Here is a 72,089-nt window from a genome sequence, read left to right as displayed (position 1 = left end):
AATGAGAGCTCAATTAAAGTAAAACGAGTGTGTTTTTCTGAATATTTGTTTTATGAAGTGAGGATTTCATATATGTCAAACCACACACATGGAAGAAACCCAATATTATATTAGTAAGGCACAAATGGAGAATAAAAGAGAGTATAAATAAAAGGTAGATTTTATTTCTTTTCTTCTCCTGGAAACAACTATCATTTGAAAATAAAGAGACTAATCTCTTTTCCTGTGCTACTTCAAGTTACCTAAATTAAGCATACAGTATATTACTTTGAGGTTAGAGAATAAAATCATAAATATCATGGAGCCATACACACTTTTGATAGATTAAAGAGAAAAAAAAGAAAGAAAATCAGAATATGAATAATGAGTTAGAAATCTACGATTTTAGTTGGAGTGACAGATAAATTCTTGTCTCTTATGTTATGCCCCAAAGGCAAATCTTCTACCCTTCACCAAAAGGGGAAGAAAACACTCTACTTCTTCCATTCCTCATCCTTCTTATTAATAAGGCTGTGGCTGATTGAGCCTCTCAGGTGCTGCCATCACCTGCTTCTCCACAATACAGGGCCTCGGATTCCTTCCCATGCCCGTGCAGACGCCTTGCCACAAGGCTGGGGGGTGGTGTAATGCATAGGTCAACCCGGCTTCCTTCCGCCATGATGCTAACAATTGTGGGACGTGCTGTGTATTCTCAAATCTATGATGACAATTTTGCTAGACAAGCATGGAGATCGACTGCCCAGGTTTCTTTTTTCTTGTCTGGTTGAGTGAACGGTTCCTGCAAGTACGAATCTCATCTCAGAGTGAATGAACCAGTTGTGGACTCCCATCCCTTCCCTACTCCTTACACAAGGAACCTTGCTTTTTATCTTTTAATATATGATAGCTTTAGTCTAGAAAATATCTATTTCATCGATGAAAATTTGCATATATTGAAACGATTAATAGTAAGTATATTGAAACTATTAAGCCTAACCAATATATTTAAACCTATGAATGTATCAAAAACATTCACTGAGATTTACTAAGTACTGTAAATATAGTGACGTTATTTTGCAAGATTTTATTGAATGATCATTAAAAGTAATTCAGAGGGAATTTTTCTGTAACTTCTAATAATACTTCTGCATTTCCAGTGTGTTACAACACATTGTAAAACATGTATGCAAAACATGTTTTCTCAGAAAAAAAAGTATATGTATATCTTATTGAAGTTATAAATGTTCCACACTCTAGTATAGCTGGTTACGAAAAAAAATCTTGGCTCTAAGAGACCAGATAGCATTGGGGGAAAAAAGTGAAATTAATGTAATTCATTCACAAATGTTAGTTTTTTTGTTGCAATCTGTTATGTTCTTTTGCTAGTTTTGCTAAGTTAACTATATGAAAAAAAATTATAAATAAGTTTCATAAGTAATTGTTGAAAAAATGGTATTTTGAGCTATACTTAATTCAAACCTGAAACAAAAAAAGTTTCTCTTTCTCTGAGAGTGTGTTAATGGGATCAGAATCAATAGTACCTTAAAGGGGGGTCTAGAAATCCTTGTATACATTTTCAGCAATTGAAGGAAGTGCTAAACAAGATCACAGAGTCATTTAAATTGATGTCATAAATATTGAAGTGGCTAATAGTAAATAAGAGCAAAAGGGTGATGTAGTGACTGCAAATATTTTGCATTAGAAAAGAAAATAGTAGCAATATATTTTAGTAGAGGAAACTCCAGCTTTTTTTTTTTTTTAAATGAATTGGTTAGAAATAAGGAAACCGCTGCCAGGTCAACGGGAAGCTAATTTTCCATTTTCAGGAGGAACAGATGGTGTGGATGGATATAAAAATTGGCTTCGTAGAGGGAAAAATGGTTTAGTTTGGCAGTTCATTTCAGAAGAAATTCTTCATACGCTAGATCTGTGCAGCCATTTTGAGAATGTTCTCCCCGCTGATCTTGCAGATTAAGGGGTAATCATAGCCATGTTTGCAATCTGGGGTAGAGCATCTAGATGTTTCCTTTGCAATCAGATCCCCTCCCGGCCAGCTGGTTTTGTGGAATGAGTTTCTGAGAATTTTCACTTTACGTAACTGAACTTAATAAACAAGGAAACAAAAATTTCATAATGAATTGAATTATAGATGCTTCCTATTGGCTCATGCCTGCATCATTTTCCTAGGAAGAATATTTATAGAAACATGATAAGAAGAGGTCATAGCAAAAGTGCTGGTGAGCAATGACTCTAAAAGAGTGACTACATGTCTATTTGTTTTTGTTTTTAATGAAATGAAAATTCTATCTAAAAGGCTGCAGTTTTCTTTTAGAAGATAAATTGTTTTATTTAATGTGGAAATAATACTGAGATAGCACAAATTTCAGTTGACACTTCAAAATTCCCTATAATAAGAAGTCATATTTGAAATGTAAAAACAGTAAATGAAATGAACAAGCTGGATACATTTATTTATTTTTTATTTGTTTATTTTTATTTTTTTGGCCAGTCCTGGGGCTTAGACTCAGGGTCTGAGCACTGTCCCTGGCTTCTTTTTGCTCAAGGCTAGCCCTCTGCCACTTGAGCCACAGCGCCACTTCTGGCCATTTTCTGTATATGTGGTGCTGAGGAATTGAACCCAGGGCCTCATGTATACGAGGCAAGCACTCTTGCCACTAGGCCATATCCCCAGGCCCTAGCTGGCTACATTTAATACACTAATAACAGTTCTGTAGGCTTGGACTACAAAAAATTCCATGGAGTAATGATCATCTCTTTCGCATTCTAATCATGACAACTTCATTGTGAGTATATAGAAGATAAAGGACAGACTCCAAAAGAGAAGTCTGAAATTAGGCATAGAAGATCACATTTAACATTGATAGATATTTAGTAAAAGTCAATAAATTAAAATTCTCTAATAACTGACTAACAAAATAACGACATCATTGATGCCTTTAGATGCAAAATAATTCCTGGAAGGTTTTTCATTAATAAATAGATAAGTGTAAATGTTTCAGAAAAATACTAAGGATCATAATTATAATGAAAATATCATGCAAAGGAAAAAAATTGTGACTACATAAACTATTAAAATGGATTTATACAAAACACCAAGTGGATCTAGCAAGTGAACTTCTACTAAGATGGCAAAAGATTCATTAACTTCAAGGAAAAAAAATGAAGGCAGTTGAATTTAGGAGAGAAAATGAAGATTACTTGTAGATTTACAAACTAGATAGTAAGATTGAAGGAAGTGTTGGTTTCAGTTCTCTCTTGATTTGAGTTTATATTTGATAGACTTATTGAAAAAGAAAAGTTGCTATTCTAAATCAAAATCTAAAGAAAAATTTTAAAAAGCTGTCAATTTAGACATATATAAAACCAGGTCAGAATGAGGAAAATTACTGCTATGACATTAGGAATAGCCATGATTTTAGCAGAATATGCTTCCAAAAAGTTACACAGAAATTAGAAAAAAGAAGCTTACTTAAAATATTTGAGACTTATAGAAGTTTAAGCCATATGAAACCCTTCCTTCCTTCCTTCCTTCCTTCCTTTCTTCTCTCTCTCTCTCTCTCTCTCTCTCTCTCTCTCTCTCTCTCTCTCTCTCTCTCTCTCTCTTTCCTATTAGGAGATTTAAACTTAGAATCTTGTACTTTCTAGGCAAGCTCTCTACTACTGGAACCATGCTTCTAGATCTTTTTGCTGTAGTTTTTGTTTTTGATTTTTATAACAAGGACTTGCTCTTTGTACAGGCCATCCTGAATTGTGATCCTCCTGTTTATGCTTCCTGTATACATGTTATTACAGGCATATGCCACATGTCTACTTTTTATTTACAGAGATGGGAATCTCATGAGGTTCTGTTGGTTTGGTTTGGTCTCTCTCCAGGGCTAGCTTTAAACTATAATCACTTTGCTCTCATTCAGACTCCTAAGTAGCTAGGATTACAATATGAGCTAGGATTACAATATGGCTTGATTAAAAAAATTATATGTCAAAATTAATCAAACACACAAACTTCAAATGTTCAACAATGGAATGCAAATAAATCCAGAATAGGAAGATGAAAAATTTTAATGACTGAAATAGAAAGAAGAGTGTTTAGAGACAAAATCGCTGAAGACTGCAAGGTCGTTTCTAGGTGGTTTTTCCCTGACACAGAAACACAGATTTCCTGTTCTGAGACAGCACCCCGCTCAATGTTTCATCAAGAAATGCATTCAGGGCCTAACAAGGAAAGGGAAGTATGAAAGAACATCCTTGTTTCATGTAAGCTGTAACCTGTACCTGGCACCTGGCATTTCTCACATTTAACTATTGCGATCTAACACTTTTTGAGATGTTCAGGAAACAAAGTAAGTCTATATTTAATAAACTTGGTTCTCATCACCCCTTTCACCACAACTGGTTTCACTAAGAAAATAGATTTATAAAGGAGTCTCATAGCTCAGCTAAACAGATTCGAGAACCAGACAGCTAAGTGGCTTCAGAAGATTATTCTTTCCTAGACAAAGACAATAAAGCTCATGTAATCTTTTATCAAAGTCTATGCATTTCACAGGTGCTGTGTAGTTATCCATGATCTTGTTCTCAGCAAGGTTGAAGGCAGATGAGCTATTTTGAAATGTCAGTGTGATTCTCTAATGCTGTGCGTTCTGAAGGGATCCAGACACTATAGTTACTGAATAGTCACTCCAGCCAGTGTCCTGGAGTGAACACTTGAAGTAGAGCCACATTGTACAGGAGTGATGAGGGTCAATAACAGATATGTGTATTATGCAACTTATAATCAAGAACTTATTTTTCATCACTGTAAGCTGATCCTTTCATCATGCATGCTATTGAATGTTTTTATTAATTTCTCTGCTCCCCTACTTTACTAACAATAGAAAAATCAGATGACAATCTACCATAAAGATAAAAATCATCTATATCATGTGGAGCACAGAGGGCTTGATCTGAAAACCGTAAGAAATGACAAATTTGTTAGATATTAATATGGTGCTCAACGCTGTAAAAATGATAGGAACATCTTTAAGCCTTAGATATACTATCATATATCAAAAAGGGTTAGTGAAATTTCAATAAGGATAAAATGTTTCATATTTCCCTGTAGCTTTGTGAGAAGAATAGTAAAGAAACAGCAACAAAATACAGATGTACCAAGTATTTCAGTGAGTTTCATTATTACAAAGAGATAGATTGATAAAAGCAACACTGTATTTCAAGCAGGGCCATACCAGACTGATAGCTGCTAAAAATTCCAGAACACCTTGAAAATGTAAACTTCACTCTTCGTATGACATATACAAATGATTATACTTCTGTTATTATCACATTAGACTGATAAATTTTAACCTCTTTCCCACAGATGAATTAAATAAATCCTCCTAACAAATGTACTTTTACTTTTCATTAGTCTATGTTAATTGAACAGAAAGAGGTCTTATTTGTGATATTTCCCTACATAAATTTACTTTGATTAAACTCACTCTATTTCCATTTCTTGTCTTCCTTACTCTTTTTATAAACATAATTTTGGATAATTATTCTACTTCCTTATGTGTATGACGCACTTTATTCATGTCACCCCCTTTTCACTCCATACTTTTTCCATTCCAAATCCACTCCAACCTCCCACTCACAAGCATTTCATAATTTTCTACATTCCACAAAATCTAGACTTAAAATCATATTTAAACATATAAATAAAAGTATAAAGTCAATTATTATATCCATAAGCAAGGCAAAACCTAAAGTGTGAAATGAAAATAATAGAGTAATAAAAGGGACAGAGAGCCCAAACTGAAAGCAACAACCTCAAGGAAGACAGAAATTATGCTTTGTTTTGTCTTAGGGATAAATACTTTGTTTCAATGTGTAGGCAAGAAAAAAAATAACAAAAAATACCAATATTTTGAGCCAAAGGATGAAGATGAAAGAGAAATAAAACTGACTTTGCTGTTTATTTATTTATTTCCTGAACTGTGGAAAAGAATCAATTGCAAGTTGAAAGGTAAAGAATAAGAGGCCAAGAAAGCAATAATGATTACTGTTAGTTTCTAATGGTAATTAACTGGTGATTTGTAATGGCATGATGCTTTAAATATTATTAGTGATCACTAAAATATAAATTTTTATTAAATGTAGAATTTTAATTGATATTCAAATTTGTTTATTCATATAAGAAAGGGATAGAGGAGGCGTAGACTCTGAAAATATGAAATAGTAAAATTCATCTTGAGCCTAGCTAGATTACGGAACAGGACATTGAACTAATTTCACAACTACTTAACTGGATAGACAGCATTCATAGGAAGAAGCATAGTTTTACTGAAGTAGCACACTACATAAATCATTTGCATTCTAGGTAAAAACATAAATCAGTTTAAGGTCAACATGAAAATTGGCAGCAAGTCATATTAGTATTCTAACTTTCGTACAATTTCATAATTCTTTGAATTAAAATGGACACTAACAGATAGACTTTTTTTCATTTCTTTGTTGTAAAAGTGATGTACAGAGGGCTTACAGTTTCATGCTTAAGGAGTGAGTACATTTCATATCCAACTTGTTACCACAGGAAGGGAATATGAGAGAAAATTAAAAATAAAGGATGCAAGGAAGGAACAAAGGGAGGAAAGGAGGGAGGCAGGGAGGGAGGGAGGGAGGGAGAGAGGAAGGGAGGGAAGGAGGAAGGAAGGAAGGAAGGAATGAAGGAAGGAAGGAAGGAAGGAAGGAGAAGTAAGAAGAGCTCTATTAATATGAAGCAACAGCAGATTAGTGGAATAATTTTCACCAGATAATTCCATCCACATGTGATTATTGTGTAATATTTTAGAACTAGTTTTATTTTACATTTTCCTAAATGATGCATAATATTTTCCTGGATGTGTCAGCAAAGGTGTTTGCTGATATATATATATATATATATATATATATATATATATATATATATATAGCATCACTGGTTGTATAAAGACTTTAGGAATCCTATTATATGCAAAATACTCTGCACACTTCTATTACCTGAAATTTTATTATCTGTACTGCAACCCATCTTCAAGCTTTTTTTTTATCATTTTGTTGAATAATATTTTTTCCCTTTTTTTAATGTTCTAAAATTTATAAATTTTTATGTGTTCTTTCATATTGAATAATGAATGAGCAAAATTACTTTGTCCTTGGTGTTTACTCTGTAGTTATTTGTTAGAACATAATAATTACTCAGTATCATAATTGAATTAAAATAAATTCCCAATTAAATTATTTTGATGATGTCTGTATCTGCCTTAGTTCTGCACCCCAGAACAATGGAGATATTTTAAAAACAACAACAAAAAACAAAAAACAAAAAACAATCTTCTGGTTACCAAAAGCTGGAGTTTGGGATTATGGATGCAATAAGTATTCTTCAAAGGAGACAATATTTTACATAGGTTAAGTTAAAGAATGTCATTATAACCTTGGGTCTATATTTCTTAATAAAAAAAAACAGTCTTGAAATCCCCAAGAAATTAGATTTTAGGTGTTCTTACTAAAAATGCAAGTTCAATATTTGGGGTAATTTTTTATATTCTATAGCACAAATATATCATTGTACTATGTCCATTATTATCCATGGGCATGTGCTGTGGTCCCTAACAATATAGACAATGTTTTCAATAAAATCATGATAAAATAAAAACAAAAACACATTTAGTAAGAGAAAGAAATCCTTTATCTTTTTACTCTGTTTCTGTAAGTTCCCTACTCTCAGCAAACATTCTTTCTGTGTGACTTAAAAATCCCCCATCTCTGCTCCGTTGTTTACCTAAGTGAGTGCTGGACCCAGCCATGCCACATTCTCTTTGTTTTTAATCTCACACATGGCTAGATGAAGTCTCTACATCTACAGAATGATTTGTGCAGAATATCTGTTACCTTGACTTTACCAAATTAAATTAAGCTTTTCTCTTTCTCCAGACTAGAGGACTTGGCCCAAATAGCTTGAGCCAGCATACATATACCTGCTTGAATGGCACTCCTTGAGAACAGGCTGAATTTAGGGTAAAGCATTTTGTGATTTGCTGTACAATCATACCATCCTCTATCATCCAACTAGCTCACAGATGGTTCTTTCTAGCTTTATTTCTTTTTCCTGGTGTGAGAAAAACTTCTTACTATTTAACCTTTGTTATATGTTTAGACCTTAGGATCAGAAAATATTTCTTTCTGAAATACTTGCTTTTCCTGGGTTATAAGACATTCTTTTCTCCTCATTAGCAAAGTATTATCAATAAATCTCCCTTTCCCTACAGCTGACTTTTTAAAATTTAATACTGTAAAATTAATGTTGGTTCCCAGTCAGACTTATATATCTCTTGATTTAAATAATGCTTAATCTGTAATGGTCTTTTTCAAATTTTAAAAAGTGACTTCATTGGGAAAGAATGTTTCCAGATTAAATGCATGAGATGAAAATATTTACCATGAATCTATATTCACATATTTTCTGTTGATTTTGCTGCATAGAGTCCTATAAAACGTAGTCGTGGGCCTTGAACTCAGGGCCTGGGCACTCTCCAAGAGCTCTTATATTCAAGGCTAGCACTCTACCACTTTAAGCCACAGATCCACTTCCTGTTTTTGAGGGCCTAATTGGAGATAAGAGTCTCCTGAGGACTTTTCTGCCAGACCTAAGTACAAATTGCTACCATCAGCTCTCAGCCTCTATGTAGCTAGGAACAATGATAAAATCTAAAGTTACAATAAGTAATGTATTGCTTTGTTAAAAAAAAAAAACAGTTTTAAATATATAGCTTAGCTATACAGATATATGGGCAAGAGACCCTGAATTTGATCCCAGGACCACACACACACACACACACACACACACACACACACACACACACACACACTCACATTTTATGTCTTCAATATAAATATTTCAAATGTTCTATCAAGACTTCGTAATATCAAGTTAGACTATCCCCCCACCAAATATAATTCACAGATCAGGTTATATTAGATTTCAATTATTGAATAGTTGCTTATTTGCTTTGTATAGACAATATTGCTATTATTGCATTTGTTTACAAAAATGACACAATATGCTTAACTTGTACTGGGCAAAATGAAGACACTCAAGGGAAAGAAAGTTTTACAGAAACAAAATACAGCTAAGGGAACCATGTTCAGTGAAGCTGTGATAAGAAATTCTTCCAGTATTGAACTTGACATACAAGGAGAAAATGATTATCAGATGTATTTACAACTGATCCTTTCTCTTCAATAGGATAACAGATACTTCTAAAAACAAGTTGAAGTACAAAATGTTTTAATACTTTTATTAAGCTCTTACTCTAGCTATGACAAGTACAACAAAAATAGAGACTTCCTACATTTTATAAGCAAAATTACATTAATAAATATTTAATGTATCATGTAATATATAATGAACTATTTTAATATTTCAGGTCATATAATGTTTGCTTCAGTGAAACACATTGTATTCAATCGTAGATATACATGCAATCATACATGAGTTCACAGGATTTCCACATAAATATACAGTAGCTGCCCAACATTTAAAATTTTTATTAGGTACCTGCGAGTTCACTAGTAAAAATATTCCTTTAGATAGATATTTGACCTCCTATATGTAAATACTGTTCTTCATTCTACTGCACAGTCTCTCCTTCAGTATAAAAGAAAATAAGAAAAGAAATTTGTGTGTTATTTTAAATCATGTGCTAGCTAGACTCTCGAATGACTTCCCCTCTATGTAGTTTTAGTTTGAATTCTCTGTGGCCAGAAAGAAATGTCTGCTTCATTTCTACACTGCTGAGCAGTATTGGTACATCCAATTGAAAAGCAAATATTGAACATAGTACTCTTGAAGGCTGATGATGTCTCTTTTAGAAATCATTTGTGCTCTAGAGAGAAAAAGCTCATGTCACTGGTTATAACTTAGCATCCTAGTTTTCAATGATGCCAGAGCAGAAGCACAGGGATAAAGACAGATTTCTATATAAAATGCAAACATTTGCATATACAGGAGATCTAAAATGTTTTATTCAGTCTGTTTAATTGTGTTATCGAAAGCCATAGAGCTGAGAGAATATATTCTTTCATTTCTTTTCCCCATTCATTAGTGTCTCATTAAAGAAAGCACATACAAACCAGTGTGAATATCAGTGAAAATGTACTTAAGCAATGTTTATGCTCATTCTTTTATGCACTGAAGACATGTATATCAGTGAAATCATATATCAGTGAAATGTTAATATAAAGCGTTTCTGTGGAGTACAGACATGACTGCTGGAATTTTAAAATGAATGTGATCAATAGGAACACTTCTATGAAATTCTATCATAAAGTCTTCAAGTGAGTTACTATTTCTGCATACTCTTTTTTAAAATAAAACAACATAGTACATGTACATATCAGTGAATATCAAGCTGCCATTTTTATACAGGTATATATCATACATGGATGTGATTCATCCACCCTTGTAAACCGACAAGGTTTTTCCAGTACCCCTCTAGTCATAGCTCTCTTTCAAGTTTGTAAAAGTCTCATTAATTTCTTTAAGAAGAAATGCCATGCCTGTCATTTTTTTGTCCACTCTTCCATTACATACTTCTACAGGCTTCCATAAATGAATGAGAAAATGCATTTACCTCTCTGTCTCTGGTTTCACTCAATACAATAGTCTTATAGGCCTTACATACACTGCAGCAATTTATGGGTAAGTATTATTTTATTGTATAAATACATCACAGGTAAGCCATCTATCAACTATGAAGGGTTTACTTCTCAAGAGAGGATCTCCTAGGCATGTACTAATTTTATTTTTCTGGTTGATTTCTGGGGTCAGTGAAGGCTTATTTCCATTGACTGAAGACATGAATATTGCTTTTGTCTAGATAAATCTTGCTTCTGCCTATTCTGACCAAAAAATATACTAAAGAGTATTATGATCATAAATTTCTTAGTGAAACAAGCTTCTCTAAAATTATCAGTGGTGGGATATACCTGAGAACATGACTCAGTCCATTTACTCTCAGTAAACTCAAGACCACCCTAGCTTTCTGTAAAAGCTGGCAATTCAAAGAGCATTTATTTTACATTAAATTAGTGCATTACTACTTAATGTATTAAAGTCACACTAGTTGGGCTTACTTCAGATCTTTTCTGATTCTGTGCATACTTCGTTTCTCTATAAACAACAGGGATTATGATTAAACATATTAATTCCCATGTGGTCCAAAAATAATATCCTAGTACCACATTTCAATAGCAAGTACGGTCAGTATACTTAAATACACTGCTTTGTATTTTGAACCAGTTTTATTCCCTCAAGAAGTTAACATGCTTTAACACTCAGCACAATTTTATACAAAACATATTTAAAATTATTTCACACTTCACTGAAATTCACTAAGCCTGAGGCTAAATATAGAACCCTAACAGTCTACCACACTCATGTCAACGTTGGTTAAAGGGAAAAGTAGAAAAGGTAATCCACACTGTGCAAATCTGTGGAGGAACGCAAGCATGGAACAGGGGGCCCCTTCTGGAACTCTGCTATGATTGTTTCATTGACATTTTACTGAAGCTGCTTTTACAGGCCATCCTAGAAAAGAATAACATATTTTAGTGTGGCCTATAATGTCCTATACCAGCTCAGTCACCTCTGTGTTCTCTAGGTCTACAGCCAAAGAAGCTTTATATAATCACTGTTTATCAGAAAACCTAAAAGCATCATTAAAGTCAATACAATAGAAAATATATTAAAGTTGTATTGAAATTGCAGGGGAGAACGGATGTTTCTGGGAATCTTTTTTTAATACATGACTTTTTGTTAAATAATTGTAAATTTTTGATTAAAAATAAATATCAAATAAACTAACAAAATTAAGAGGAACGTATGCCTGAAGGTCTGCCATTTCCTGAGGAACACTAAACAGCACATGGAAGGATATTTACTGCTCATATTTCTGTGTATTTTGAAAATTACATTGCACAAATCCAGCTATCCTTATGTTATCTTTATCTGTATGCTCAGTCATGCACACTTAATAAAACAAATTAAGTATGCAACATGCTCTTAATGTCCATGCCTAAAGTCCTGTATGAAATATGAAATTATCTTGGATGTCCTTTTCCTATCATTTGTAATTGTAGATTGTATCTTGAGTAATTTTTTTCCTTCTCCAGAATACCTTTTATAGTTTTTCTCAAACACTAGATGAAATCTTCATACTTCTCATCTAGTTTAGAGCCTCTGAGATTTACAGTATTCTATCTACTCATGCTGGCTTTGGCTCTTTCTATTCCATAAGATCAAGCTCTTACCAGTTGAGTATCATCTTTCTGAAGTACACTTCATGCCATAATTTCCCTTTAGTCAGAAAATTTTAATGGCCCTCCAAAGTGCAGCTTGGTCCAGATCTCCCATCCTATCTCTCAATACCAGCCCACTTCAGATAAGAGAAGTATGTGACTTTACCTCACCCATCCCTGGAGTGGAGACATGAGGTGAATAAAACAGAATGCCTCAGCCTGGTGGGTTAAACAACAAATAATGATTTCTCATGGGCCTCAAGGCTGGAAGTCACCTAGGAAAGAGCTGGCCGATGAGTGCTGGTGAGGGCTGAAGGCTGCAGCTGCACCCTTGCTGAGAAGACAGAACAAGATCCAGGGCTTTTCTTGTCTAATGACACCCATGTCATCGTGAATGATCTAGCCTCATAACTGCATTTAAAGCTAAATGCCCCACAAGTCCTCCATCTTATACTTATCATCCCATTGTGGATTAATAGTTCAACATGTGAATGTGAGATGGTGGTGAGCCATTTTAGAAGCCTTACATCTTCATAAAATACAGCCATTGCTTAGTGTCATGGGGTCCGTCCAAGACTCCTGTGGAAGGCAAATATGGTCCTTACACACGGTGCATATACACAATCGATGTAATTTAAATCATGTTTAGATCACTTATAATTACTGATATAGTATAATTGTATTTGCTCATGACTGTAATAGGGTAATTTTATTCCAGTCCTTTCCCTTCCCAACTATTTCCTTCCTTCCTTTTTTTTCTCTTTTTCTTTCTTCCTTACTATGTTCATTCCTTCCTTTCTTTCATTATGTTTTTCTCTTTCTTTTCCTCCTTCCTTCCTTTCCTTCTTTTTTTCAGTTCCTCTCTGTCTCTCTCTATATTCTCTGTTCTGTCTCTCTGTCTCTCTCTGTCTCTTTTTCTCTGTTTCTCCCTGTCTCTGTCTCTGTCTGTCTGTCTGTCTGTGTGTGTGTGTCTCTCTCTCTCTCTGCGTGTGTCTTTTTCTCCTTTCTTTTTGTCAGTTGTGTGGCTTGAGTTTGGCCTGCTGTCCCTGAGCTCTTCAGCTCAAAGATAGTTAGTTCTCTATCACTAGAGCCACAGTGCCACTTCCAGTTTTCTGGTGATTAACTGGACATAAGAGTCTGAACAGACTTTCCTGCCCTGGGCTGACTTTGAACTGTGATCCTCAGATCTCAGCCTCCTACCTAGGATTAAAAACATGAGCCACAAGGGCTAGTATTTCTTTCTTTCCTTGGAAAGTTGTGGCATTTCTGTCAATAAACTGTCTTACAGTTGGCTCTGGAAACCATGTTTTGTCTGCTGGTCTCACAATGGTGTATGTAGTCTTTGTGTCATCTTGCACTTATCATTGGCAACTCAGGTCAAGGTGGAATTTTCCACTCATCTTTTGTCTTTGCTGTATTTCCTATTATTAGCTATTTAACTGTCTGGCCTAGTTACTACTTTCCCTGGACATTAGTAATAAATGTCCAAATCTAGTCAACTGAAAATAACATACATTTATTCTCCCATAACTATAGGGGCAATATGTCATGAATAATCCACCAATGAGTTGATTTCTGAAAGATTTTTAAAGACTTTGCCATCCTGTCCTAACCTCTGGTAACTACCACACTTGACTGTGGCTCAACAACTTGCAGGTGTATCACACCAATTTCCATGTGTATGATGGTCACTTGCCCATCTTACCCCACAAATTCTGTGTGAGATCATATTGTACACTACTTTTCTTTCTTTTTGCCAGGCCTGGGGTTGAACTCAGGGCCTGGATACTGTTCCTGAGCTTTTTTTTGCTCAAGGCTAGCACTCCACCACTTGAGCCACCACGCCACTTCCAGCTTTTTCTGGGTATGTAGTACTGAGAAATTGAACCCAAGGCTTCATGCATGCAAGGCAAGCACTCTTCCACTAAGCCACATTCCCAGCCACATCGTACTCTTCTTTGTCTCTCTTTTGTCTTTGTATAAGGACACCAGTCAAGTGAGATTCAGGTCCTCTGTTCTCCAGTGTGACCCACATGCAAATATTACTATGTCTGCAGTGATTTTATTTGGAAACCAGGTTGTGTTTGATGGTCATTTGAGCTAAGATTGCAGCATGTATCTCTAGAACACATAAGCAAGAAATAAGGAAAGGGAAGAATAAAAGCAAGGATGTCAAACCATCCATCCTCCTGTGTCCCACACTTTCTATCTGAGTGCTCATTTCACTTCCACTGCAGTCGAGGTTCTGGAGTGTTGAAAGTGAGTCTCTCTGTACTGCAATTTTCTTATCTGTAATGTAAAATAATAGTTTCCACCTTCAGGCATTTTTGTGAAAGATTAAAGTATATTAACCTGAGTGAATTATTTAAGACATTGAAATTGACTTTTGTGTGCATTTTTATTACCTCAGGCAGCAGGGAAGTTGTAATCTCATATGCCGGCTATGGTGGTAGGACGGAGAGCGACTGACCTGTTTAATCCTCTAAGCCATTTATTCCAAAGGAGGGCTTATTTACCTGATCTATTTCTAGTATTCAATCGGTTTCCTATTTCCTTGGTGGTCCTATGGATCTCGCTCAGGGTCTCACAGGCTTGCTAGATGAGTCAAGGGATAGACCCCATGAGAGATACTGCCTGAGCAATCTGGTTTTGTTGTTGTTTGTTTGTTGCTGTTTTCATTCACATAGATGACTACGTGAGTGAATGGTATGATGAACGCACCGGACGTAATCTGTCTGAGGCAAATGAAGCTGTGTTAACAGAGAAAATGATTTTCTGCTTTTCTGTGTAAGATTGAAGTATGTAGATTAGGCATTGATATTGCAGTTCCTCTCTGTAGACTTGCTTCACCGTCAAGCAGTATCGATTCTATGTTTTTCCCCACTGCCTTCCCCTCCATGAAACCCTTTAAAAATAATCCCAAGATGATGCATACTGAAATGTATTGTAATATAATATGAATATATAATTGTCTAATAGCTTACTAAGACTTTCTGCTGGGTTGCATGTGTTGGCTGGCTCTTGCCTGTAATGAAGAGTTGGAAAATGTGAGGATAGTAGTTCAAGACCAGCCTAGAGCAAAAAGAAAAGAAAAGAAAAGAAAAAAACAAACAAACAAAAAACACCTCAGTGAGAGCCATCATAATAAATAGGATGGAAATGCTGGCATATGGCTAAGAGACATAAGTAGAAGATTGTGGTCCAAACTAGCTAAGATAAAACAGAAAGTATTACCTGAGAAAGTAACTAAAACAAGGAAAGAGAGGAAATGACACTGTGGCTCACAGTGGTAGAGACATAGTGTTGAGTGAGAAATCTGAGGGACAGCACCAAGGCCCTGAGTTCAAGCTCCACAGCTGACAAAAAATAAAAAAAAAAGAAGGCTCTAAGGTTAGTCGCCAATATAACCACCGTCGAAAACTGAAATAAAATAATATAAAAACTACATTTTTTAAAACATCTGTACAATAATACATGGTAAAAAGTTTGAAAATCATAAAAGAAGAAAAAAAACCTGCTACGTTACATTGTGAAAAATTTCACTGTAAAATACTGTTATGATCTAAAGAAATTTAGCAACTTTTATACAATGTCAAACTTATGTTCATAATGGTAAAATGTTGTGTTGCTTTCATTTCATTGTTTTATTCTATAAAAATAGTACTTGTTTCTATACAAATTTTGATCTTACTACTTAATTCTGTGCATATCTTACTACTTGTCAAATTCGAGGTTTTTAGTTTCTTTTCAAAATTACGCTGGGAATTTTTTTTTTCTTTTCTAAGTCAAAATTGTGAATTCTGTGTGTTTAACAAAAACCTACAAAGAGCAAATATTCTTGAAGAAACAGCATAATATTTCTGACAGATATTCTTCATAGAAAACAAGCATAATTTTAATTCAAAATGAGAATCTATTTGCCAACTAAACTCCATAAATGTCGAGGAAATTGTAAATATTTCTACCACATATTTATTTTGGTTATAAGTTCAGTTTCTAAGCAGAAAATTCATATTGGGTACAATTTTTCCCAGGGCTGTGCATCCAAATCAGGGCCTCGTGTAGATAAGCATGTGCTGTACCACAGAGCCCCAGACCCAGCCTGCAGATGACAAGAAAAACTATTTTGAATGGTATAAATTAGTGCACGGATTTTCATTTCTGGTCAGTAAAAGTAAATGTAAACCTCATTCATCCAAAGTGAAAGCTGCTCTCAAAAATTAGGTATGTTATAATCACTTCCACAGTATAGCACTAATCTAAATGTTACTTTTAAATGACAAAAGATTCCTATTTTTTTCTTATAATTCCGTGGTATTTATTGTTACACAGAAATCTCACTGCTATAATTACTTATATAACCTATTCACGATTTTTTACTAACACATTTTGACTTATGTAGAAATATTATTAGTGAATAGTACTATTGCTTTTAAATAAGATATGGATGAAAAATGCTTTTCAGCTACACCAACTTGATGTCAATGCCCCCCCCCCCCAATAAAAATGTTATGATCATATATACCTGTAGACAGAGACTACTATTATGGGCTGTTCCTTCACCACTAAACATGTGACAATGGAATTTTTTTTTTTTTTTTTTTTTTGCCAGTCCTGGGCCTTGGAATCAGGGCCTGAGCGCTGTCCTTGGCTTCTTGCTCAAGGATAACACTCTGCCACTTGAGCCACAGCACCATTACTGGCCATTTTCTATATATGTGGTGCTGGGGAATGGAACCCAGGGCTTCATGTATACAAGGCAATAACTCTTGTCAGTAGACCATATTCCCAGCCCCTGGGAAGTATTTCTTGAGGTATATTTGATACATTACTTGAGACACATCTTATTTATAATTAACATTGGTGAATCCACTATAAGAGACTTACTTTTAAAAAGTCAGAGAAATGTAAAATCAAACTTAAATCAAAATTTTGTGCTTAATTTTTTAAAGTGATGTTTTTTTTAAGTCAGCAATAGAAATTGGCAATATGATTTAATATGGAATTTCTTGTTGCATATAATTTATGAGATTAATTTTTATTTTTTATTTTATTGTCAAAGTGAAATGCAGAGGGGATACAGTTTCATCTATAATATAGTAAGTACACTTTTTATCCAACTTGTTACCTCCTCCCTCATATTTCCCCTGCCCCATGAGTTATATAGTTGGTTTACACCATAAAGTTTTGTACGTATTGCTGTTGCATTGGATTGTCTTTTTATCTTTTGTCTCTCAATTCTGGTGTTCCCTTTCCATTTGATAATTCTAGTGCATGTATATATGTATATTAATTTTTCATATTAAATTTGTTATATATAAAATGATATAAATAATATATCATATAAAATTTTCTATGGAGTATGTGTAATCTCTAATAATCTAAAGGGTGTCAGGCAAGGTGACCTATATGAAATATTTTTTAAATATTAAATTTCATCAATTACATTCCATTTATTCTGTGAATCTACATTATCCATGAACATTGTGTGTCAAAGGAATAAAAATCTGAAATATTGAATATATATTTATTTGTAATTGTTGATAAATGACAGTGGTTGTTAGAGTGGTAGACATATCTAAATACATTCTATGGGTATATGTAGCTGAAGTATACATTTTTGAATGTACAACGTAGAATAGAAAAACATAGACTTATGAGAAAGTCATTATTTAGTATAATTTTAAATACAAAGTTAATGGGGAAAGGACACGAGTTATGTGATTTTAGAAAACTTACTTCCACCTGTGTGAACCTTCATAAACATAAAATAGACTAGTGACCACCTCAGATGTTGTATAGTGAGTGTTTTAATTTGTTTGTAGTTGAAAGCACAATAAACTAGAAAGTTTTTATAGCAAGGAATAAAATTAGATAAGAGGAAAAGTCTGCCTTGGGACATACATTTCTGCGTTTCACATTGAAAAAGTAAGATAATTTCATTTGATATTTAATGAAGACTCTAGGAAATTTTATGCAAAGGGTAACATAATTTAAGTGGCTTTAAGAAAATTAATTTGGCACCATTGAGCCATCTGAGTTGAAACAGGAGGCAATAAGTCTAACAAAGTTTTGTGTCTCAGCTCAAGAAAGGTATAGTGTTTGAAAGTTATAAAGGAGTGTCAGCTAGAGGCTTGGAACAAGAGAAAAAGAAGACAATGAGTAAATAAATGTTCTTACTACAAGACTCAGGAATAAGACACAAAGAAATCTTGAGGATGCTTTCCAGAATTACTGTAAGGACACACCACAAAACCTCCAGAACTAACTGACTAGCAGTTATTTAGAAATGGTGATGATGGATTAGACTAACAGCTGAAGCCTTGAGTTGTCCTTCTGTGAGTTGCAGGTATGAATATTTAAAACTGATGATTCCAGCCACATACACACCAGGATTATTGAGGTGTTTAATAAATATAGATTTCAAAATCATCCCAAAACTACTGAATCAAATTAAGCATTTAAATTCACTAACCATATAATACAGGACCTTTTCCTGTTTTATTATGCATAGTAACTTGGGCTAAATCACAATTCAGATAAGTCATATTACAATGAACAGTAAATTATTTGAGAAAGTCTTCTTTGTGTGTGTGTGTGTGTGTGTGTGTGTGTGTGTGTGTGTGTCTATGTTTATGAATAATTACCTGGAAACTGTTTCAGAGAAAGACTTTACTTCAAGTTAATGGGTAGTACATAAGAATGAATAATATTTAAGTTAATTAAAGGTCAAAATGCAATGTTGTTCAGATACAGATACAACATTTTGTACCAAATTATTTTATAGTCAGTTCTATAAATGGTTTCATTCATACTGAAAAACAGTATTACAGAGAGCTCATTTTTTATTTTGATTAGGTCAAATACATTTCGACACAACATATATTCATCTATATCTTCTGAATTTATTTTTGTTTTAATTAAATTGTGTGTTCACTAAAGACATAGTATACTTTTTTTTTAATTCAGTCATAAAACTATATGGCTTTAAATTCTATAGAGCCAAAAAGCTATGAAACGTTCTAGCAAATTCAGAAATATTTTAATGAAATTTTCCTTTATTTTGATTAAAACACTTATAAAATAAAAATATTTATGCTTTTACAAAAAAAAGAGATATTTCCTGACTTGATGCTCAGTAATTGGCATTTGGTTATCTGACCTACTATAAATTGGAAGTCATTAAATTGGGAGAAATTTAATTACTTGTATTTGAGGTCAAACGTATCTGTTTTTAGATGTCTTACAATGAAGCCAGTTTTATAAAAAATGATCTGAAATCACTTTATCGTAACTAAAATTAATTTTTAGATAGGTTTGAATTTTTTAAGTTTTCTGTATCAACATAGAGAAGAGAATTCTAGACTTTTGGCAATGATAATTTTTTTTCAGGTTAGCCAAGATTATTTTAGCACTGAAGAAATGGTTGACTATGGACAAGGCCATCACAAGGTCATTGTAGAATTAATAATGTTTCCAAAAATGATCATAAGAACATAGCACAATAAAGCAGATACAGAGACCTAGGGGCCTATTTTAATGAGGAGTATAGAGCATCGTGCTGGGGTTGTTTCAGTAATGATGGGATGAAAGTAGTTGGAAGGGATAGAAGAAGAACTTGCAAGAAAAAAAAAATATTGAGGAAAAAAATGGATTAGGCCAGGATCAGAAAGTAGCAGGATCAGAACGATGATGAATTTGGAAATATGCTTGTCATAGGGAGATAAAAACTATGATATTTTCCAGAAGAAGAGAAATTCTAGATCTAGACCTCAGCTGGGCTGAATCATACAAATTCCAGAGTATAACTATTGATTTGGTGTAATATATATGTATATACTTGAGATAAAACCTGTTAATATGTATTTTAGAAAGAAAAACAGGAAGTGGTGCTGTGGCTCAATAGCTAGAAAACTAGCTTAGAGCTGAAGAGCTCAGGGACAGTGCCCAGGCCCAGAGTTCAAGCCTTATGACCGACCAAAAGGAAAAAGAAAGAAATAGAATATTAATTTCTTGAGAAGAATTGAATTTTACATAAAATTATACAATTAGCAGTAAATAAATTATTTATATCATTTAGGATTTTCTGATTAACTATGTTTTAGAAAAATAATATCTTAAATGAATGTCAAGTGTCCCTTGATTAAGTTCTATTATTTTACGCTCGGTTAAGATTTGTGAAAGGCAACAAAAGCAGTCTATAACTCATATAAAACTTGTATAATTTACGTTACCAGAAAATGAAGGAATGTGTATTTATGTTGGTGAAAAAGAATTAAGGAAAATGTATAGTTTGGTCCTTAAAGATGGCAAAACATTACAACAAAACACAGCCTTAAGATGCTAGGATTCAGAATACTCCGGTCATCTTTCTATTAGGGGCATCGTGAATTTTCTCTAGCATAGTTTTCTTAAATAAGTAACCACCTTGATGGTGAATTTATACAAAGAGTTAACATTTATGGATTATAATATATTTGGAGCCTTAGCTGCTTGTACATTTAATCATATTAAATGTATTTAAAGATTAAAGTGTCACTTGAAAAGAAAATCCATGATACAATGGAATGACATCTGCAGACCGGAAGCTTGTCAGCACATGCTTTTATCCATATGCTGCATTCTATGGATCTTATAAAACAAAATGGGTGACTTTATTCAAGTCAATATCACACTTGGTAAGTATTTGTTCTTGTGTGTGTGTTGTGTGTCTGTGTATGACAAATTCAAAGCCTCTGTAGATCTGTTTGTCCAGGGAGTAAAAATGAAAGAATACTAAAAACTACAAAAATCTACAAAATAAATATAAATTAGTATGATTTTGAAAATAAACTGAAAATTATTTTTAAATTAAATTTTAAACACAATCAAAATAATTTTAAATAAAATTATTTTTAAAAAGAACTAGAAGCACATTTGGAGTAGCTACAGTTCCTCTTTGCAAAACATATAAGGTTTTCTAATCACAATAGTATGAGTCATACGGTCCAGTAGAATATTAGAATAAAGATTCCAAAATAAACCAAAGCAGATATGGTCAGGAAGTCTTTCGGTAGTTTCAAATCTACTCAGAAAGTAGTCAGTCCTCTTCAACGAATGATGCAGAGAAAACTGAATTGGAAGACAATAGTGTTTATCCTACACTATACAAAAATTAACTCAAATAAATAAATATGTAAATGTCATATTTTGAACTATAAACTTAAGAAAAAACAGACAAATTTTCAGAACTTCGAACTTGGTTAAAGACTTTTTGGGCATCACTCCAAAAGAGTGAGGCTGCAAGGGTCGGGGGGGAGGGGAGGAGAGACAGAGACAGACACTCAGAGAGATAGAGACAGAGAGAGAGTTGGTGAAATATTGGGAGAAAGAGATCACAGAAGACAGTCAACAAACATGAAAAAAAAAATGCTAACCATCACTAGACATTATGGAAACCACAGGAACTTTAGCTTACCTGTTAAGATGACTACTGCTTTTTAAAACCTACTAATGGTTGGTTAGGATATAAACAAATTTCAATTTTTATGTATCCTGGATGGGATTGTAAAATGTTACAATGCATGTTGAAAGCATCCCAAAAATTTCCTTAAAATAAAATTAAAACTCTCATATAATTTAATAACCCAATTTCTGAATATATGTATATTCAGAACATAAATACATTTTACATAAAATATGGTCATTTTGTTGCTTGTGCATATCAGTTGTGTGGAGGAAATTCAACTGTGGTATTTCACAGATGTATGTATTGTAATCTGTTTTTCCTCCTATACTAGTCTATCTTTTTTCCAATCTCTTCTATTCCTCCCTGCTTTTAACACATCAGGAGATTTCATTAGCTCATCCTCATAGGTAAACAAACACAACATATTTTGTTGCAGATTCCACATTCTTTCCTTCCATTGTATTGTAGAGAGGCAGGGTTATCCATCCTTTACCAGTCTTCCTAAAAAGAACTGGCCTTGCTTACATGGAAAAAACAGGGTAGGATACAATATTAGCTAGCACTGACTCTCCAAAGGGTGTTATGGAACTTCTTTCATTTAGAGCCTACAAGGTGTAGAATGGTCTTTCCACCATTGTCCACTATCTATGTTAGCATTCAATCTCAATTCTCCACCACATTAAAACAAACAAACAAACAAACAAAAAGAAAGCTAGGAGGGGAATGTGATTCCTATCTACTATGTGCATACTATATATGCATGTGCAAATGCCACAATTAAATCCCTTTGTTAAAGTGATGTGTGTTGACAACATAAAAAAGGGACTTGGAGTTCTGTTCCTTTATGTAAGAATAAAAGCAAAAAGGTTGCTATGATTTTGATATGAAAGACAGTAAAAGGAATTTTGCAAGCATGATATAACCTGGCTCATTACAGGAGACAGGTTTGTATACCTTGATCATTACAGGAGAGAGGTTTGTATTTTAATAAAAGTTCAAAGACATTCTGTATCTTAAGACAAATAGACACTGATTTAATCTGGGCCTCTGCTCTGCTTTCCAAGAAGCAATGCGAGAAAAACTTTTTGCAATGTTAAGCAATCTGAACATCAGTTTGGGATTGTTTTTCTCTTGAGTGTCTCTATGAACTGCAGGGATTTACACAGAATCAAAGAATAATTAATGAAAACGGTATATTGTAAAGAAAAGTCAGTGAAGAGTGAAGGTAGTTAATCAGAGAAGTCTAACAATAAAGGCTTTCTAAACAGGTTTATGAAGGTATCATTGAACACCATAAAAAGGTAATTAATTGCACAGGTCAAGTAATTTTACTAAAGTTACAGTCAGGCAACCATGCCAGGAAAAATAGGTTTAGAACTGTTCCATTGCTCTGAAATGATCCTTTATATAAATATGCAGTCACGACTGATTTCCACACTTAGCACCAGGCAACTAATAATTTTCATATCTCCCAGTACACATTGGAATTAATTTAGTTTATTTAAAAACAAAAACAACCAAAACTTCAAAAAGAACAGAGTTGGGTTTTTTGTTTTGTGTGGTTTGGTTTGGTTGCCAGTCCTGGGGCTTGGACTCAGGCCCTGAGCACTGTCCTTGGCTTCTTTTGGCTGAAGGCTAGCACTCTACCTCTTGAGCCAAAGAACCACTTTTGGCTTTTTCTGTTTATGTGGCACATGCTCTACCACTAAGACACATTCCCAGCCCCGAGAGTTGTGTTTTAATCAGAATTTCTAGACAATTGTTGATGGGACTTTGTATTATTATTATTATTATTATTGTTACGTTATTATTATTACTAGTAGTTGTAGGAGTAGTAATATTACCATTCTTGGAGCTTGAACATATGCCCTGGCCTCTGCGCCTCTTTTTGGTTAAGACTAAATCTACTATTTGAGCCACAGCTCCATTTCCAGCTTTTCTGGTGCTTATTTAGAAATGATTTTAACAGACTATTGTGCATGGCTAGCTGAGTACCGTCATCCTCAGATCTCAGCCTCCTGAGTAGCTAGGATGATAGGCATGAGCCACCAGCACCCAGCAGCATTTTCTATTAGGAATGTTATTCCTCAGTTCTCAACACTGGAGAGTACCTTAGAAGCAGGCCTGACCATGTTTCCAGCCAGCACAATAAAACTTTGCAAATACACTCTGTATCAGCTGTCCATTACTGTGACCTAAGGTATAAATAAAAGAAAGACAGTTGATTTTGACTTAGTTTTGCAAGTGTCAGCTCATGCTCTGAGTACTACTACTTGCTAATGGTGCCATCATTAAGTACCAGAACCAGAACATCAGCACCCAGGCCTTCAGAAAAAGCTGATTCAAGCCATAGCTTTTACTTGGAACCATCAACCTCACTTTTGCCTGTGATATGCTACCTCTAGAATGCTGCTACAAAATGCTAAAACCTTTATTTCTCACACTTTCTTGCTCTATCACACTGAAGTCCAGTGCTCCCCTAAAACTCTATTAAAGGGATCTATTTTCTCGCAATAGATTATTCTTTCATACTTGTTGTACTATGATGTCATTCTTCAGTTTTGATGTCTTCTGTAATCTCAAGGCTTTACCCTTTGGTAGTCATGACCAAAGAATATAATGTACTTGTATGAAAAACTTACAAGAAATGCACTGATTCCCACAATTAACCTGTGCTTTTTATTACAATAAAGTAAGGAAATTCTCAGTGGACAGCAATCACCGAGAGAGGAAATATGCCTGTGTTTTTTGTTTTTTTTTTTTTTGGTGGGGAGGGGGAGTGGAGGCTAGCATGGAAGGTTGGACTCAGCATGCCATTGAGGATGTGGGAATGGCAGGCCTAAGTCTCTGTGCTTACCCCAGGGCTGAGGTAACAGGTGGATGCCACCATCCATGCTCATGGATTGACTGGTGTCTTGTGAACTTCAATGTCTAAGCTTCTCTCAACTGTGATCTTCTCATCTCCTCCTCCAAAGTACCTAATATGTTGGCTTGAACCAACATACCTGACAAGGTCTCAGTTGGTTATTAATCTGTCTCCTAATGTCAAGGGTGTATCTTTATCACTGACTAGCCAAGTGTAACAAGTTCACATGGTAATTATCAATTATGAATGTGAACTTTTCATCCGCAAGATTCTCCTATCTGCAGCTGCAATTCTCCCTCGTTTACATACATTATTTCAGAACCTGCTGGAGTCAACTGGGCAGCTGTCAAGGCTCACACTTACCTTTTACTATTATTTTTTTTGCACTGCCCTAATGTTGCCTTTGTGAGCTTTAAATCATGTAAAGAATTTTATTTGTACTTAGAACAATATCAAGCAAATAATTTGTATACCACATTAAATGTGCTACCTTTCGTCCAGTTTTTACCATCTATTTGATAAGTTAGTGTGATTCAAAATACACCTGCATTCTACCCAGTGAGTCAAATAAGAAATCATGCTACTTTTCACAGTTGAGAAAGGATAGCCTTTAAAAAAAAAAAAAAGAAAGGCGATCATCTTTTGTTTGGTCAAAATGCAGGAAAAAAATATACCAGATTTGATACAAAAGAATTTGGGGACACCTGGGAAAGTTCATTGACAAAATGACAAGATTATGAAGGCAACTAGGTATACTCTGTGTGTGCGTTGTGTGTGTGAGAGAGAGAGAGAAAGAGAGTCATACAGTGATTCACACACACATGAACACACACATGCACCACACACACACACCCCACACACCTGTAGTTGTCGCTATTCAGGAGGCTGAGATCTGAGGATCTCTGTTCAAAGCTGACCAGAGAGGAAAGTCCTTGTGAGACTCATCTCCAATTAACCACTCGACATCTGGAATGGGAGCTGCGGCTCAAGTGGTAGAGCAGTAACTAACCTTGACTACAAAGAGGCTCAGGGAAAGCCACCCAGACCCTGGGTTCAAGCCCCACAATTAGGAAAAAAAAAAAAAAAGATCTAAAGTAAAACTATGAAAACCAGACAGATTTAATTTCCATCTTCATACTTGTCAGTAACTTGAGCATTTAATGGACAAAAAAATTAATACCCATCTATTATGTGCCATAAAGATTTCACTGACTAGTTGCAATCTTTCAAGCAATTTTACAATGTGGGTAGGATAGTAGGTTATATGAGGTGTCATTTCTCCATAAGATATTCTTCATGAGATATTTTAAATTCTAGAAATACAGTTTAATGTACATGATTCTAAAATAGATGTGATCTCCATTTTCAAAATTTTGTTTAATTACATTTTCGAGGAGATTTATATGAAAATACAAAAGTCATAAAACTGTAGTTAAATATACTTTTCCAATCTCATTACATTTGTGCTACAGCACATATTGATGGGTAAAAAAGAATAAGTTTCCCTGAAAGATTCCTTAATGATCACTCCCTCTATCCAGGTAAATTTTCACTTAACTTTCAAAGCACAAAGTATTACTCTTTCCTTTTGAAATACAAACTACTACATACTGCTGGAATCATATGGTCTAACACATTTTAGACTTCATTCTGTGATAGCCATTTTGCTTGCAGTATGTAATTGTAGTTTGACCTTAATCCTTCCTGTAGATTACAGCTTTATTGAAATACATAGGCAGAGATAGTCTAATATGAAGATCTGAGGTGTATTTAACTGATAATTCTATGATTAAGGCAATGAATATTTTGTGTAGACATTTTTTGTGAATATCACTCAGTATTTCTCTTGACTATACGGCTAGAAATAGAATTGCAATTTAAAAATTATGCAAATATTCAATTGTAATAGATATACTCTGCCTAAAAGAGTTTGTAATGATTTTTTAATGTTTATCTTAATTTCAGGTTTTTATCATCCCATATGGCAATTCTTCTCTTATTGATCTACCAATACATTGTATGAATGTGAATATTAATTTTCATAACAAAAATACTAGACATTGTTTGGGCAAAGGAGTAATAAGTGAATAGTGTAGCATATTTAATCATTTGAAGTGTATGACTAATATTAGCAAATTACTGATTTGAATCTGTATTGTATCTCTTTTTTTCTTTTGGTAGAGCATCATCAAATTGTTCAAATGGTCCGTGTATTTCTATTAATTCTAATGTCTCAAAACCTCACAGACTATGTCCACGAGAATATTTGCATTCCTAGAAAAAATATTTTTGTTTCATATATGTGTAAGTGAGGTTTTGCTGCTTATGCCAGTACCCCTACCTACATGGAGGCACAGGGAAGAAGATAGATGTGTGAGGCCAACCTAGCAAAAAGCATGAGACCTGAAAAATACCTAGTAAAAATGGACTAGGAACTAGGCTCAAGTAGTGAAGTTCATGCCTATGCCTAGAGCAAATGCCTGAGTTCAAATCCCATATGTGTGTGTATGTGTGTATAATTATATGCATATATGCACAGACATATACAAACATATACGCTTATGTGTGCATATATATGTGTGCATATAATTTGTGTGAGAATTATCATAAAAATTAATTTATGATCACGCCTGAATTTTACTAAACTAACAAATACATTAAATACAGGTAATAGTTTTGAAGCTATTTCTTTATAATGGTTAGTTCAGGGCAGTAAACTAAATACCATCCCTGCTTAACTAAAAATTGGAATCTGCCTTTATATTATCAAAGTCACTAGGTTTTCCCCTAATAATTTTCCCAAGATAATCAATTTAAGAAATTACTACTAAATTAATTGGAATAAATATTTTCTACCTCACAATTTAAAACAAACAAATATTTAGATAAAGTGAATAAACACAATCAGTTTTAAAAACTAGAGTGTTATTGAAATCAATAAAATATGTAATAATGAATTGAGAACTATGAGTATAAAAATATCAAAATATGATAAATTTCCTAGAAATTTATAAAACACTTTAGAATGTAAGAAAGTAGATAGTAATGTATGTGTGATTGACACCTAACAAAAATTAAGTCCTAATAATTTAATCACATTTTAATGCTAAACAGTGAAAGAAATCATAACATTTTCATTTTTCAGAAGCTGCACCTTAATGTTAAATTCATCATAAAAAAAATCTTCCAGTATTATATGTTTTCTTTTGTAAAATGTAAGAAAATGAGTTTGATGGGGAAAAAAAGCTTTTAAATTGCTTTAGTCAGTGAAATAAAAGGGCTTGAAAAATAAAACATGAACTAAGAAGAGTTTACCAGAACACTGAGCTTTCCTTTAGATTAACAGACATCAACACAATATCCATTAGTGCAGAATAAAAGACATAAAAACAATTCAGTGTAAAAAAATACCCTTTGTTAATGGAACATTAAAGTTATGATTTAAACCCACAAAAGTCAGGAAATTCAGTATTAGAACTCCCAAGGTAACCTTAACTGTGACCTCTTGTGTATGAACACTGCTCTGAAAATTGAGATTTTTTGCCTTCCTGCTCACATATCACTCTGAGGAACAATTTTGAAGGGGAAACAAAGGTGCAACATTTCCTTAGAATCACTGCATATGTTTAAAGTTTTATACTTATGAGAAAATCAAAACATCAATCTTATTTGACCCTATGAGCCAATTATGGAGTAAGAATGAATTTTTAAAATCCTCTATATAGAAAGCTAAATTCAACACAATGCACTATATAGGAGTAAAATATATTATTTCAGACACTTCTTTAAATATAGTCATGAATGTTTGGCATTTAAAAATCTCTTTGTGATGCAGAATTTCACTGGTTATGATATTATTAAAATTGAATATCTTGTAAGGTTCAGAGACATTAATGAACTGGGGAAGAAAAAATCTGCTTTGTATATATGAATTTGTAGTTTTTTAGGGGCAATATTTTGTCTCAGTTTCATGACCCTTCATTTGCAAGAACTAAAGTCTGTTGTAAATGATAGGTTAGACCCTTCTAATTTTAAAAATTGTACATTTTGTGACTTCATATGAATTTATATTCTAGAAGAGAATCACAAGCGTGATTTTATATTTGGTATTTAAAAAAAAAAATGTATTGAGATATGGTTGACCAGTCAAAGGAACAGCTGTTGTAACAAATTGTTGAGCTTATCTTACGTATGATCCACCTGGCTTTTCCTTAGGATCTTACATTTGTGAGTGGAAAGATACTAGTTCATTTCTCCAAAACATCATTCAGTCTGTATTGCATGATTAGGCACTTACTTATCAGTAGGGCAGCGTGTCTCCTGAAGTGTGAGTTGGATAACAAAGAGGTCTGAAAGAAGCTAGTATTATAGGTTGGCCTTTTCTATACATCAGCATTCTTGTGACCTTTCAGCCAAGGTCACCAGGCAAATTTCTGGACCTAAGTGAATTCACTTCATGTAGCAGGTAGCATTAAGAACAATCCAAGGACCATTAAGTAAATCAGAATGCATTTTTTAAGGCTGCAACAATAACAAAAAAAGAATCAAAACAAAGAATGACTTTCAGTTCTGCTTACATCAAAGGAGGCAACTGGGCTGTTTCCATGTACATTTGTTTGAACTTTCTGTTGGGAGTGAGAATGCAATTAGTTTCCAATAATATAGTTAACACATAGTCTAGCAAGAATTCTGTCTCAAAGCAACTCAGGCCGGCCTCATCACCATCTGTGAAGTTGAATTTTTGTGTTGGAGAATTTTTCTCACTCAAGAGCATAATTTGATCTTCCAGAATATTAGGATGTTTCTGGATGTCCTTTTTTTTTAATGGTGGGTGAGGAACTACTGTGACCACTGATGGGATTCTAGAGAATGAGGCTTCCGTGACATTTTACAGGGGAATGGACTCACTGACCCATTGTTGAATACATTATAATGAAATTAACATTGAAAGGCTAACCCACTGTTATTTGCACAGATTCAAAATATCCTTTTATTAGAATTTTCAAAGGTTTAAGTACTCCCTCTATTTTTTATTGTTCCCTGTATGCAGTTGGATAAACTTGAAGAACAGCAACACTACTAATGACATATTCTTTTCTTATTGAAAATAATTACAAGAAATTCTGAATAAAATAAAGTATACTGTAAATCAAGAAAAATAAAGCTCAGCTTAATGTCCCAAATGCATTATGTTGAGTATTACCTTTCATTTTTGTCAATAGGGAGATACTTTTAGGGTATAAATAATAATGATCAAGACATTCTGTAGCCCATTTTTTAATGGAACTTTAAATCATCATATTTAAATGACAGAATTTTTTCATCATTATTTTAAAGGCAGTGTAATATGCTACCAAGTTAATGCACTATAATTTACTTAATTTCCTTATTGTAAGACACTTTAGCTATTAGAGAACACACCTCAGGGAATAACAATGTGCATATTGCTTTTTTTTTCTTCTTTTCTTGACAAATTTCCAACATGAAATATTTATGACTTAATACATGGACTGACATTGTAACTAGTTGAAGGTGAGGAAAGGAGTGTTTAAAAATTAGACTGCACTCTTAACAAGAGTGACTGCCAGTGATAAATTATCTACGGACGAAAAAGGACCAGAAACCTGTCTACTGGTATTACATTGGATCTTAAAAGCAGTCTCTCATAGAGATAAATAACTACTCAGTACCCCAAAAGAGTTGTTGCTGAAAGAGTAATGGGTATGCTTTAGTATTAACTACCCATTCATAGTCACACAATACATTTACAGGCTGATTAAAACATTTTTTTATCACCTTAGCATTCAGTTTAAAGTATTAAGGGACAAACACTAGTGCACTCACATGGAACAAAAATCTAAATGCGACACATTTTGGCAGGATAAGTGTGGATATTTTTAGAGTTGAGCAATTTGCTTTGTGTAGGTAATAGAATTATTTAGGAGATAATGTTTCATTATGCAAAACAAGTGTTCTTACTCTAAAATATCCCTGCATTTGAATTGAATTCTATTTTAACAATTATTCTTCAAGTTGTTCTAATGCTTGAGGTACTTTTCTTCTGCTTCCTGACCCAGCTGATTTTCTCCCAGGAGTAGCTTGCCCTTTTATTGAATGTTTTTTCTCCCAGATACTCCCCAGCCCTGATGGTCATCTTTCTGGCCTACACCTGACAGAGGCTTCCCAAACAATAAATGGTAACCACGTGGGCAGGGAAATCTGAGAAGTTTCTCTTTTCTGTTTTGTTTGACCTCCCTGGAATATTTGAGATCTTTGCTCACATGCTACAGAAATTTAATATTTCCTGGATTTATTATCTTTAAAAAAGTAAAAGAAAAAAGTATGCGTGGCTACCTAGTCAGCTAGGTGTGTGTATATAATTGAAATAAAAAGAAAGAAGGAAGGAAGGAAAGAAAGAAAAGGGAAGGAGGAAGGAAAGCAAGAAAGGAAGCAAGGAACAAAGGGCCATAGAGAAAATACAGAAAGAAGGAAGGAAGGAAGGAAGGAAGGAAGGAAGGAAGGGAGGGAGGGAGGGAGGGAGGGAGGGAGGGAGGGAGGGAGGAAGGAAGGAAGGAAGGAAGGAAGGAAGGAAGGAAGGAAGGAAGGAAGGAAGGAAGGAAGGGTCAGATTTTTCTCCTTGATTTTTGAATGAGGCTCCAAAGATAATGTCCTATCCTACTGTCTACTCACTGCTCCTTCCATGTTATATATTCAAATAGTTACTGTATACCCTTTCACTATCTTTATAATCTTTATTTTATGATCACTGGTATGTTTCCATAATATGTTCCCTTTCCATAAATATTAATATAGTCCTTATTCATGCTTTTATTGTGGTCTTTACTGTTAACTTTTTTCAGTTTCTTGTGCAAATTTAACAAAAACAAGTTTTCTAACAAAGGCACGGATCAAGCGACTTCCCTGTTTGATGTAGTCAACTTCAACTTAGGGTCCATTCCGCCTCCCATTCACTCCTGCCTCCTATAGTCATTCAGCTACACTGCCAGTACAAGGACATGAAACTCCCTTTCTCACTGAGAGTTGAGAGACAGAAGCTATAAGCTTAATGATTAAGGACACATGGAAGGTAATCATAAACAAGCTGCTAACAATGCTTCTGAGTCAGCCTCAGATTAACTATATATTAAAATTAAGCTGTGATTAACTCTGAATTATAGTTGCATGTGAATTTCCTAGATGAAAACAAAGGGAATGGAGACAATGGATCAACATCAGCTGTGGGGTGACATGGCTGTTAAATGGAGGGGACATGCTTTAAAAGATGCTCAAGTTAAAAGAAAAAAAAGTACATTCTTTGAACTTCAGAAAAACCTAATGATGGTGGAGAGAGACAAGTATTTACCTTCACTAAAGTGGATGAGGTGAAAAGATACAGAATTCACAAAAATATTATTGAATGAAAGCTTAGGGAGTTCATTATGGACAATGAAGAATGGGCACACACACACACACACATTTATATTTTAAGAAAACAAAGAGCAACTGAGTAAACAAAGCCATAAGCTCCTTCACTGCAGAGAAGAAATGCAACAACCTTCATGAACCAGCTCTCACATAGAATCCCTAATCTATCTGAATCCTCTCATGACCCTCCCACCCCCAAATCATCCCACCCCGGTTTCACCCACCACAAATGTGAGCATGGTTTCTTCCTCCATCTGCATTGTGTGACTCCAAATCTGTCTGTCTGCCTTGCCTGCTTCCAAAAATCGGATTCTGGTTTTCAAACCTCTCATCATCCCGATAGCCAGGAATATACCCCGTGTTGTGCTATGTTTCTGTGTCCTGCTTGGTTTTCCTGCACTTTGTCCTTTCATCTGTTTGAAAATGGGCAGAGCCTCTTTTGCCTTCCTGTCTCCACAGCTGTTTCAGAACCAACAGTCATTGATGGAGCTCATAACTCTACTCTGTACAACAGGACGTGGAGCTTAATGAAATGAATAAAAAAGTCAAGAAAGGAGGAGCTAAGAAAATTAGAGAGTGGAAAAGGGAGAGAAAAAGAGAAAGAGAGAATCAAGCATTGTTCATAAAATTAAAATACTGTATGCTTTATTTAAAAACTGAGGTACCAGGAATTTTTTTTTTATTAATGAAACAGGTGTTTTAATCATTGAACCAGATAGAACTGATATTTGCCTTTTGTGATCCATTGTAACTAGTTGTACCAGTTCTCACTAAGGACATATGAAATTAATGTAAGTGTTTTTAGGTACATATGTCATTAATGCAGTATACTTTTCTGGAGTGTTACTTTATGACCATATTTGGAAAAAATATAGAATTGATTAAACAGCAATATCGGTGATTACTAATATGAAAAGCATATTTGAAATTAGTGGTATATAATTCTTCCTTTTACTACGCATCTAAATGTACTTTTATTTCTTTAAGGCATTGGTTCTACGGTGCTGGAGGAATTACAATACCCAACTTCAAACTGTATTATAAAGCTATTGTAATAAAAACAGCTTGGTATTGGCACTGGAACAGGCCTGAAGACCAATGAAACAGAATTGAAGATCCAGAAATGAACCCACAGACCTTCGCCTACTTAATATTTGATAAAGGAGATAAAATTATAGTCTGTAAGAAAGATAGCCTCTTTAACAAATGGTGCTGGCAAAACTGGTTCAACACATGCAACAAACTAAAATTAGACCCTTATATATCACCCTGCACCAAAATCAATTCCAAATGGATCAAAGATCTCGAAATCAAAACAGACACCCTGAAACACTAAAGGAAGGAGTAGGAGAAACACTTGGGCTCCTTGGCCCTGGACGGAACTTCCTCAACAAAGACCCAGAAAGGCTACAAATCAAAGAAAGGTTGGACAAATGGGACTGCATCAAACTGCAGAGCTTCTGCACGGCAAAGGACATAGATCGCAAGATAAACAGAAAGCATACAGATTGGGAGAAGATCTTTACCGGCCATTCAACAGACAAAGGCCTCATATCTAAAATATATGCAGAATGAAAAAAATTACCTTCCTCCAAAACAAAACCGCAAAGAACCAATAGTCCCCTCATCAAGTGGGCTAGAGACTTAAAAAGAGACTTCTCTGATGAGGAAATGAGAATGGCCAAGAGGCATATGAAAAAGTGCTCTACATCACTGGCCATAAAAGAAATGCAAATCAAAACAACATTGAGATTCCATCTTACCCCAGGTAAGAATGTCTTATATCAAGAAAACTAACAATAACAACTGTTGGAGGGGATGTGGCCAAAAGGGAACCCTACTTCATTGTTGGTGGGAATGTAAACTGCTTCAGCCACTCTGGCAAGCGGTATGAGATTCCTCAGAAGGCTAAACATAGAACTCCCTTATGACCCAGCAGCCCCACTTTTGGGTATCTATCCAAAAGATCACAAACATAATCACACTAAAGCCACCAGCACAACAATGTTCATCACAGCACAATTTGTCATAGCTAGAATCTGGAACCAACCCAGATGCCCCTCAGTAGATGAGTGGATCAGGAAAATGTGGTACATATACAAAATGGAATTTTATGCCTCTATCAGAAAGAATGACATTGCCCCATTTGTAAGGAAATGGAAAAGTTATATTAAGTGAAGTGAAGTGAAGTGAGCCAGACCCAAAGAAACATGGACTCTATGGTCTCCCTTATAGGGAATGGTTAGCACAGGTTTAGGCAACTCACAGCAGAGGATTACAGGAGCCCAATAGCTATACCCGTATGATCACATAAGATATTGCTAAGTGAAATGAACTCCATGTTATGGAAACGATTGTTATATCACAGTTGTAAATATTCTCAACGTGCCATATGTAACTGTAGCCTCTATTATTGATGATATTCCTGTATCACCTTCCTGTGGTTGTACCTACACTATCTCTGTATCTTATCTAAGTAGATTGGAAACCGTGTATACTGGTATTAGAATCAGGAAATTGGAAGGAAATACCAAAATTGAGAGACATAGGGTAAAAAAAGACAAACAACTACTAAAGCAATAATTACAAACTGTTTGATGAAAATGAACTGAACAACTGAACAACTCATGGGGGGGAGGGGGAAGGGAAAGGGGGCGGAATGAGGGACGAGATAACAGTACAAGAAATGTATCCAATGCCTAATGTATGAAATTTAACCTCTCTGTAATTCAGACAAATAAATATATATATTAAAATTTTAAAAAGACATCGGTTCTTAGTTTGTTGATGTATTTCTCATATTAATCCCAAAGTGATTAATTCAATAATTTTATAAGCAATCGTTCTAAAGCCCTGTGGATCATATTCTTTAAACAAATGATTTAAGTTTTTATTATTAATGTGTGTATATACACGTGTGTATGTGTGTGTGTGTGTGTGTGTGTGTGTGTGTGTGCATGCCAGTCCAGGGTCATGAACTCAGGGCCTGCCACTGTCTCTAAGCTTTGTAAGCATTTGTGCTCAAGGATATCTCTGTATAACCTGAGCCATGGCTCTGCTTTGGTTTTTTGTTTTGTTTTGTTTTGTTTTTGGTGGTTAATTAGAAATAAGTATCTTGAAGTCTTTCCTGCCCAGGTTAACTTCAATCTCAAAACTCAGATCTCAGCTTTCTGACTTGATAGGATTATAGGCTTGAGCCATCAGCACCTGGCTCAACTAATTTTTTAAAAAATAATTTTAGAGGGCTGGGGATATAGCCTAGTGGCAAGAGTGCCTGCCTCGGATACACGAGGCCCTAGGTTCGATTCCCCAGCACCACATATACAGAAAAAAACGGCCAGAAGTGGCGCTGTGGCTCAAGTGGCAGAGTGCTAGCCTTGAGCGGGAAGAAGCCAGGGACAGTGCTCAGGCCCTGAGTCCAAGGCCCACGACTGGCCAAAAAAATAAATAAATAAATAAAAAATAATAATAATTTTAGAATGTCTGACCTTCACTCCAGCCTTGAAAATTTCTTACATCATCATTAAATCATTGAAATCATCATTGAAATCATATACAAGTTTCAACACAAGTGTTCCATTTGCAGAACTACCTTCCCTCTAAATTTTCTAGCACCATGGCTGGAAGTCATTTGATTTCCAAAGATTCAGTATTAATCCTGGCACTTTTCCCTGTTAATTTTTCATTCCTTGTCTCATTTTTATACAAGGTTTTTAGTTATTACCATTTCCTTAATGAGTCTCTTAACTGTCTTAGCTCTTGTCTTCATTGTTTACTGGGTTCACAAATCTAAATAATTTCACACATTTCTCTGTGCCCTTGAATGCAGAAATGCATAGCTATTAAGATCACATTTCTCTTTTTCATTGTATTGAAAATTAGTATTTTACAAATCCTATTCCATTTTTTAACTCTCACATACAACTATAATTCTCTATTTACTTGATATCTTCTTAGTTCCAATTTCACTACAAAAAAAAGAAAGATATTTGAACATAAGCTCAATATTTTTATCAACCACACATACTAGTGTTCCTGTAACTTTCCCCTGTGTGAGAAATGTATAAATATCTCAGTAGCCATAAGCAAAAATATTAGTCTTTAATCCTTTTATGGTTTACACCAATATTTAATAATTTTAATTAGACATTGGTATTAAAACATGAAATGTATCCAATGCCCAACGTATGATACTGTAACCTCTCTGTACGTCAGTTTGATAATAAAAATTTGAGAAAAAAAAAAAAAAGAAAAGCAGTAGCTAAAAAAAAAAAAAAAAAAAAAAAAAAAAACATTAAATCAGATCAGAAATTTATAATTTTTCCTTCTAATTCCATGTCTTACCTTTCTGGATGAAACACAGATAGCAACATTAAATACACTAAAGTAATTCTTTGTCCTTCCAAATATATCTTCATGTATTCTTGACTATGATTCTACTCACCTGTCCTAAACCCTAAAGTAATATTATTGTAAGTATCATGCATTTTATCATTCCTCTGCTTTCTTCATTGAGTAAAAAAGCATGATTTCAGTACTCACTGAACTAACTTGGAATGGAGAACCAGGTTTGAATCTTAGGGTCTGAACTACAATGCATAAATATTTTATGAAATACATAAAAACAAAACCATAGAAACATAAAATGAAGAAATATTAATGTGGATTTATTAAAGATAAACACAACACACAGTGTTTGTACTTAGTTAATCAAGCAGTGGTGCCATTTTCTAGTAGGGTATAATGCCTTACCCATATCATCTTTTGTGATTCTTCCTTTAACTTTATCTTACCAGTTACAACAAACTCATGCTTTTGCCATAGATCAAACACTCATAAATCATTTTCTGTGTTTTGTCATTGTTCTACCCAAATATTCTTCCCTAAATTCCATGCTTAATAATTTACCAATCTAATATTAAAGACAACAAGTTTGATGGAACCAGTAATTTCTCCAAAACTAGATGTCTGTAATCATACACACACACACACACACACACACACACACACACACACACACACACACACACACACACGCTTCTTTTCTTGTTTTATTTTTCTTGCGTTATTAAAGCTATACCCATTACTTAATCATGTATTTTGACAAGTAAAAAATGCATGAATTTGAGCTGCTTGTTTGGGGCTTTGCAGAATGGAAACTTTAGAAAAGATCAGAGTTTTGGGTTAAGAATGAATAATTTCATTCATGCCATTCCTCTCTGTTGTACATTAACTTTGTAAATGCATGATGCAGTGTGATAATGGTAATACTACTACTAATAATGTAATAACTGTAGACTTCAAGCTTACATTTCTACTGACAAAGACTGAATCTACGGATCAACCATATGCATTTCTGTGTTTTGCAAGCTACTCTAATTAGAATATCAATTCTTATGCTGCCACATGTTCCTTAAATTAATATGTGTTAAATCATACTCCCAAGTATGATTTAACCTTTAAAATACATACTTATTTGCAGTAGAATAAACAGGTATTGCCAGTACCTGTTATAATTTATGAGATCAGCATCAGTGGAAAGAGAAATTCTCCAAAATGCATGCTTATATGTTCATAAATAAGTAATTTGGCAGGTTTTTATGTTTATGTATGATAGATAGATTTCATTTAAATATCAAAAAGATGGAGTCACTACCAGCAAACTTTGTCAATAAGTGTTTTATAATGAAACATATTCTACTACTTGAAAATTACTGAAATTGTATCTTAATGGAAAATTTTTCTCTTTATTAGCCCACTATTTTTAACAAGCTCTTTAAAATTTTGATTTTATAGCCTTCTAAAAATTTAGTTCATTTATCACAGAATTCTTCCTTAACGATTTTCTGCATCCTATCTGAAGTCTACTTCCTATCTCAAAAACAGGAGTACATGGCCATTCATTTAAGACCTTAGTATTTCTTATTTCTGTATGATCATTCTATCTTTATTGCTCACAACATTTTTTACAATATCAGTCAGGAAAACAAAAAGTTGATTGAAGGTCACTTTATTGGTTTCATCAAAATCTATATTTCCTGGATATCAAATTGAACAATATCCTCTGAGTCCTTTCTGAAAAGAGCACAGGAAATTGCCACTCCCAGTTATCTGTATTTCAGATGTGAGTCATAGGATATAACACAGAATATACGTTGGATGAATAAGTTTAGAACTAATATATTACATGGCAAATAAAGTTAATCAAACTGCATTGCATTATAATATTTTGTTAGAAAAATAGACATGAAGTAATACATACATTAATCTGCTTCACTATAGGAACAATATTGTTAATGCCATGCATTCAATTGTATCATGTTGCATCTTCAAATCAACAAAATAAGATTTATTTAAAAATTTGTTTGCAGGGGTTGAGATGTAGCACAATGAAAAAGCATGTGCAACATCCTGGGTTCAATCCTCAGCCAAAGGAGAAAAGACAGAAAAGGTACAGTGAAAAATAACTTTTAAAGTATCTGCCTCCAAATGTAGTAGCTCATGTGTATAAATCAGAAGATTCATGATTCTAAAAAACAGTCTGAGAAAAACATAAGAGAGACAGAGACAGAGAGAGAGAGAGAGAGAGAGAGAGAGACAGACAGACAGAGACAGAGACAGACAGAGAGACAGAGAGATACATCTCAACAAATAAGTTGAGTATGGTGGCTTTCACCTGAAATCCTAGCTATCTGGGAAGTATTCTATGATTGGCTGTGGACGTTGGACAGTCTGAGTAAAAAATATAAGAAACTCTGAAAAAATACTGAAAGTGAAAAGATCTAGAGCGTGCTTGCCAAGTGGCATGCATGCCCAGCAATGTCAAGATGCTAAAGTTAAAGTCCAAAACCCTCAAAAGTAATCTGTATGTTATGTACATTTCCAAAAATTTATGTATTTATATATATATACACACTTGTATATTATATGATACATTAAAAATATTGTACTGTAAAAAGTTATGTATATATAATTATTTTCTATAATATGAATCATCTTATCTGTAAGAAAACATCCATACTTGCTCTTCTTTCTTTTAGTTTTCTGTTCTTAAAATGCAAGACCCATGGATTTTCTTTGTCTTCTTATGACATGAATCTTATGCCAATTCTTTTTTTTTTTTTTTTTGCCTGTCCTGGGGCTTGAACTCAGGGCCTGAGCACTGTCCTTGGCTTCTTTTTGCTCAAGGCTAGCACTCTACCACTTCAGCCACAGCGCCACTTCTGGCTTTTTCTATATATGTGGTGCTGAGGAATCGAACTGAGGGCTTCATGTATGGGAAGCAAACACTCTACCACTAGGCCATATTCCCAGTCCCTTATGCCAATTCTTTTATACAACTATTTAAAGAATTTTTATGCAAAAAAAAAAGAAACGGGGTACTGAAAAAAATCTTTCAGTATGAAAACTAGCATTTGGTGTAGTAAGTCTTCAGGATACTAGCAGTAATTTTATTTTTAAATATGTTATTAATATCACTAACTGCATAAGAGTTAGTGACTTTCCGTTTAACTTTTGTGTTTTAAAGATATTTGTGCACTATTAAAAATCCAAAACAAAAAAATCAAAAGCTAGACACCAGTGGCTCATGCCTCTAATCCTAGCTACTCAGATCTGATGGTCATGGGTCAAAGCCAGCCCAGGAGGACTCTTATCTCCAATTACCCACAAGAAAACAGGAAGTGGCACTGTGGCTCAAAGTGGTAGAGTATTAGCCTTGAGCAAAATAACTCAGGGATAGTGCCCAGGCCATGATTGCAATCCCCATGCCCAACAAAAAATCTTTACTTATTACCTCAGTTTATCTAGGGAATCCATCTAGCAAGCTTCAAATAAGATTATTTGATCACTAGGTAAATTATGTTCATTTGTCAGAATTCATTGATTTTTCAGTCAGGTCAATATTGTGCTATCATCATCCTGAAAATCTTAAAAGAAAAACAGTGATGAAATTTTTAAAATTGCTGTAAGTTTAAAATGATGTTAACATGAAGTATTGATGATAAATGCATGATGGAATGTGGCTGTGGTTGATGGCGGTAGAGCTCTAGCCTTAAGCATAAAGGGCAAAGGAACATAAAGGCCCCATGTTCAAGCTTCACAAAAGACAAAATAGAAAATCATCCACAAAAACAAGAACAATAGACAGATGATGGTAATGGATCTGATTTTAATACTCTACAATGCATATATCTATGAGAACATCACAGTATATCACAAGAATATATACAATTAATTTTATAAATTAAAATTGAAATAAAAGCCTTGTGTCCATGGCTCACACCTGTAACCCTAGCTACCCAGGAGCCTAAGATCTGAGAATTGTGGTCCAGTACTGTAGCTCAAATTGGTGGAGCTAGATTTGAGCAAAAAGATCTCGGAGACAGTGCCCAAGCCCCGAGTTCAAGTCCCAGGACTGCTTAAAAGCAAAAAGATAAAAAGATATTAAAATTAAAAAAACAGAGCTTTACATTTTAATTATAAGAACTTGAAAACGTATTGTTTTTAATATGAGATTAAATAAAATGTCAATGATTGATGGCTGAAATTAATGTCATATAGTTAATGTCTAACAATCAAAAACAAACTTTTGGAGATCATTGCCTACTCAGAGTATTCTGTCTTTGAAAAGAAAAAAAATCTTGAAAATAATATTTACTCTTTATTCTGTGAGTTGATTTCTTGTACAAAAATACAACCCTCTTTTTTTTTTCTTTCTTCACTGTTCTAGGGCTTGAACTCAAGGTCTAGATGTTGTCCCTGAGCTTTTTATCGCAAAACAAGCACTTTTACCACTTGAGCCATAGCTCTGCTTCTGACTTTTAAATTTTTTTTTAAATTTTGTTATAACTTATTTATTGTCAAAGTGACATACAAGGGGGTTATGGTTTCATACGTAAGGCAGTGAGTACATTTCTTTTATATATATGTATGTATCATTTTATTTTTTTCTTATTTATTGTCAAAGTGATGTACAGAGAGGTTACAGTTTCATACGTAAGGCATTGGATACATTTCTTGTACTGTTTGTTACTGACTTTTTGGTATTTAATAGAAGATAATCAAGCTTTCCTGGTCAAGGTAGGTTCAAACACTAGTATTTCAGGCATGAGCTACAGTTCTCTGTTTATATACCAGTTTACAAAATAAATAAATAAAAATGAGCTTTAGTCTAGCAAACGAAGCAAATGTGCTGATGATTATGAAAAGAATGCCAGTTAATCAGTGCATCAGTATTTCAGTTTTCCATTGTTTTCAAGACTCGACAATGAAAGAGCACATAAAGCAATGTGTTAAAGAATTTATTTTATTATTAATTTACTTTAGGGTTATTATAGAAGTGGTTTACAGAGGGATTAGAGTTATATAAGTCAGGTAATGAGTATATTTCCTTTCATGCAGGGTCATCTGTTCCCTCCATCTCTCCCCGTCCCTCCCTCTCCTCTCCATCCATGAGTTCACTTTCATCAGTGTCCAGCGAACTCCACTGCTGCACTTTTTTATTGTTTCCCTCATTTTCTGTACCATCCTCCCCAGCCGTTCTGAAGATATGCACTTCAATACATCATATGTAACGTAAAGAAGTCAGAATCACCAAAAATGAAAAGCCAAAAAAGAAAGAAAGACAGAGATAAAAGAGGTCTCTTGTTTTCTTATCTTGGGGTTTGTTTATATGTATGTTTCTATAAATATGAAGAGACACTTAGGCATTGTGACTTTGTGTTTCTTCCCTTTTGGTCTCACTGTGTGTGAATATATAGAATCCTCTGTAATTCATCATGTCCTACTGTATTTTACATCTAATACCTGCATATCAGTGAGTACATGTGACATTTGTCTCTCTGAGCATGGCTTACTTCACTTAACATGAATTGTGTCATCCATTTCCTTGAAAAAAAAATGCGGTGCCTATATGCAATGGAATTTTACATGGTCATTAGAAAGAATTAAATATATTGTCTTGAAGACATTCACCATATAATTCAGCAATGCATGTATTCAGGGTTTCACATGTGTACAAACTATATGCAATTGGAAAATACATTTGGACTTCTAAGTAGAGCTATACTATTTACAAGGCAGGCAGATGTGTTATGATCATTAATTAGAGATCTTCCAGATGCAGAGAACTGCAAATACATGATAGAAACCTGGATAGTCTTAATAGACACTTTCTAACACTCATTTACATTAGAATATTTAAATACCAACTTTTAACTAGCACTCAAATTTTAAATAATTGAAAATTTTAGCTTTCCTAAGAATTTCAAATCTACAGTTAAGATACAGCTTTACAATACTAGTCTTCACTAATACTATACAGCCGAATCTCCAAGCAAACATTCAGTTTTATTTTGACCAAGATCCTTGTCCATTTGGATCAGGCCGATGTTCTGAGGGTTTATTTTATTTTTAAGGCATTCTCCTTAATTTTGGTTCCAGCAGAAGTCCCACAGGACTTCCCACAGGAGAGATTTTTAATAAAAAGTCATAGAAAAGTGGAAGAAAAGACAAGAAAACCTGAGGAAAAGGCTCTGGCCAACCTATGGATCCAATAACAAAACAGAGAATATTATTTATCTTTATTTAAATTCCATTGTGAATTACCTCTGTCATTTTTAGACAGTTTGTAAGATTGCTATGTTTTCCCCCTTAAATTAAGTACTTTTGAGAAAGATTTTATTTTCATTTGCCATTCTTCCTCATAGCATTCTCGCAAATGACTGCTCAGGTCAGTTTGTACCAGGAATCTTTCTATTCATAGCTGTCCTGTTTCACTCAGGTTCATATGTTAATATAGCTCCAAAGCACACATGATGTCATTTTAAACTAAAAAATATCTACTAAATATTAACTTTTCACAGTGATGATTTCATTATAACGTTCATACATAAAAATATCACACTTAGGAATGGGAACATGGCCTAGTGGCAAGAGTGCTTGACTCGTTACATGAAGCCCTGGGTTCGATTCCCCATCACCACATACATAGAAAAAGGCCAGAAGTGGCACTGTGGCTCAAGTGCAGAGTGCTAGCCTTGAGCAAAGAGAAGCCAGGGACAGTGCTCAGGCCTGAGTGCAAGGCCCAGGACTGGCAAAAAAAATCACACTTAGATCATCCTCCCCTACTTGTGAGAGTCTCTTATCCAACATTACCTCTCCCTTTTCACCTTCCTGAGGAGCAAGGATTATAGGTATCATTTTTTTTAAATTCAGGTGATATATATATATCATATATATGATATATATATACATAATATACATACACAAACACATATATTAAATGGAAGGCATGATTCTTGAATCAGAATGAGCATTCTGCAAAGCAATCTAATAATATCCTGGAATTGAAATAAAACACATTAGCTTAACTCTATCGAAGGAGAATGAGCTTCAGAAGGGTTTGATCATTGTAAAGCTACCTAACTCGGATGCCACCTCCTTTGTCCACAGTGCTGTTTCCTTCTCCATCAAACATGGTCTTCACTGATGAGTTAATGGCTAGGAAGTTTGCACTGGGAACAGTTCACAAGCCTGCCTTAGCCACAGTTTCACTTTTAGTTATCCACAGTCAACCATAGTTTGGAAATAGTAAATGGACATTTCCATAAATAGACATGTCACACATGTTTTTTCTTTAAAAACAAATGCTTGCTGCACTGAGTCACAGGGTGAAATCGCACAGCAGCCCACACGGTCCCACCTGCAAAGTGGTTCATGGCTTTCCATAGTTCAGCCGCACTGTGTGGCCACCTTGTCTCTATGGAGGGTGCATGTGTTCTGGTCATTTTTTGGTGCTGTTACTGAGTACTATAAAAGAAGGTGTACGTCACCTATCTCCCGACGGCCATCACACACAGGCATTGTATCACCTCATGGCAAAGCGAAGGGCGAGACCAGGACATACAAATACTTTAAAAGATAAAAACCAACTTCACATAATTTGATGATAGTATATAATTATGATTTATTACTAAAGTAGCTGAGCTGTTACTATGCCACATTCAAGTTACATATAAGTTATAATGCATGTAAGGAGGATAAGACATTCAGTTTATGTATGGTTTCATATGATCTGGAGTTGCTGATTTGCGTTTAGGGGCTTTGACCACATTTCCTGTGGACAAGGGAGGATTCCCTGTAAAACTGAACAGTAGGAACAACCTCCTCTAAGAGGCTGTCAGGGTTTGGTGTGAAAAACACATTTTTAAATAGACAATAGAAAAAAATACCCAGGAACCTGTGAACTTTGTAAGTGACTTTGTGCTTGAAAATGGAGAGCAGAAAGAAAGTAGTTCCTCTAGAAATCAGGGGTGGGGAGAGGTTGGAAGGGGGGAGGAATCAAGGCAGAGGGGCAGCCGTGAAGTATTGTGTTAATAGGATTGAGTTTATTGCTTTGGGTTAAGTCTTAGCTCTGCCATTTCCTGGAAGCCTGGTCATCAGAGAAGCACTACCAGCTGCCACCGCAGACTCCTGAAGCAACTGTGGAATAGCAAACAGCTAGACTGTCCCTGAAAAAGTGCCAGTTTTCTTCCCTTTTCCAGCCTCCCTTAAGCACAGACACACAGAGCAGACTTGCTGCATTCTTTTTATATTGGATGGATGCAATGCTTTCTTTTTCTTACTATAGGAATGCCAAGTATGTATGTGCATGAGCAACACATAATCCTCTCTTTAGGCAGCTACACCAAACCCATCTCTGTGGCTGAGAATGGATTGAGATCTCAGAGCCCTGTTGCAATACATAACTGGGAATACAACCATAATTAAGCAGTTTTCAAATCCAAAGGGAAAGAGTGGGAGCACATGTACCCCCCAGCTGGCATGGGAAATCGGGAACTGGCATCTGCAGTTTCTAATTCCAACCCTTATGGTATAATGCAAAATTCACATAGTCTGTGATGGTCTATTTTCAATTGATCATTGTCTCTTTTCAGTTGTTGCATTTAGAAGCCTTATAATTAACCTTCACCCAGAGGTTTCATTTGCTGAAATGGATAGCATATTTTTGGCTGTGTTGTTTGAAGACTACAATGAGATCAATATAGTCAATAAGTTTAAAATAGAATGCATTCAAACTGTTCAATGCAATTGGATGCATTTGACATATCTTCACATATTAAAGATGTGATAAAGGAAATAAATTAATTTCCATTTATAAAAATAATGAAAGAGCAAATTAAATGAAAAGTGAGCTGCAGCTTTACTTTTCTCACTAAATTGAGGTGACAACAGTACAGGGATTTCTAGTCGACTTGTTATCACCATCATCACTACCACTGGGTCACCTTGTCATACATCACATTAGTCACACACATTTCTGCGGAAACTGCAATAATCAGTATACGTCCAGACAAGTTTCAATGTCATCTCTCTAAAATGTCTATTGATATAATTAAAGCAGTTCGATGTATGAGCCAAGAGTAGGACCTTCAGAATTCTACCAATGGGGTGGGGGAGGGTGGCAGGGTGGTAAATACACTTGATGGATCTAAACAATTATTCAGCATGCTTTTGAGTTAAGATAATTCAGTGAAAATGACTAATACTAGAAGTAATGAAACTCTTGAACACTGTGCATATCTTCTCTATCACTTTCCTTATTTGGGAAGCTCTGAGGTTCCATCTGTGACTAACAAAAGCTGCCTGCAGATTCCTGGTGGCTGAAATTATGTATTCCTACTATGAACACATTTTGCTAAAGCCATATTCACATATTTCTTCTTTCTAGGCTCATTTTTTTTCTCAATCGCTTTGACAAAGATGGCATCCAAAACAGAAAATGGTCCAATAAATCCCATGAAGCAAAGCTCTACCCATTGCTGATATTTTGACAAGGTGTTTATGTGTCCTTTGGAAATTGAATGACGGCAAGCAGGAAAATGCAAAAAAGAGAAGGAACAACAGTTGTAAAAGATAATGTACTGTTAAAAGGGTTCTGAATATAATATACCAGTGACCACTATCAAAGAACATGAATCACCATATATTTTTTAATAATACCATTTTGCTTATTTGAAAAATAAAACCATAGAAGCAAATAAGCAGAAATGAAAAGAGAAGGATTATGGGAGGGAGGGAAAGTGGAGGGAAGAAAAGAAGGAAAGAAGGAAGGCAGGGAGGGAGGGAGGCAGGCAAGGAAGGAAGGAAGGATGGAAGGAATAGAAGTGACAAATGAGTCTATGATTCTACTTGCATTTTCCCTGTTATTAGACAGAGCTGGTGTTCTGTTATTAATAGACCCAAACAGCTTTTACTAGTATCACTCCCATGTCACAATGTGTTGACACATTATGTATTTTCTAACACATTTGAAATGCTAGGTTTCCCTAGTGAATCTCAGTATCTCAGAGGATGAAAACAAAATCTGAACACTGTCAGAAACATCCAAATGTGTTCTAATTGAGAGACTCAATGGACTAACCAGTTGCCCTGAAATGCCCGTTGAATGACAAAAAAAAAATGAACTTAAAAAAATATTTTTTTTTATTATTTAACATTCTTTTTTTGACATGTTACTCTGTTACTACTTTGTAATACTTCTTGCTTTCTAGGTCACACAATCAAAATATATTAGGTAGAAAAATAACTTTATAAAACAAAGAAAAGAAAAAAATAGAATAAGTTGCAAAATATTGTACAGCACTGCATTTTCCACAGCTTGAATTTATGGTTTAATCCTATAATAATTATTTCTGCATACATATGCAAAAAAGGTTAAAAAATATTATATGTTTACTCTTTGAACAATTAACTTTCAATAACTGCATGACTATTCTTTGAACAATTAAGTTTCAACAACGGTATTCCAATTCATATTTGTGCTTGCTATTTCTTTTCTTTTCTTTTCTTTTTTTCTTTTTTTTTTTTTTTTTTTTTGCCAGTCCTGGGGTTTGAACTTCAGGGCCTAAGCACTGTCCCTGGCTTCTTTTTGCTCAAAGCTAGCACTCTGGCACTTGAGCCATATGTGTGGTGCTGAGGAATCGAACCCAGGGCTTCATGTATACAAGACAAGCACTTTACCACTAGGCCATATTCCCAGCCCTTGCTATTTCTTTATCAATAGGTAGTTGAATTGTTTCTGTATTTGCAACCATGGTTGTCAACTATATTTATGAACCTAAAATATTGTCTATATTTCTTATTATTCCCTTAGTAGAATTGGCTATGTGTGAAATGATATAAAACATTATTTTTGAGTCTCATGCATGGAAGGTAGTTGCTTAGCCTTTTGTGCTGAGAATCCATTTCTAGAACTAGTGTGAATACCTGAAACCATGTTTCACCAAACTGTGTGCTATGGCTATACCCTTTGTTTTCCTATGTAACCATGATAACATTTAACTTATCAACTTGGCAAAGAAGGAGATTAAACTTAACTAAAAGTAATTAGGGTTAACTGAATATGCCAGAACCTAAACTAGGGACTTCAGCAAACCTAAAACTGTGAAAAATACTGCTTCAAACTACTTTTCCTGAAGTATCTATTAGTTTATTGTGAGCTCTTTTAATATACTATAACATTTATATACCAGTAGCTTATTTACTAAATACTGTCCTTACATAATTGTCTCTCTTGTGCGTGATTTTCTAAATTACATTAACCTATAGGTTCCATTGCATTGATTTCTGTCTGCATGCATTTTCTGCAAATATTTCCAAATAGTACGGATAGAGTCATTTAAAAAGAAGAGAAATTTATTTACTCACAGTTTCTTGAAACCGGAAAGTGATCAGGATGGCAGCAGGCTATTATTCTTAAAACCACAGTATCCACTTTATTTTTCCTCTGACAAACTGAGGCTCACATTCAGGATATTCCACTTGCTAAACTGATGCTCTTGCCCTTGAAACATGGCTTTAGCCTTGCTTTATGTTGGTGAAATTTACAATAAAACCTGCATTCCAATCCCAATCCTCTGGATCTCAGCCTCTTGAGTATTTATGATTATTAGTATGTGGACATTGTCTACTTTTAATGGAGCACTCCAAATGAGATTTGCCCCATGAAGATGAATGGAAGAAAAAACTCAAACCATCAAATTATTTCTACAGCAGTATGAATCCATGAAAATACTTCATGAGCAAATAATCTTCCCAAAACTTCACAAAATATATACACTATGAATATATACATAATCCTAGTACTTGAATTTTGGAAAACACCATCAAAACATATTACTTGCTAAGATCCTGCTTTAACAATGCTATATTACTTTGACCTGATTCTTTGACTTTTATGTGTTTATATTAGGCAGTACTAATCTTACTTTTTTTTTGGGGGGGGGGGTTGGCGGTGCTGGTCATTTTGGTGGGCACATGAATCAGGGCCTGGGTATGGCCTCTAAGCTTTTTACTCAAGGGTAGAACTCTGTCACTTTGAGCCACTCACACTAATTTGGCTTCAAACTGCAATTCACAGATCTCAGTCTCTTGAACAGCTAGAAATACAAAGGATGAGCCTTTTTGAAGCAAAAACTCATTTCATTTTTCTTTTCATAAAGATTTAGAACTACCTACATATAAATATTGTGATTGTTTTACCAGATATGTTTTCCTTAAATGTTTTGTCTTTGGATATATTGATATTTGTATTCCTTCTGGTAATATTGGAAAAAAGAAAAAAATATTAAGCTTTTAAATATTTATATATATATAATGAGAAATATAGAGTGAAAAAATTGTATTATGCCTAAAGTTACCAATTAATGGTTACTCATGAAAAGTTATTATAACTTATTACACAAATTAGTTATAGAAAACTAGATAATCTGTACATTGCAACTGGAATTTTAAAGACAACATTGGTTTAGTACAAAAGGAGTAAAGCTCCACACACCTGCTAAGCTGATTATTAAGTCTTTTAGTTACTATGAGCAGAAATGAGAGAAGTAGGCAGAAAACCTCAGAATAAGTTACTTCAATGAAAGAGCTATGTATAGATTTTAATAGTAGGTATTATTGAATATAGAATTTAAGGAGCCTCAAAATCTCAATAATCCTAATTTTTCCACTTACACTGAAGAAATTTGTTATCTGTAAGGTTTTCCAAAGCATAAATGCAAGAGTAAGGTACTGGTAGCTCATGCCTACAAGTCTAGCTAGTCAAGAAACTTCTGAGAATTTCAGTTAACACAACGTAGTCAAGAAACTCCATGAGATTCTCATCTCCAATTGACCACCAAAAGACATGAAAGTCAAGTTGTTTCTCAAGTAGTAGATTGTGAGCTTTGAGCAAATAAAGGTAAGGGACAACCACTTAGGGCTTGAGTTCAAGACCCCAGACCTGCACAAAAATACATAGATGATCGATAGATAGATAGGTAGATAAAGAGTAAAATGTAAGATTTCTGATTTAGTGTTTACGTGTATCTAAGAAAATACAAAAGTCATTGTTTTCACAATGTCGATAGATTAATATGTAATAATGTCAACCAGGAAAAATACTCAACACTGATGAAACACATTTGATATTAGGTAAATTCATCTTCAAAACACTTAGTAGTTTAAATATTCAAATACCTGATTTGTGATACTTGAAAATACACTTAATCTGTAATTGAAATAAAGTCAGCAATCATGTCATTATCTATAAATAAAAACACTTAAACTAGATATGAAGTAAGATTTCTTCCATCAACAAAACACATATGTTGTTCTAGTTACAAAATGAAATTTTCACATTTTTTCTATTTTTTCATTGTCAAAGTGATGTACAAAGGTATACATATCATACATAAGGCAATTCATTCTTTTCATTCAATTCATTCTTTTCATCCAATTCATTCTTTTATAATTTAATTAACACTGAAACCAATGTAACCTTGTTCCTAAAATATTAAATATTAATCTAGTCAATCAATTATCACTGAACTGGAAATGTAAAATAATTAAATATGTCAAATGAGCATAGCTGAACATTATTCCAAATCTTTCCTTTTATTTTCATTTCTTATTTGGATTATAAATACAAATTTGTAGACACAATACCTAATCCAATATGTAACAGAATGTCCTTTATGTCTTAATGTTATAAATCTTTAAAAGAATAACCAAAATATAACTCATTGAATGTCTGTCATTGTGCAAAGAATCAGTTGAGGAGTGATAGCTTTGTTTGCCCAAGATAATGTTAAAAGAGCTAGTCATCTACAGTTTATATATAACTATAGAATATAATATTATTCATAACTTAAAACTTAGTTCTTTCTGAATCCCAAGTAATTATGTTCATGAACACCCCTACTGCGGAATTTGAACTGTTCCATCGGTTGAATTTAGTCTGTATAACTATCTTTATAAAAGTATAATTTTAGTATTTTTAGATAAATACATAAATAATAAGAAAGCTAATACTGACAAAGCAGTACAAAAGACCAGCAGGAAGGAGTGAGGATGTGTACAATGCATGTTAAATGAATTAACAAGCATGGAGATGGACATGTGCAGAAAGTAAAGGCTCCAAGGTAAATGTAAGAATTTAGAAGACTGCACAGTAAGAATGGCAATATTATGGCGAAAGTGACTGCAGAATTGTAGATATCAGGAAACATGATTCCTTACATTTACTCTACTACATTCCCATTCTAGGAGCCTTCGATTCTGTTAATAGGGAAGTTTTACAACTACTGCAGAAAAAACAAAATAGGCTCAAACATCTGTGTCAAGCATTGCTTCCTCCTCTGTAATACAGAAGTAGGTCCTGGATCATAAGATATTGTAAAAATCACAGCCAGTATTACACAGTAACCTGTCTGGCTGCCTGCTTCAAGAATAGGATTCTATCTTCTGACATTCAGAACAAAGAGTTTCTGAATACATTAAACATTAGAATTCAATTTGTCAAAGACCATTGCATCTGAATACAGATATCATTAGATAGTGAAACTGAGACTATTAGTAGCCCTGCCAGTTGAAATTTATCCTGTTCAAGGAAGAGGAAAATGTTGCTGGAAGAGAAAGAAAAGTTCAATGTGAAAGAAAGGAAATGCTTATTGTTATTCATCAAACCACACATTTCATATGTCTAAATTACCTTTTCTTTTTCTTCAACAACTTAGGCATATTTCACAGCTTAAATCACTTAGGTCCACTGAAAAAGTACTATAAAAACAGTAGTAATGAACTAAAAATAAATAATGTTCAGGTAGCCTTGAAGAAGTTTTTATATATATATTAAGGAAATCAGATTTGCAGAAGACAGTACAGAAGGCTTTGAGATAGTCTGACTATTATCTCTTTCCTTATGGGGCTTAAAAATTCTTATCAGTGTGGCCACTCTTCTCATCTTATATCTTCATTTAATTATGTCATTTTAGACAAGAGAAACAAGAGTGGAGAAATCACAAAACAAATAATGAATAGTGGCTATCTCAGAATTTTTGTCTCAAATATTAATTGTTCATTTTACTAGTCCTCCTTCTTTGCATGGATTTATCCCTTATTAAGACACATATACTGAAACTGAATTTTTATTTATTTATTTTTCTTCTTCTTTTTTTTTTTTTTTTTTTTTTTTTTTTTTTTGGCCAGTCCTGGTGCTTGGACTCAGGGCCTGAGAACTGTCCCTTGCTTCTTTTTGCTCAAGGCTAGCACTCTGCCACTTAAGCCACAGCACCACTTCTGGCCATTTTCTGTATATGTGGTGCTAGGGAATTGAACCCAGGGCTTCATGTATAGGAGGCAAGCACTCTTGCCACTAGACCATATCCCCAGCCCTGAAACTGAATTTTTGAAAAACAGTTTCAGTAATCACAAGGTCATATGTTAGGCTTATAATCGATTGTATTAAGTATGAATTTGGAAAATCCACAGGAAAAGATAGAATTTTTGAGAAACACAGTAGTGTTTGTTCTGATACTAAATTGCTGACAGACCAGAAAACTACCTGGAAGCATCACTTAGTAGAGCTGGCAAACGGCAAGGGAAGAGATATTTAAGTGGCAAGCAGTAGAAGGTCACACTCTGGTAATTATGCACACATATGCTGGAAACCACCAGGGTGTCTGGGGGAAACATGAAGTTCAGCCAAGCTAATACAACGAGGGATCTATACAGAGCACGTCTTTAGCCTGGATTATCAAGGCAGTATATTTACCAGTTGCTGTTTTTAATTGGTCTGTCTTCACTAGCAGCAAAATAGGATGCAAAAAGTGACATTTCCCCTGAAGTGAAATTAATTGCAATGCACAAGGGTCACCTTACATTTCAATTGTATGTTATCAGATTAAACTCACTCATAGTGGGATATTTTTATAGACTTAAGCAATTAAAATACCAATTGTGCTATTTTAAATATATAAGCTCTTAGGCCTTTGCCACTGTGGAGGTCACTAACTATATGTTCTTTTCTATATGTTGATGAAATTCACAAAGGAAGGGAAACAGACTACAAAAGTCAAGAGACAGAAAGAGACTATGAAAACAGTGGGTGCATGTCACTATAGTACATAGTGTCTATGTGTGGAGATAGCATAAGAAAACTCAATGGAAGCTGCTCATTAATAGAAGAGTAGGGAGTGTAGGGAAAGCGGCAGTTGGTTCCTCTTACTAAATTATAGCATATGTGCATATGAATTACCATAGTAAAAAAACCCTATTCCATTTAATATACACTTAAAGAATGACAAGAACATGTAGAATTTGGGGGTTGGATACCTGTGAGATGTTGGAGGGCCAATTAAGAAGGTGAATTTAGTTGAAGTAATTTATAATAATGAAACCTTTAGAGACTGTCCACAGAAGAGGAGAGAGAGATGAGAGAGAATGTTGAAAGGGGTGAATTTGATCAAGAGAGATTATTGCATGAATGCATGGAAATATATCACTGAAACAATTGTATCACTGATATATGACAACAGAAAATGTTGAGGGGGAGGTGAACAAAAGAAAAAGATAACAGAATAAGACGCTTCCTGTGTTGATTTGCAATGGGAGGACAAAGTGCAAATCCTTGGAAAGACAATGCACTCACAGGTTGTGCTGTAACAGGTGGCAATTTATAAATAATTCAAGAACATGAGTTATTTTTCTCTGGTGTGGTAAAATCTCTTTTTGTTTTGCATGTGGTGTGCCACTCTCCGTCCAATTTTTTTTGTACTGGTTTGGAATATCTGTAATGCATAACCGGACTAAGATTACCAACTAGAATCCACACTGAACACTGCCGTTAAGCGGAGACTTACAATTGCTTGTGACAAATGGCAGTGGGTCCTGATGGAGCCTGCCACGTAGGCTCTCATTCACGAGACTAACCATCCCCCCAGTGCACTTGAGCAGTTATCTGTGGACCGCTTACCGAATCTCCACCACATCTAGGACATCTCTGGTGAGAAGTCGCCACTGTTGCTGCCCTACTTCTGTACGTGTACCTGCATGCTCTATTGGCTGTCCAAGAATATCCCAAATGCTAGCCTCAGAGTACATTTACTTGTGAATTAAAGCATTGTTAGCCTCAATGCTTTTTTTTTAAAAGAAAGGTATAATATATTTAATATATATACATATACATATACATATATGTCCCTTAACTCCTAAGACTTAGAATGAATCTTATAAAGATAAGAAGGGAAGCTGAAAATCAGACCCAAACTCATACAAATCAAAAAGACATTTAATAGAAAATGGCACACTTCCTAAGTTACTCCCAATCTCAATACGAGTATAAAAGGAGAAGTAAGGGGGCTGGGGATATAGCCTAGTGGCAAGAGTGCCTGCCTCGGATACACGAGGCCCTAGGTTCGATTCCCCAGCACCACATATACAGAAAACGGCCAGAAGCGGCGCTGTGGCTCAAGTGGCAGAGTGCTAGCCTTGAGTGGGAAGAAGCCAGGGACAGTGCTCAGGCCCTGAGTTCAAGACCCAGGACTGGCCAAAAAAAAAAAAAAGAGTTAAAAAAAAAGAGTTAAAAAGGAGAAGTAAGTACCAATCTGTCCTCTTTCTAGTTGAAGATCAAATTTTGATATATATAGGCACAGAAATTCTAACTGCATCAAAAACCTTAGAATGGTCATTTTGTCTCTTGCTTTCTACTTATGTTCAGTGACAACCTGCATGCAAGTGGAATCCCTAAATATCTGTCTGTCTTTGCTTGTGTTTAAGTGCCCTGAACCAAGACACTCAAGCACCATGAATAATTGTGGCTCAGCAATCACCCCTGAATATCATGATGAACAATTCTAACCCTAAAAGACAGAAGACACCAGTTGTGTCCTTCTGTGGTATTCAGTAAAGGCAAGAATGAAGGTGTGAAATGACACATACCTCCACTAAGATATGTTCCTCTTAGACAGTGATTCATCTCAGCCTGGCCCCATTTACTAGCTTACAAACAGAATCAGAGCAAGATATGTATGTCTTGGAACATTGTGAAAACTAGAGAGGTGAATGTTTTCAATAGTTTGAGCTGAACAACCATTCTTGTGGTAGTCTGAAAAGGTGATTGAAAAGCTAGAGTACATTTCTGTGGCTTTGTTTCTTGGAAGACCAAGTCGGAGATACTCAAATTGAGCTGTGAATATGAGGTTGGTAAATTATATATTCCTATGCAGTTCTACATGAACCACGTAGATATTATCCACAATTTATTTTATACTTTAACATATTTTAACAATGAAATTTAAGTTCACACAACAGCAGTTTCACGAAGACAAAAGTTTCTCCCATGAAAAACAAACCATAGAATGGTGAAAAACCTTTTCCATTTTCTTTCTTCCCTCCCCATTTACCTCAGAACATGAGTCAGAATGCTTGTGGAAATACACTATAACATTATTGGCTTTCTGAATTATAAAACTAAAAGGCTTAAGAATTAATTTAGGGTAAAGTTAAAATGAACCTCACTCAAATATTTAGTAATAAACTAAATGATTGTTTTAAGGAACTTACTGAAAGTTTAGGTTAGTAGTAAAGTATTTGTCTAGTATGTACCACCACAAGGAGGGAGGGAAGGAGGAAATAAGGAGGAGGAGAAACGAAGAAGATAAAGGAGAGGAAGGGGAAGCAGGAGAATAGAAAACAGAAAAGGGAAAAAGAAAAGAAAGAAAGGAAACGGAAATGAAAGACAAGGGAAATGAAAGGAAAAAAAACATAGGGAGAGGAAAGAAGAGATATGAATTCCTTTGGTGTACTTTCAGTCATGACTGAATGGAGATGAGCAGTGCAATCTGCAAGCTCATGTATCATTGCAAGCTGAGATTCCAAAGGACAGGAAAGTGTGTTTCATGATATATGATCACTCTAGTACATGTCCAAAAGAGAATACAAAACCATCGCAGCAGATCCCTGAACCACCAACTGGTTTCCCACTGAACACAGTGGTGAAGGACAAAAGTTGAATGAGGTTAAATCTACCCATGACATCGTCAACTGCTTCTAGACTGCAAAGCACAGCAAAACCTCATTGCTACTTGCTTCAATGGCCACATATCTCCCATCCCTCTCTTCCTAATTTGTCATTGATTGACTGTGCCCTGAGCAGATTTGCCTCATTTTACATTCCTTAAATTCATCAGAGTTCCTTCTTGCTGAATGCCTTTAAATATGTGTTTTCTTCTCTGTGCACTCTTTCTCCTACTTCCCTCTTCAGCCTAGTTCACATTTATCTGGCATCATGTTTAGGGGTCACCTACCAGCTAGAAAAAATCCCATAACACCCTGAAAGAAAACACATTCTTCTTTACAAAATATCAGTGTTGTACCTGCTATAAAATATTTAATTTTTATAATTTTACCTGTAAGAAAGAAAAAAACCATTCTAGATTGTTTAGACTGTTACCTTCCTTAGTATTGTTGCAAAATGTGATATGCAATGTCTGGCACATGGTAGGCCTTTAAAAGTTAATTAATGAGGGGCTGGGGATATGGCCTAGTGGCAAGAGTGCTTGCCTCCTATACATGAGGCCCTGGGTTCAATTCCCCAGCACCACATATACAGAAAATGGCCAGAGGGGGCGCTGTGGCTCAAGTGGCAGAGTGCTAGCCTTGAGCAAAAAGAAGCCAGGGACAGTGCTCAGGCCCTGAGTCTAAGCCCCAGGACTGGCCAAAAAAAAAAAAAAAAAAAAAAAAAAAGTTAATTAATGACTCACAGACAATGAAACCAAGAAATGAATGGATTACTAAATATTTAATAACAGACCTATATAGGAAGAAGACATAGTCGGTAGTAAAGGGTCAAATTGTAAAATATCTAGGCCTTGCAAGAAGCCTAAAATATTGATCATTGATCAGATTTTAAAACATTTGGGTTTTCAAAATTTTTGTCTGTGTATGTTTGCCTTCTCATGATCCTCTAGGCAATTGCTTGGGTTTGTTCCAGGAATCATAGTTTGCTGATTTCTACATTAGTGTACTAACAATCATCGTGATTTCTGTGAGTTCAGAGTATAATGAGGTGTTAACATCAAGTTTTCTTACTTGGCTTTGCTTAAGATTTTGAAGACTTAATTATCTGCTATGTATAGACACGTCTTAGGTGTTCAGAACTCACCTCCACAATCATGTGCCATATTCCTTTCTGCAACCTGTTTAGTACCAACTCCCCCTTGTGATGAAATACTAGTGCATTGTGTCTTTGGAGCTGCATGTTGTCTGTAGCAGACTGTGCTGGTTTCTTTCTTAGCTGCCCTAGTGTCTTCATTCCAATGTTTATGCTGCATCATCAAACTTTGTAGTGTATGGTAGAGATTTCCATAGATGGAGAAATTGTATTTAAAATAAACGGAGTTTATCAGACCTTCCTGCCTTCTGACACCAGGGAAATAACATGCCAGCTGCCCTCCAGAAAGATCTCTTAGCCTGAGGGACATCACCGTGTCACCCAGGGAAACTCTTATGAACGTGGAAATGATATGACAAACTACAAATTGTGCTTGCCATTCTAGCCCCTCTGCCCTCTGCACTCTGCTCTGTAGTTCATTTTCAATCCCATTTTCCTTCCCACTGCATGTACCCTTTACCTGTAATACAACCACCACTGTTCTTCTGGATGAAAAGAACATCATACCTGTTATTTTATTGCCTTTCGTTTCTCAGTGTAAATAACAACAACAAAAATCCTGCACATTTTTAGAAATATAATTAGAAGGTTATAAGGTAGAATCCCCAAATAGTTGGACATTTTAAATGTCATCCTCCAGAAAGCATGGAGCATCCAAGAATTTCTGGAAAATGACAACAGTCATCACATCCCTCGAAAAATAAATGGAACACTGGCAAAAAATAAAGTTTCTCAATATTTATCACAAACATTTATAAATAGCACAGTTCAATAGCTCTTCATCTGACATGACAAGTTGTTATATTGAGATAAATTTGCATATAATAAAATAAATCTGATGAATGACTATAAATGCAGACATTCTTTAAAATACTAAGATAATTAACATTAAATATATATAAATATATATTTATATAAATATAAATAAATAAATAAATAAATATATATATATATATATTCCTCCAGGAAGTTCCCTATGCCTTCTTCCAATCAATCGTTCTCCTCTTTAAAGTAAATCCTACTCTTATTTCAAAGAGATTAGTTTCATTTATTCTAGAATTTAATGTAATTAGGATTTCAGACTATGCATTTCTTGGATTCTACTTTACCTTTTTTTTTGTCTTTTGCTTATGTGGTGTTTATGCTCAGGGTAATTAATGGATAATAAATACACTTTAATTAATTCATTCATGTCCATGTTGATCAAGTGTTGACTTGTACCTTTCCAGCTGGTTTAAATAAACTTGATCTAAGCACTCAGGTGGTTTTCTTGGTAAGCACACATGCATATATATTCACCTCTGGTGTTTTAGTTCCTCCATTATAGGGAAGATTTACAATGAACTTCATAAAGCATTTCTAAACATTTTTTCTCTAAAATTGCAGCATTTTACATTCCTTCTTCTACCTACGTGTGATCGCAAAGCTCCATTCCTCCAGGGCGAAAAAAGCTGGTGCTTATAGTATTTTTCACTTTTCTCTTTCTACTGCATATGATATAGTCCAATTTGCAATTATCTGAAATAGAATTATTTTGCATACTTATTTAATTACTTATTTTACCTTCAAACAATCCTTGGAAACATGTTTCTCCTTTTGAATACTTCTTCCTCTTCTTTTTCTTTCCTTCTCCTGTGTTTCCTCATTCTCCTTCCCCACTTTCTTGTTATAATTAATATTATTATCAGTAGTAGTACATTATACAAAATCTCCACATAATACCTACAATAAAATATCTAGTATATACTGTACAAATATCTGGTAACACTGGCTTCTTTTTTCATTTAGGTAATGTTGTTTTTGCAAAGCAGTATACAGATTTTTAAGTCATTTTTGAAAGCATTCCTTACCTTACATAAATTTCCAAACGACAGATCAATTGAAGACATTGTAAGCTTTCCTATAAATTTCAAACTCAGTTTTTTATTAACATGACCATAGAATAATTCATTTTCCATATCGAATTATATGCCAATTTATTATTATTAACTCAAATCAATTTTTTTCTTCCTATTCATTCAAAGTTTATGACTTCTCTGTTAAAGGATTGTACTTATACTGGTTGACACTGGCTTGTGTTGCTACCACCAAACCACAACCTCCTAATGACATTTTATTGAAGATGCTAACAATTTTTAGATAACATAAATAATAATGGTTATTTTATTTTTCTATAATTTATCCTTAAATTTGAATCAATGTTGTACATAAAAACATGTTCATCAATGTAAACATTTGCATTCACATACACATTATTAGCAGAAATTGGATTTCTTACAACTACTTGTTAAGAAATTATTGTAATTCTTTATATTTCTGCTATTTAGACCCAGTGCCTCTAGTATTTCTCCATTTAGACACCCAAAATTATCAAATTTATTTATTCCTTTAAGAGCTAATTCAATTTAAATATCCAAATAAAGAATTCTTCTATGACTGTTAACACTCACTGATATTTAAAACATAACTTAGTACTACTTTTCATAATGAAATTGTTCTGTCACTTTTTGAGTCATATACATTCCTCATGATATCTTCCATTTCAGAGCTAAATTCTTTAAGATGATTCCAAGTATAAGGCTATTTTTGTGGAATTCATAGTGGAATTGGAAAGCTCAATATTTATACTCAAAGAGATATGTTAATTTGACCTAATGTTTGTTTATGAAACTTTGACACTATTTCCTGTTTCTGTCCTTATTTCACCTTTTGAAGAAGTGTAACTGAAAGGAGGTTATCCGAATTTCAAATCATTCCATTCATAATATTATATTCCTCTTGATCTTATCTTAGTGTTAGGGACATTCTGTGTTTTCAGTAGACATTGAGTAATTGAGTAATAATTCTATTTTTTCCGTTTTTCTACCTGCGTTGTGGTTACAATATATGAATTAGACAGGCGTACTTCTGTTTATTAAGGCATCTCTAATAGCCACATTTTAAAACTTCTGAATATGAATCCCTAATTAGATATTCTGGTATCAATATCAGAAGACTGAAATGAGCATTTAGGACTCAGGTGGGAGACCAGATTGGATGTATCAGTATGGTTAAAATTTCTCAGTAACAAATGAATAGATTGGTGAGAAGTAATTTCTAGACCTTCAGTTTGATTTGTAAGGATGCCAGCTTAATATGTTCTGTAGCTGGCCTCAACTGTCAAGATGTAATATTTGTTGTTGATAAAATGAAAAGTTAGCAGGAAAATTCAAATATTTTTTGCACTCTGAAAAGAAAGTCAGGTTCCACCCCCCCAAAAAATCTTTACAATGTGAATTTTAGGACTGTAACAATTAAATGATGCTAGTACAATGCAGAGTGTGTTTTGTTTATTTTTGCAGTGTAGATAAGGTATGTACATATTTCATGTGATTTCAGATGGAACATCTTCAGTATCTGTAAAGTCTGAAATGATTTTTACAGATACCCGATTTTATTCACCCAGTCATTTAGATGAATTGAGAACATTCATTTGATTCTGACAATTTTACATGATATTTTAGTGTATTTTACTCTGCTCACTGTAGCCATTTTATATATATTTTATAGCTGAAAAGAAATCTGGAAAAAGATTATAGGCCTTATTGCCATAGCTATGGAAAAAGAATAAAATATTGTTTTATAGACATGTTTGTGCTGGTTAAATTTGGATGTGGAAAAATGATTTTCAAATTATTAATGCTAAAGCATTTTAATCAAATGTGAGGATACTCAGAGATTAGTAAATATTTAAATGAAAGCTAAGTATACCAGATTTTGGTAAATACATGTTTTATTTGCTGAACATAAATAGGAGATAACACATAAGTTAAGGTTTAAGTTAAAATTGTTCTTGTGCTTGTTGTTTCTGCTAGACCTTGAGCTTCAAATAGGGGCCTGGGCGCTGTGGCTGAAATTCTTTGGTTCAAGGTTAGCGTGCTACCACAGGAGCCACTGGGCCACTTCTGGCTTTTTCTGAATAGTTTGTTGGAGGTAACTGTCTCACAGCTTTTCCTGCCTGGGCTGGTTTAGAATTGCAATCCTTGAACCTCAGCCTTCTGAGTAGTTTGGATTACAGTCATGAGCCACCAGCATCCAACTTCAAGTTGTTTTTATTTATTGTTTGTTTGTATTAATATGAAGCTTTTCTTTATTTTATTTTTAGTTCCAAGAAAGGAAAAGTTTTATTTTTTTTACTAAATTCCACTGGCTGGAATTTTATGTCCTTTCGATTGAATTTCTTCATTTTCTTCCTTCTAAATACAAAGAGAGGGATGAGAAGCCAGAGCTGCTCCACTTTGATTATTTTCATTTTGTGATTGTTTTATGAGTCATCAGTTGTTAAAATTTACAGTGTTAAAGGGAGGAAATTTTTAAATGTTGCTAATATTAATCATAGCAGAAAAGGATGGATGTTATAATCATCTAACTTTCACTGTACATATGCTCAATTTTAGCATTTGGTTCTGTTATACAAGTAATTTTCACATTTTTTTGTGGAGTGAAAATGGGTTCAGAGACTTTTTTATTTCTGTTAATTATCTCACTCTGGAGTAAAAACTATGTTAATTAACTTTTCAAGACAAATCTATGAAGAATTGAATTATTATTTTGACCCATTTTATAGGTGATAAAAATGAGTTACAGAAAGGATAAGTGGCTCCCCAACTCTCTTGTAACTGCTTGATAGCAAAACTGATACTTTTAATCTGAAACTCTGGGGATGCAGCGTCCATACTTTTACTTAGTTCTTAATATGTTTTCTAAAAGTTATTAGACATCTTTCATAGACAAATATCTCCAAACATCTACAAGCTGTTAAACACACAGTCAAGAACTTGAATACTGAGCTGTCCATGAGATGAGTACTGAAGGGTACCTATCTTCCTATTTCCTGAGGGTCTGTGGAACTTTAGCTGCTAAAGAAATCATCAGAAAGTACTCAACGTATTATCCATCAAAACCAGATTCTTTCTTAAGGTAAATTTGCCCCAAATTGCTCAGTGTTTCTGTAGACAAAAATGTTTATGGAACGACACAGGTTAAGATAAGACACATAGAGTTTACGTAGTAAAAAAAGGAGAAGAAAGTGACAATAGAGTTAGTATTGATATACTCAGCTAAGGCCTTCATAAATATGGCTGGATAGAGGTGACTTGAGGGACAAATGGTAGCACATGGAGTTAGCTACAGAAAATGAGATTACAAGAGCAGTCCATACAAAGGAGTACCCGAAAAGTATTTCCTATCAAATTTTCCATTAAACATTTTCTTCATACCAACTCAGTCTAGGAAGCTTCTTCCCAGAAAGGTTAAAATGTCCCCACTTACTCATAATTTTTATTCTAATGTAGAGTAATTTAGTTCATGATCAACTTTCCCAGTCCTAGGTACCAGTTGAAATACCAGGTTAAAAACTTCTCTGAATTCATTTAAAACGATAACAATCCAATGAAATATCACTTTCTTGGCAGGAAATACATTATAAACTCTTGAAAATTATATTTGGCTATATTAATATGCAAATTAATATCTACATGCATATGTACATATTTTCTTAATTTCTTTCTATGAGCTGGGCACCGCTGGCTCATGCCTACAATCCTTGTTACTCAAGAGGCTGAAATCTGAGGATCGTGAGTTAAAGCCAGACTGGGCAGGAAAGTCTCTGAAATTCTTATCTCCAATTAACCAAAAATTGGAAGTGGTAAAGTGCTAGTCTTGAGTGAATGAAGCTCAAGGACAGAGCCTGGTCCCTGAGTTCAAGCCCCAGGAAACACCAAAATAAAATCTTGGAACTAAATGCATATCATATGTATGAGAACAAATCATTTAATGATGAGGATTTTCAAGGAACATTGTTCCTAAGATTGCTTAGAAGCAAATTTTATGGTTTTATATTCCTTATTTAACTGTTTAGCTATAATCAAATAAACTATTGAATATTTCAAATAGATTTACATATTTTTCATAAAGTGAGACAATTTAAAATATACTTAAAATACTAATAATTAATTCAATAATTAAATCTACAAATTTTACTGATAGAAAATATATATCTACTCCTTAAATGTGTAATAAAAGAATATATGGGTCATTGTTAAAACTGATACATCAGCATTTTTCTGTCTTTCTGAAATGAAAACAACAATGTTTACAGTAAGGTAAAATAATATAACCATTTTACCATATTCCCAGAAACAAGGTGATTTTCAGCAAGACTGATAAACTAGCAAGTACTGTGTGAAAATAATGCTTTGTATTGGTAAGGAAGATAATCTGGCTCATTTCTATCAAACTTTCAATGATTTCAAATGTGCTTTCAAAATTCAATTTTAGTATGTTAATAGAACTACTGAAAGCAGTGTGGAAAGAGTGTTGTTTTTTTTTAACTACTCCATCATATAGGTGAGAAAACATAGACAAAGAAAGTTCAACACATCTGCAAAGTATGACATGTCACACACTGAGTGACAGAGCTGTAATACTTGAACAAGACTTACAGCATATTCTCTCTATTATGGCTTGACAAAATATCCTATCTGCTTTCCTCAGAGAAATGAGTCCTAACAACCTCCATCATATCTCTATCATTGTTTTCAATGATGAAATAAAAAGGAAAAACAACCCACAGGTTGTACGATGTTAGCTCTGCAAATATAGAATAAATATGGTATCTAACATATAAACACATCTCACTTTATACTACAAATTACATGACTACAAATTGAACACCAAAGACATAAATGCTTCATTTTCTAAAGAAAGCCTTGCTTAATTCTCTAGACAGCTGAACTCAGTGTCTAGACTAAATCAAAAGTCGCTTAAATCAGTACTCAAAATCAGTGGAATTTGTCCAAAAGCTGTCATAAGTATTATTTAGCATTTTGCAAACAACTCCAGCAAAAAATAAAGAGAGAGAGAGAAAAAAGAAAAAGTTTAAGTAGTTGCTTTGTTGGTACAATTGCCAGTAGAAAAGCCTGAATATTTCAAGGCAATGAAACACAGTTTTTATGTTGTATATCATTTTATCCATACTGTGTTTTTTTTTACATAGTATTTTTCAGTTCCTCGAAAGAGTCATTAAGGGATTAGGTAATTGTTCGGAAGTATTACATTGATAATTGGCCAGTAATGAAAATGCAAATGAGAGGAAACACACCAGATATTGTCATATGGTGATCAACTCATACTAGAATTTTGCCATGTAATATGCATAATTAAAATAATATCTAGAAGAAATTCTCTTTGAAGAAATCTCTCCTCAAGGCATGCATATGGCATATCCACACTGCTTGTTTCATTTTTTACTGAAAACATTTTTTTAATTCTACTATAAATATCCTTCGGAACAAAAAGGCATATTTTTATTATAATAATACTAAGTAGAGACAAATGTCTGATAGTACTTCTTGAACATGATTCGTCTATATGAAGCTGAATAATAAGTTTCACATTCAAGTTCATGGCAAATAGTTATTTTTTAACAGTGGAACTTTTGAACTGAAGCATACTCAAATAACAAAACAAAAATAAGCATTATTGATACTTCAAAATACGGTCTAATAATCTCCCCTAGGTTTTCATTAAGTCTCATATTTATTTATTATCACACATTATAAGTTTCTCGAAGTTTCTGGATCTCAGAACAAAGGGAACAAAGAAGAGGAAAGATTTTGCTTGGTTTCTTGGAAACTAGGAAAGGGGAGGATTTAGATTTTTTTTTTTTTTTAAAGAAAGAAACTACCTGTTTCCAGTTTCCAGATTAAAAAAATAAAGGCCATTGGCCTTTCTTCACATTTGTTGTTTTGTGTGTATTGCTTTTGGGAAAATAAAGTATATGTATTAGCTCAGGCTAAAACTTTCTGTTATTTCATTCTTTATGGTCTTCTTATTCCGTGTTTTTATTGCACTGTGCTTTTTATAGATAAGGAGATAACAATTTCCTTGGAGAATTGAAACATACTCAACCAAAAATAATAATTCTTCAGAACCCTATTTAAAAAAATACCAGGAGAAAGGCTTTTTTTTTTCAATTCTATATTGACCCTTGTGCCTTCACCTTTGTCAAATAAGTTACAGCTTACAATGCCACAATAATTCTGCAATGTACATACAAACTGGTTTCTTAAGTGTTGAGGTCAGAAGGAATCAAAACAAAATAGTGAAGGTCAATGGTCTATTTTCCCTTGTATCCTTAATTCCATCCATCAACCATAGAATAGTATCCTAACCTTAAAAAGTGCTCTCAAAAATATGAGCTTTCGTATTCTTAAATACTTTTAAATGGAGTAAAATAGTTTAAATAAAAATGTAGCAATAGCCAGTCGTTCATTAAAGAATATCAAGCCACAAGTCTCAAAAGGCAATGTTATTAGTGTATCACCTAAAAGAGTCCTCATAAATGTGCTATACACAGGGGAACTCAGAGATTTAATCCTCCACTTTCAATATAAAAGTCCTCTTATGAAGTGCGTTGGACACCAAAGGACATGGGACTCAGTTATATCTAACTTTGTGAGGATATATGTGAGAACAAATGGATGCTAGATTATATAATTGTTGGACACAAAATGCTGAAAGTCAGCACTTTATGTTCGATAGATTAATATTTCTCTAAATTTACTCCATTCTCAAGCAATGATTTCAACAGAGACTCTCAAAGTCTTTGCCAGACTAAAATATCACTTACTGAGTTAACTAACAAGCAATCTAAATGTAATATCACATTATACAAACTACCCTGGATATAGAGTCATTGAATTTGTTAATGTTGGTGGAATTCCCACTTTCAATCCATTTATTCCTGTCTGGTGAGAATTTATTGTAAGTCAGACAGTTGACTCAACTCTGAAATTACATCAGTTAACAGGTTAAAAACATCTGGTTCTAGCAAAAGTACAATTCTACTGAGGAGAGTACAAATTATTGTCTGTCAATTTAGTAACAACATTCTACAAAAACATATAAATACCTTTCGTGAAAGTGAAATACTTGTCCAGGATTCTGAATCTGGAAGTGGTACGCTTTCAAATATTTTCTCTGTTGGAAAAGTACACATTCTGTGAACATCATATAAAAGAGGATATGGTTATCAATAAATGATCAGAGAAGACTGTTGAATATCACCATTATTCTGTTCTAAAATTGTGTGATCAGTCTTCACAAAAATGTTACTGAGTTAAAGGCATAAACAAATACTGAGGTACAATGACACATGGCTTGACATACAAGTGAAATACCTTCTAAAAATATATGGAAAAAATAAAATTAGTAATAACTTTATTTAATTTGGTGAGAAGGAAATAAGTGTGGATTCTTTAGAATGGAGTAATTTTATTAAATAAATATTTGATAAAAAACTGAACAAAATTTCAATGACTTTGAATAACGTGATAGGAAAAGGAAAAATATGTCAATTAATGATTATTTTAATGTACATAATACCATAGTTTGCTGGTATGTGACTATTTATCATAATGTACATTAATTAAAAATGAGATTAACCAATGTTATTCTGCATCACTAAGTTTTAGATGGTTTTTAGAAGTTAATGGGATGTTAATATAACACTATTAATTCAATACTATTAATTAAATGTTGTTACTATTATTTTAAATATCCAATTTTATCATAAAAGAGAATGAGGTGTGTTTTCATGTGAATTAGGTTCAGATAATATTTATTGTTGTATTATTAATTTAGAAGTTAGGTTCCCACTCAGTTGACACAAATATTTATGAAAACTATTTAATCTTTACTAGAAAAATATGTGTAAGATTGTATAATGTTTTTCATACTATAAACTTAGGAGAATTCACCAATCTATGTGTAATTACATGACAACTTTTAAGGTCATCAGCAACAGGAAAAGTCTTATAGGAACACCAGTTAGCCTGCAGAAAGTTCACATGTCCACACAGGAAAAAATATTTTTTCCTGAAAAAAAGAAGTAAATTTGTTATAATATGCTATATATTTAGCTGTACTCCCCAGAGTATACATTCAAACTTATACTTTTTACTTCTTATTGAAATTGTTTTCTAAATGGATTATTTAGCAAACTTTACGTAAATGTTAAAAATGTTACTTTGTTCTAATGGTGAGATATTGATATTTAAGTTATAAGCTATCACTTTATATTATTTTAAATTTTATATGTAGGGTGCATTTCTTATAGTTTTAGAGATAGTCCATTGCTCAAAGGGGTGGAAGCACTTTTTTCATATTTTAATTAAGTAAAAAGTACTTTTACTTTGATTCTAATTAATTAACTTTTAATTTGAAATCTTCATATATAAGCCTTCTCAGTCCTAATGTAGAATTTTAAATATAGAATTCTGACATTTTGAAAGAATAGAAACAATAGTGGTTATATTTAGTGCTTGAAATCTGTCATCTAACAGGACAAAGCTACTCACCCCCACACCTGAAAACTAAGAACCAGCGGCTGTTCATGAGAATCAATGAATCAAAACTTGCTCATCTCACTGAGTTTGCATAACTCTTCACATATCAGCCTGTTTTCTCTTTTTCATATTTTTAAAATTAATTTTATTGCCAGAATGATATAAAGAGTGTTGACAGCTACATATGTAAGGTAGTGAGTATATTTCTTTTCAGACTTGATGCTGTCCCCCTCATTTTTTCTTCCAGTTTTCCTCTCTTGCCATGCACCGCCCTCCCCCAAGTTGTACAGTTAATTCCCAAAATATTGTCTTGCGAATATCACTGTTGCATTGTTCACATATAATTCTTATTGGGATTTTAAACTTATATTTTAGCTAGGAAATCACTGACCAAGATCTACACATGTATAAATGGAGAGTTTGCAGGGTGGAAGAAGACTGAGGAAACCCTACAGGAGCAGAACTTCTGTTGGAGCAGCTTAGTGGTGGTGACTAAAGCCTGAAAACACATATGACCTGAAGTACTCTGAGGTTTCTGAATTAATGCACCACTAAGTCATGTGTAAGACTGAAGAAGAGGCAAAATACAGAATCGACCTATATTCAGTATTTTATGTGTACAAATGAGAACTGCTTAATATCACAAAGAAAGGCTGACAAATACTTTAATGATTACAGATCTATTCTTTCTTTAGCCCTCATCTCACCAGGAAATTCCAATAAAAGTGTTACTTTTATGCATAATTTCTCTTATATTATTAATTCAATAATTGCTTATCGGGCACCTCTAACATCTGTTCTTCTTCAAGTCTGTTTTTCATGGGGGGGTACAAAGGAAATATATTTTATATCTAAGTAAGATGCTGCTTTTTCTCTACCTGTAATCTCTCAGGACTCCTATCAAGATAAGAATAAGATGACATGACACAGCTTTGTCCTAGAACCTCTGTTTTCTTGATGGCAGCACCACTACCTTACTTTATCCTATGGCTCTAATTTATTGATTTTGAGCCATTACACCGTCTCCTCCTTCATGGTAGTTGTATAGTCTCTGTTTACCTAGCAGCACTTCGCAAGTGTATACAGAACGCTATATTTGTCACTTCTTTTAGTTCTGCTCAGTCATTTTCTCACTATATACTCCTTTCTAAACTACATATTTAAGCACTTATTTACAGTCTCTTTTTGGCATCCTTTATTTATTATTTATCACTGTTTTTACAGAAAGTCTTGCATTGGTTGGTTTAAACAACGCAAATTATTATTTATACTTTCTATAGTTCTTTAAAATAAAAGGATGCACAGAAATCACAGGAGTAAAATCAAGCAAAAGTATGTTTTCCTTCCTTTGGATTCTCTGAAGAATCTGTTCTCTGGAGTTTTTTATTTCGTTCTTTTTTTTAAACTTTTTTTTCATTCTTTTTTTTTTTTTTTTTTTGGACTTTTAGCAGTAACTCAGGGCCATGGGTTTGCTAGAGAAAAGCTCGGCCACTTAAGCCACCATTTCATAACTTATACCAAATGACCACATTTCTTGATTTCTCCACCTTTAATGACAGAATCATGCATCTAGGCCACATGATTTCATTTCACTTTTTTACTTTCAGAGTTAGGAAACATTGTCTGTTTTAAAAAGCTCAGGTGATCATACTGAAGGTAACAAAATCATATACCACTCTCAAGTTTCTGAGCCTAATCCCATCTGCCAAGTCACTTTGCTGTGTAAGTCAATAGATTCACAGGTTTCAGGAGTGAAGCCTGCAGACATGTTTGGAAAACATTCTTCTGCCGACCTCATTCTGCTTCATTTTTATATATAATACCACCATCTGCTCATGTTTGTTTATTTGCTTATGACTGTCTCTGTTTAATTGAAGCTAAGTTTCTCAAGAGCACATTCTTGTATACATATTATTTACTTATGTATCCCCAAGGTCTAGAATAGTACCTGGAATACATAAAACAGTAAAACAATAATTTTAAAGGTGTAAGATACCCACAGGGACAAACATGGACAGAATGGAGATTTAGCAAGCTAGAAGTTCATTAAGATCTTCTACCCATGGTCAGTCCACAGTCCCAAACATTGAATAATACTTTCATATAGTCTACCTAACAAGAGCTAACGAAGACTAGCTATGTGGGATATCATAGAACTGGGTTTTAGTAAAATAATAAGAAAAAAATGGGCAGGCAGGAAGGAGTTGCCCACTCTTCCCATCCTCCAACCCCAAGGAACAAAACAAAGCATCTTGTCAGAGAAGGGAGATTGATTCAGGCAGGCCTTGGTCTTGAAATTCAGTTATCCATTCACAATGGCGAAGTTCATGATCAAGCAGTGTGAGTGACATGATCCCTGACCCTAGGCCTGTGCCCACAATCAGAGCTACTGTCTTAGGTAACCAAAGAACAGCTTCTACCACCTCTTCTCCAAGTTGAGGCAGAAATAGGAACAAGACTACAAGTGCTGGGGAGTAGAACAAGCAACCTTGCTGAGCATTTTGCCTTGGATTTCAGTCCAGAACCCATTAATATAATACATATCACCAGGAAGGTAACAAAGGCCCCGTATTCTCACTGGAGCTTGTGCTTACATCTCGACTTTCCAGATCTGTCTCAGTGTCATTTGGAATCTGAACCCCGGTGGGAAGCATACAGTTTTGCCCTGTATCACTGACATCAGTTGAGTGGGCACATTTTCATACAAACTACACAAATTCCATGGACTATGAATCTTGGACACACTAGCAGTTAATATTTTACTATCTGTCTCTGTAGCCAAGGGTCTGTGTAGACCCCCTTCCCCCCACCAAGTTCATAGAGCAGATATCCACATGTCAGTGCTTGCTGATGGATCTCTAGGCTACCCATGGAACAAGCAGCCAACCCTACCCCACCTTATGCTTGTAGAGTTGGGCCTGCCTGCAGCATAGGCTTGAGTGAACCACTGAGACTACATGCTTTCTTGTAGCTCTGAGACCCTGATACGACGAGATTATCCCCCATCTTGTTAGTGGAGAGGCAACTTTTACTAAAACTACTCTAACTGTGAAGATGGACTGTGGAAGGAGACTCCATTCACTGGGCAGGGCAGGCTAACTCGACAGATTCTAGGACCTCTCATCCCATGGACAGTGCCCCATGGACAGAGACTCTCGAATAGTGTCAGAAGAAGTAGAAGTGCCAGAAGAAGTAGAGACATGCAGATCTGGTCTATTCTTGCCTGCATTACTGTGTTGGGTGGTAGCTGTATTACTGGTTCACAGGCCCACTGGAGCCATAAGCATAACTTATCAGTACAGTCCTTACAAGCCAATTCTACAGTGACTGTGAACTCTAGGCTTAGAAAGTGACTCAACTTTGCAATGCCAATAGCATAGGGGAGTCAGACTGACCCTGCTACAGTTATTCTTTCAGAGCTAGGCAGTACCTGCAGGTACACAATGATAGGACAGTAACTCCATGTGAACCATTTGCGACTGTCCTGGCCACAGAAAGAGGCTTTCCTGGCCACACCAATCATTGTAGGTAATCAACAACTCATGTTAAAGCAAACTACTGAAGATATGGGCAACACTGGCTTGGACCATACCTAATGATGAAACAGTAAATAAACACACAATGGACCCCCAACTAACCTAAGATCTAAGATGCCTCTTAGGGCTGAAATACCAGAAGTGACTACAAGCTCAGATAAAATAAGAAGTACACTTGAATTTTCTTGAAAGATGAGCACAGACAAAACAAGACTATGGAGTGAACTTGATGCCCAGCCCTTCAGTGCCCATAGCATTTGCATGCAACAAGTATGAATAACTTTTAGGAAATGAGGACCCAACTGTCAACTGTCAAATATGGGCAGACAGTACCTAGCAGAGGAAATCCTTAGAAATCTTCAAAAATAGAAAGAGATATTTGCAAGGAGTTCATATCCAAAATACATAATTTTAAAAAATCTCAGTGTAATAATCAACTAGCTTGAAAATTAGGCAGCAGATATTTCTCAAAAGATGTACAAATGAATAATGTATGAAAAGTATACAACATTGCTAGTCAGCAGAGAAATGGAAACAAATATTTCCATGAAATATCACCTGCACCTTTTAGATGGATATTATCAGCAAGAAGAAAGGTGGCAATTGCTAGTGAGGCTGTAGAGGAGAAGGATTCCTGTACACGCTTGGCAACAGTATAAATTAGGACAGCTGTTATAGGTTGATCAATGTGCGTTAAACTACAATAGCATGGGAGCAACTATGTTCTTTTTTTCTGGGCCATTACAGTAAAGGTCCACCTTTCATATTAATGTACTCTATTACAAAGCTTAACAAAAGAATTGTGAATGTCTTCACTGGAAAGCTGTGGTAATGACTGAGATGAATATATATATATATGTATATATATATAGCTTTACTAAATTTTATACTATATATACATATTGTAATATCACAAAATCATTAATTAGTATGTACTATATATATAAGTATGTATATATGTGTGTGTCTATGTGTGTCAGCTACATTTTAAATTTAAAAATAAATACCTATTCAATGAATACATGTAAGCTCAATATCAAAACAGGTATTCATGACTAGAATTTTTACAGTCAAAATTTAATTCAGTAACTTTTACTCAAAATACTGTGATTTCACTTGAGTTTAAGAATAAAGTAAAAATGCTTGTAACAAAATAATGCATGCCATTTCATTCCAAAAAATCTTAAGAAATGACGTTTTTTACCTTTGTCTCTAGATTTTGATATTCCTTTTCACTTCCTTTTTACTTTCCTTTTGACTTTGAAAGCAACCTACTTGTACTGAAAGTTTGTAACTAGATAAAAAAAAAAACCATAACCTTAACATTAACAATAAAATAGCATGCTAGATTTTAACTGGTGATTCCATAATGATTCCAACCTATTGAGAGGAGGTGCTGAAGAAAATCAAGATACATGCACTTCATGCAAAGAGTTTTGTACCTCATTTTCTACTAATTAAAAAGTGCTAACACTCATTAAAGCAATTAATTTATCATCACAATGCATTCCCTTTGGTGTACTCATAAGTCTTTCCTGATTGTTATAATTTAACTTTTGGCTCTATATTATTATCTTTTTTGAGAGACTGCACATAAATGATATCTCTCATTCCT

Source organism: Perognathus longimembris, chromosome 19, assembly GCF_023159225.1.
Source record: "Perognathus longimembris pacificus isolate PPM17 chromosome 19, ASM2315922v1, whole genome shotgun sequence".
NCBI lineage: Eukaryota > Metazoa > Chordata > Mammalia > Rodentia > Heteromyidae > Perognathus > Perognathus longimembris.
Note: the sequence above shows the minus strand (reverse complement) of the source record.